General features: G+C 37.7%; 3 protein-coding genes, 1 long non-coding RNA gene and 2 pseudogenes across 24 annotated transcripts in view; 1 reads left to right on the forward strand and 5 right to left on the reverse strand.

Moving 5' to 3' along the window:
- Positions 1-1,316: 1,316 nt before the first annotated feature.
- On the reverse strand, positions 1,317-16,531 carry LOC147293308 (C2 domain-containing protein / GRAM domain-containing protein). Of its 2 annotated transcripts, none has more exons than XM_086233946.1 (18): positions 16,155-16,531; positions 14,422-14,475; positions 14,199-14,296; positions 13,766-13,841; positions 12,663-12,791; positions 12,504-12,550; positions 11,950-12,070; positions 11,693-11,809; positions 11,034-11,063; positions 10,815-10,914; positions 8,365-8,471; positions 6,510-6,653; positions 6,328-6,432; positions 4,855-5,001; positions 4,562-4,615; positions 2,091-2,154; positions 1,849-1,910; positions 1,317-1,752 (listed from the first exon to the last, which is right to left on the reverse strand). In XM_086233946.1, the coding sequence occupies exons 1-18, from the start codon at positions 16,341-16,343 to the stop codon at positions 1,633-1,635; spliced, it is 1,764 nt and encodes a 587-aa protein (XP_086090072.1). In that variant the 5' UTR covers positions 16,344-16,531; the 3' UTR covers positions 1,317-1,632. The 2 variants fall into 2 exon arrangements, with proteins under 2 accessions (XP_086090072.1, XP_086090071.1); XM_086233945.1 differs by having other exon boundaries at positions 11,950-12,076.
- A 3,918-nt stretch (positions 16,532-20,449) lies between these two features.
- Positions 20,450-31,429, reverse strand: LOC147293309 (uncharacterized). Of its 9 annotated transcripts, none has more exons than XR_015120257.1 (13): positions 31,357-31,429; positions 31,200-31,252; positions 30,174-30,247; positions 29,558-29,945; positions 24,238-24,421; positions 24,091-24,153; positions 23,717-23,834; positions 23,469-23,579; positions 22,581-22,751; positions 22,347-22,445; positions 22,097-22,261; positions 21,877-22,007; positions 20,450-20,797 (listed from the first exon to the last, which is right to left on the reverse strand). It is a non-coding gene; the product is annotated as an uncharacterized LOC147293309 (long non-coding RNA). The 9 variants fall into 9 exon arrangements; XR_015120259.1 differs by adding an exon at positions 23,933-23,963 and having other exon boundaries at positions 31,200-31,395; XR_015120260.1 differs by adding an exon at positions 30,744-30,801 and having other exon boundaries at positions 29,558-29,790; positions 31,200-31,395.
- LOC147293310 (uncharacterized) lies at positions 27,967-29,546 on the reverse strand (annotated as a pseudogene).
- Positions 31,430-36,210: 4,781 nt separating the features above from the next.
- LOC147293311 (uncharacterized) lies at positions 36,211-38,824 on the forward strand (annotated as a pseudogene).
- Positions 38,825-54,614: 15,790 nt separating this feature from the next.
- On the reverse strand, positions 54,615-57,802 carry LOC147293312 (folate synthesis bifunctional protein, mitochondrial-like). Of its 4 annotated transcripts, none has more exons than XM_086233147.1 (4): positions 57,518-57,802; positions 57,290-57,344; positions 56,979-57,109; positions 54,615-56,227 (listed from the first exon to the last, which is right to left on the reverse strand). In XM_086233147.1, the coding sequence occupies exons 3-4, from the start codon at positions 57,043-57,045 to the stop codon at positions 54,753-54,755; spliced, it is 1,542 nt and encodes a 513-aa protein (XP_086089273.1). In that variant the 5' UTR covers positions 57,046-57,109; positions 57,290-57,344; positions 57,518-57,802; the 3' UTR covers positions 54,615-54,752. The 4 variants fall into 4 exon arrangements, with proteins under 4 accessions (XP_086089273.1, XP_086089272.1, XP_086089271.1 ...); XM_086233146.1 differs by having other exon boundaries at positions 57,290-57,350; XM_086233145.1 differs by having other exon boundaries at positions 57,479-57,802.
- A 401-nt stretch (positions 57,803-58,203) lies between these two features.
- Positions 58,204-65,973, reverse strand: part of LOC147293313 (RRM in demeter (DUF1985)) — a 12,008-nt gene continuing 4,238 nt past the window's right edge. For 3 of the 9 annotated variants that reach the window (XM_086233704.1, XM_086233700.1, XM_086233698.1), the window contains 5 exons: positions 61,293-61,405; positions 60,884-60,990; positions 60,733-60,798; positions 60,317-60,567; positions 58,204-59,019 (listed from right to left, as the gene is read on the reverse strand). In XM_086233704.1, coding sequence (XP_086089830.1) covers positions 60,970-60,990; positions 61,293-61,405 — 134 coding nt within the window. In that variant the 3' untranslated portion in view covers positions 58,204-59,019; positions 60,317-60,567; positions 60,733-60,798; positions 60,884-60,969. The remainder of the gene's footprint in view (positions 59,020-60,316; positions 60,568-60,732; positions 60,799-60,883; positions 60,991-61,292; positions 61,406-65,973) is intronic. The other 6 variants (XM_086233702.1, XM_086233701.1, XM_086233703.1 and 3 more) reach the window with 6 other exon arrangements.

Here is a 65,973-nt window from a genome sequence, read left to right on the forward strand (position 1 = left end):
ACCTCCCTTGCTGCCTGGTTCTAAGGGTTGAACTAGATACTCGAACTCAGGTGTCTGAGTTTACAGCTACACCAACTCCTCTAATATCTTGGAGTTCAAGTGCTAAAGCTTTGACTAAGAATAGCTAGGATTTTGTGTCCCGCAATTTTTTGGTCCGTTAGGATCTTTTTTTGTGATACCATATGCTGTGTACATGTGTGATGAATGCTCTTTTTTTGCAACTATTTTAAATGCTTTATTATTCTGCTGTATAGGTTAGTTTAGGAGGTGCTTGATATTAGTTCTGCCTAGCAAATTTCAGCCACAATGTCATTATAGAAATGATGTTGTCCAAACATTCAAAGTTCCCAGGGATAAATTCAAACCTCTCCTTATTCATTATTATTTGATTATGATATTTTCAAAAGTATTATGCTTTATGACGGTTAGCCTATTGTAATGAGGCGAACTAATTGTTTAATTTTGTTATGATCAAATTATGAAATGACTTACCATGGACAAGATAATTAAGAATCTTAAGGACCTTAACAAAGAATGAGAACGTATTCTTAAGGGTTGGGTGCAACACCCACGCTGTGCGGTTTGTATTTTGTAATAACAAGAAAAAAAAAAATTCACAATCTTAGTGAAAGTTTCTAGGAATTATGGTTGAAGTGCGTGTTTCTAATTGCAACAATGAGAAGAGAAGCAAAAGAGCAATATTGATCATCGCTACTGTGCACAATTTGGCTGCATACATATCATGACTCTGGAACATGATTTATTTGAAGAAGTGCACGTTTAAATTCTTGAGATATATATTTAGTATTATCACCTAGTACCTACTCATTCAAGTTGCATGTCTAGTCATTAAATAGGCTTCATACAAGTGCAATAAACAATAGTCAAATTTTCATAAAGAATTAAATTTCAGACATGTCTATATAATTTTACTGTCACTCAATAATAGTAGTCTCACTGATTGACATTTACATCAAAATTGACAACAAAGAGAAAAATCACCTAACAGCATGCCAAAAATAATAATAATAATAATAATAATAACCACCTGCTTGGACCCCCAAAAAAATCCTTGGGTTTCTTTATAAAGTCTGCAAGGAATTTTTTTTAAACATTTTCCAACACAAATTTTCAAAAAAGAAAAAAATTTAGTCGGAAGACTCGGAACACATTCTTTATGAACTGAAAAGGTAGTATGCGCTGCAAATATTATAGACAAAGAACATACATTATGCAAACTAGCTTTAAGCCAGTCAATTCTATAGATCTTTTTTGAATAGTTTTCTTTCTAATTTTACAAGGGTGCACATATTGGATACGATTAGAAAGTAAGTCACCAAATTTTCATTACAGGGTAACAATTATGATATACACAATCAACACAAAACTGAGATCTTTTACATGAACAGAGTTTATACTAAAAAATGAGGCTTTTATTTCAACATGAACTAGAACAAACACCACTAGCTTTCTCACAAGGAGACAGGGTGAAGTTACATTGGCACATATAGGGCAAACCTATTGGTATACAGTTGACCCTGTCGCTCAACATACATATATAAATAAAAGAAAATATGCTACAATCATATTGCACCGATAAATAAGCGAACCAATCTGCCATTGTCGGAAAAATTAGCTGCTAACTTGAGTTACAGTGGGTGAGGAAGTGTCTTTGTCAGCTTCACCACCCGAAGTATTTGACTTGATGTATGAACGGGCAACTTCCAACATTATCTCAATATCTTTCTTGTACTACATTCAGTGACCACAAATTATCATTGAAAAGGTATCGTGCATAAATATAGAGGAGAAATAACAATTAAAACCACAACCAAGCATGGTACTAACCTCGCTAATAGCCCCTGCCTTTATTTTGGATTGCATCACACACCATTTCTTAAAATGTACACCTATGACAAGTTGAAAAATGTATGACCAACTTGTTCAAAAATTCCAAATGAAACAAATAAGAATGTTTGATATTTCAGCCTAGCTCTTTCATGTTACACAACTTCCACAGCCTTCCATGACAATTTCATACACCACCCCACTATGGGGGTCAAGAGAATATGGGCCAATTAAAAACATACCCACTTTTATGTCTATAGTACATGAGTTCTCAGCGTTAGTGTCCAACCTCCACCTACAGTGCACCTGATGCAGTGATTTAATGTTAACTAAGTTTAGATAAGAATGACAGCAAAACAATATCAATCAATACTTTCGTCTCACATGTCAATACTGCTCTAAGCTGACAGATAAAATGAGGTATAACTTCTAAATGGGACGCTATGCAATAACCACGCTATGCAATAACTTCTCAACATAAACAATTGCCAATAAATTGCAACGATACTACATTAAGCAGACAGATAAATATGTGGTATAATCTCTGAATGGGACACTGCATATCCATGCTCCCCTAAATTCATTCTCAGCATAAAGAACCGCCAAGAAATTCCAACAGAGTAAATCTGAAAGTACTAACACTTTATTTCATGATTTTCGTTCAATTTTGTTCAAGCACAAATAAATTCTAGATTGCTCACAGTCAAAAAACTAATTCCAATTCAATGAACTGGTTTGTATTGTTACTAGTTTTCACATCGCTAAACAAGTTTACCAAGGAAAACTTGTAGGATTCCAAGTCAGAATATTAGGTTTCCTAGCTAGTTTAGGAGTGGGATCTAGTTTTCTAAATTATGTGATTTAGGGTGGTCCTTGGGAGTGCTTTTCGCAAAGATAAAAACACTCCTAAATAACCAAAAACAAATTTCTTGGTAGCTGAAATAGAAAAAAGTGTTTTCTGCAGCTAAAGCACCTATTGTGCTTCTGCACAAAGCGCTAGGTAAATATAGAAGCACCACTTGGGGCCTATTTGGTATTCTATTCAAAAACTTTTTTTTTTTTTTCAAAAACAAAAAAACAAGTTTTAGTCAAGAAAATGTGTTTGGTAGACCATTTTCAAAAACAGTTTTTAGAAAAAAAATTCAAAAAATGCCTCTTTTTAAAAATGATAAAACATCGTTTTTCTCAATTTTTTTTTTTTTACTTTCTTCTTTCTTAGTTGTGATCATTTTTTAAATTTAAAAATTGTTTTCAAATTTCATACCAAACAAGTTTTCAAATTTAAAAAATTGATTTTGAAAACTCACATTTGAAAAAAAAATCTTAATTTTTGAAAAAAAAAATTTGAGTAGGATACCAAACGGGCCCTTAGATTTTTAGTGAAATCTTCTGTGTGCTAACAAAAGTGGCTACTGAAGAACCAAGACTTTACTCTAGGGTTATGATTAATGAAAAACTAAACCTTATTTAGTCCATAGTATTAGATCAACGGTTGTAAGACCTACCATCAAACATATAGCCATATTGCGCTCTCCAAAGCTTTTTTATTCATCAGTTCTTTTATTGTCAAAGCCTAATAATCTTCAATACCATCATTGTCATCAATGTCTCTTTGATTTCTTATGTTTATAATTTCATGTCAGGTTCTTATTTGTTTTGTGAAGACGTAATGTTTTCATGTTGTGTTGACACATAATGTTATCATTATGTGATGCCTAAGTTGCTAAAGTGAGTAGTAATGTTGAATTGGAAGAAAAAAAAAAAAAGAAAAATAATCAAAATTTAGAAGTTCTGGTTCAAAATTGAGGACAAGTATTGGGCATATGAAATACGTTGAAGATTGTATTCAAAGAAATTCAAGGCTCAAGGTGACATGCCACAGTCATTCAAGGCAGAATTAAATATCTTATTCTCTCTATATTTTCTTAAGAATGTCAAATCTACCCTTCCATGACTCATATCTGATATTCCTTTAACCAATTTCACAATGAGAAATTTTCAGAAATACACAATCTTGTAAAGTGTGGTTTGCGTAACGAATGTTAAAACTTAAAATACGTGGCTGTCTTTGCTACACAGTTTGATACTCAGAATGATGGAACTAGAGCGTAGAGACAAGACTTGCACCTCTTGGCTACTTCAAAGTGATGGAAGACAAGGATTATAATTTACTTTTTCAGTTATGATAATTATTTTTACTATTCTGAAAATTAAGAAACAAATATTTTTGCAGCTGATCTCAACATCAAGGAATCGTATCATACGATCCAGATAGAAGTAATAGATATCAAACAAATCTTGAGTTCCAAATCTCCAATCCAACTCAACAGTTGTATCCACGTGCTCTATATAATTGAAAAAGTGCAGGTGTCCAGAATATAGTTAAGCATCTTAATTAGAGCATATGGACAGAAAGTGAACAAACTGAAGCAAGTTTGCAAAACTCATCAATATTCCAATTGTGAGCCACATCTCAAATTCATTCCGGTATAATTCATTAGGTTTTGCGTACTTTATGATAAGGTTTAACAAAAAACAGAAGACATCATTATTTGTCAAATAAGAAGGAATACTTGACATGTAAAATCATCTTGAATTCTAATTAATAACGACCTCAATCAGTAATCCAGAAAATATTACACATGCACCATATTATTCAAACAGAAACAACAGATATTGCACCTCAAAACCAGATCGTCAAGATATTGCATACCTCAAAGCAAGACCCGAATGGAACATCATGAGCCTGTTGCACTGTCTCAAACACCTAAAACAAGGAACACAAAAAATATAAAATAAAGATAGAAAAGTTAAGGACAAACAAAAGGAGATTTAAAAGAAAAAGAAGGAAAGAACATATAGGATGTGAAATGCCCAATGACAGATCAAACAAATAAATAAACCAAATTATGTAACTAAATAAATACTGAGAATAGTAGCTAAACTAAGAAAATGGAACACTTGAAACAACAGATTCAAAGAAGGGGCAGAGATAAGTCGTCGCACCAGTGTTTTCTTGTCTGGTGATAAAACAGCATGCTGCCAGTCTGTCATGGCTGTGTCTGGAGGGCACATGGGACTGTTGCAAAGAGACCTAAATGTTATTTCTCTGACTTGACCATCATATTCATCTGCACGATGCCATTGTCCCATCTGAAAATACCAAAAAAATAAATAAAATGTGAAGGGTGAGGAATAGAAGGATTTTGAGAATGTGAGGGGTGAGGAGGAGTTGGACCATCTGTGGGAGAGGGTTCACTTTTGGGCATCTCTATGGGCTTCAATCTCTTCGGACTTTAGGAATGGTTCCTTCTCTGTAACTTTTTCAATTTGAAGTGATGTTGTTTATTATTGTTTTATTATTCAGCTGGGGGTAATTGAGGTTGTTGCTGATATAGAAAGTTGCTGTAAATAGGCTACCTTAATTTCATTGATCCAGTGGACATCTTGTCCATTTGGACTATTTCATTTCTTTAATAAAAATTTGTTCCTATCAAATAAATAAATACCAAACAAATGAACTTTCAGATTTTTTAATTTTTTTTTATAACAGAACTTTTATTAAGAGAAGAAAAGTAAATGGGAAGACCAATGAGATGGGCTTAGGAAAGAGAACAACTGTGATAAATCCCATATCTGTTATGCGCTGCAGAGATCTAGGGTACTTAAGAACGGCCTAGCTGTCCAAAGCACTTTGGATGAGGCCTTGGGTTGTTACAAATTGTATCATCGCGCAACCCAGCCCATTGCCTTTGTGGGTTCAATGACTATGGTTATGACGACTACTCCTTGCTGATGAGGGAAAAGGTGCCACCCCCTGTGCTTCGAGGTAACGTGGATCCGTAGGCAGATAAATGGTTACATCCCACATCGGAAAGGCCCGTCAATTCGATAAGTGTGATTTCCCTCTTTCTGAGGACGCCAAGCTCTAAAAAGGGGAGATTGTTATACCCCCTAACCACACATCAGTAATGCGCTAGACAGATCTAGGGTACTTAAGCAAGGCCTAGGAGGAGTCCAAAAACTAACTTCAAGTAGCACTTTTGGATGAGGCCATGGGTTGTTACAACAACGGGTTATTTTATTATGTTTAATATTTGGATTTTCCAAGTCAGCTTAGGGTTTGTATTTTTGGTTTTTAGGGTCATAGGGTTTCTCTATGTATATGTTGTATTGTCATCTTCTATTAACCAAATGAAATATAAGTTTTGCAGTCATTTTTCTTCTTTTTAATATCACTAGTAACACAGTATCACTACTTAACCTAGATTAACTACTAACGACAAGAATGTAGATAGTAAACAAAGTCACCTTGCACAACATCATTTCCCCACCCTCAACCCCAAAAACCATCTCGGGGCCAAGAAACTATCAGAATCAATATTGGGGTTAGAAAACCTTGCAACCAAGGCCACACATAAGTGCATAAAATTCCATTTGTTATCCACTGGCACTTGTTTAAAAGTAAAATGTACTTACAATAAGATTAGTGACCTTTCTTGCAGTACGATACTCATTTGTAAAATTTGAACCATCATCCAACAATAAATTGAAGAAAGTCTCAGCTTTGCATGGGAAAACATCCTGGAAGAAACATTGATTTATTAAATACTGATTAAAATAACTTAACGGGGTGGAACACAAAGAAGAATGAAGCATACATTATATACACTGGTTACAACTTCCTCCTTGATGAAAGCTTGAAGCTTTCCGGTTTTGGAGATGATATCTTCAGGCATCTTAGCCTGACTTTTACCTCCTTTAACAGAACTGCTATGCGCACGCAATGCTGATTCTGCGCTCTCCTACATACCAGAAAGAAACTATTAAAAGGAAAAAACAAAAAATCATTTCAAACAATGCACAGGAAAGGATCAGCAAGTAAACCCATAATAGATAAATAAAACAGAGATTCACATTTCCAAAATAATACACTTTGGAAGGGACAGATGTAAACCGGCAATGCCATTAACTACATGTATAACTTCTAAGATTTGTGCATGCATGTTGAATAAATCCATGTGCAAATTTGAGTTTGTAAACCCTAAACCCACACAAATTTCAGCGGGCCCCATCAATGGTGCTGGCATAAGAGCAAAATGAGAACTCCATTTCCGCTTTATGCAAACACTACTTGAGGTTTAGCACCATTTTACATAACCTCATACACTTATAAAATTCACATGGACACCCCCTCGGGTTTAATATGGTTGCACATAACCCCCTCTATGAGAAAAGTCAAACTATGAAATCATTGAGAAGTCCAAAATACCCCTACCCCTCTATGAGAAAAGTCAAACTATGAAATCATTGAGAAGTCCAAAATACCCCTACAGTGTTAATTTTGTCAAAACAGTTAATTACCAATTAGACCTGCACTTCTAAAATTCACAGGGACACCCTCTAAGGTTTTATATGGTTGCACATAACCCCCTCTGTAAGCATTATTGTCAAATTTGTTTCGTATTTAGAGTCAGTTAAGCGTAAATTATAAGGATACTCGCTAAAGTTAAGGGTCTTTTCAAAATAAATCTTATAGTTTCAAAAATTACAACACTCAAACACTCGCCTTATTCTCGCACATCTAACATGCCACAAACTTAAGAAATAATTAACCAATTAAAAGCACTCAAAACATTTTCTCGAAATAAAGCTTTTTTAAAAAAACATAAGAAACTAAAAACTTTAAAAGAATCTAAAATATATATATTTTTTGAAAAATTTAAGCACCCAAAACATTACAGAAAAAAAAAAAAAAAAAAAAACTTCTAAAAAATCTTACTTTTATAAAAGATTGAAAAGTAAAAACATAAATGAAATTTAAAACCCACAGAGTTATTAATTTTAAAATTTAAAAAAAAATCAAGAAATTCTATGGGACCACCACTCATCTCCCATCAAAAGTGGGAAGAGCGCTGCAGCCCTTCCTGAACAAGGGGGCCCACAGAGGTGCAAGTTTTTTTGGGATGTTACAATTTTTGAAGTTTTATGTTTTTCCATTTAAAAACCTTTTCTAAAGAAATAAAATGTTCAGACAAAAAGAAAATCAAATTAGAATGTTTTTATTTACATATTTATTTATTTATTTTGGCATACTTGGATGTGGCATGCATAAAATTTAACTTGAGGGGGTGTCTGGAAATTTTAGAAGTTCAAGGGCTAATGTGAAAACTTGCTAAACCTCCAGGGGTGTTTGTGTAATTAACTAATTTCACAAAATTAAGACTGTATGTAGGGTATTTTGAATTTTCATTATTTCGTTAGCTCCGTCAAATGACTTTTATAAACGAATGGGGTTATGTGCACCCATAGTAAACCTGGGGTGTCCGTGTGAATTATAGGGGAGTTATGTGAAAGCAAGTTAAGTCTCAGGGAGTGTTTGTGTAATTAACCCTTAGAATTATTAATGACATAAAAATAACATAATTGAGTAACTAATGTTCAGTTCTGTCAAAGCTATATCAAGCTCAATCTCTCAACGGTAGTAACAAAGTGCATGAAACACATGGTACCAACCTTCTTCTCAGCTTCTAGCATTGCCTGGTAATTCTTTACTGCTCGCTGGAGACCTCTAAATGCATGATTCCTGTTCCAAAATGATGCAAATTTATATCTGACTCTACCTGAAAATGGCAAAGAAAAATAAAAACCATAAAATACACATTAACAGGTAAAATCATATTTAATGGGTGGTTCCCAAGACTGCTAAATAAATACTCATAAAGAAGAAAAAAACAAGGAAGAGGAAAGGGCACAGAAACCATAATTCTTATGGAAAAAGGTGTGAAAATAACACCAGTATGTAAGACATCAACAAACAAAAGTATAATGACCAAGTTAAAACAGATAGTATTTACCATCTTTCATGTAGTTGATTAAGCACCAAAAAATACAACAAACGAATAGAGGGCAGAGGGATAAAATTGAAACTAAATATGTATTAGGTATCGGTATTCCATACTTCCAAAACCTGTCCTAGATCTTCAATAAAGTTCGCACAGGAGATCTGTGATTATGACCAGCATGCAAAATGGTGCCTCGGATTATGGGAAAGTTCAAACATTTGGCACAAAAAGGGTGCTTTTCTCATCTCCAGTTCTAACCATAAAGTTTCAGCATTTGTTTTGTCAACGACACCAGAGTACCACTTAGTTATAATTTTTTACTCACTGGGACCAAGAAAAGTAACATTGTACAAACAAGGGAGAGGTAAACTTGAACTACCAAAGAAAACAAATCTGGGAAGAAGAAGAAAAAAAAACAAACAAAAAATGAGAATTGAAAGAGTAGTAAATTTGTACCACTAACCATCATCTTTAAGTACCTTTCATTAATTCCGAAAGACCTTTTTGCTGTTCAGACAATAACCTTTCGAAATACAATCTATAACAAGAGGTAACATATTTTTTAATAAATTCAAACAGACAACTCCTAGTGAAATATTAAAGATTAGGGACAAAATTCACAATTTAGAGACCACCTATAAACCAAAGCATAGTCCTCACATCTGCACTCTGAACAAGTGCACTACCTAAGCTCATTTTTTATGATAAACTTCAGAGAGTAAAAAAGAATCCATCAAATTAGTAATTCAAAAAAAAAAAAAAAAAAAAAAAAACATAAGACAATCATAAATTGAGAATGACAAGCACTTAAATGGAAACAAAAAAAGAAGAAGTCACCATCAGAAAAGCCAATAGACTGCCAGAAGTTCATACAAAACTAAAAAAAAAAAAAATTGGATTATGCAAACTATGTAACACCCTTTGAGGGACGGTCAACCACTTTTTCAGACAGAAATTGGATTATGCAAACTTTTTGGATATTTTTTGATATCCAAAAAGTAAGCTTCTAGCCCAACCAATTCGGACAGAACTAGCCCAGCTCAACCGATGTATTCTTCATATTCTCACACATACACATACATACATACACAAAGACATACATACATAATATAAATTAATATTCAAGCACTTAAAGTCAAGTATTGTAATAAGAAATATACCATACTCTAAACCGTTTGATGAAAACTTAGCCATTAAAATGATAAAACTTGGAGCATGCAAGGGAATTGTATATAAACTATTAATGTGTGTAGAAATTCGTTCAAGTGCAGACAAATCTGCATGCGGACATTTTGGATCATTCTAAAAGCTGTGTATTTTTAAGTTCTTTTTTCAAGTGTTTGATTCTGGCCCCAACAGGATTTGTTACTTTAGGGGGTAGAATCATCTTTTAGGGCCTATGGTTTAGGGTTTACTCTCATGTTTACGAACCCCAAACCTGACGACCAAAAAAACAGAAAATAAAGGCGTTGTTCAAACAGCAAAGGTTGCCGTACAAACTGGACTTCATGTTATATATATAGAGAAAGAAAGAAAAATCTAATGAGGACCTAAATTGAGGATTTGCATAACACCCACCACCCACTGTGCATCTCAACCGTCTACAACGTCCTGCATGCTCCCCATACATATCTATGTTTAATCTAAAGGTTACCTGTACGTTTTGGTGGTTACGTTTATAAAAACCTATGGATAATAAGTACAAGCCAGAAAGAGAAACAATTTTTTCTTAAAGATTAACAAAACCATTCAGACCTTATCCACCTTGGGTACCCCAAACTTGACCCATAACCCATCATACAAGACATGTTGTGCTTGGGCTAAAATACTTGGTCCAATAACAGGCCAAACTGAGTTGGGAATAAGACCTATACAAATCAGGCTGAGCTCAAATAGACCCTATGCCCAACTTTTTTTTTTTGGGGGGGGGAGGGGAGGGGGAGAAAGAGCTCCATATTCTAGTTTGGTAAAAACAATACACTATTTACTTTTTAGTCTATACTATGATAGAAACAAAATTTGAAAACACTGCTAAATGTAAGCTCGTGTTTTGATGCTCGTCTTCAATAAAAGATCAAAAAAAAAAAACCCATTAAAAAGTGTTTAAAACCGATCACTGACCATCAGGACTCCCCAAAGGAGGTACACCATTCCCACCAGCACCCATGCGAAGTATAATTGTTATAGCAGGATTTATGAATGCATGCTGACTCCTCCGAATCTTCATAAACCAAAAAACAAAATCCACAGGATTAAGCATTGCAATATCAATCAACAAGAGAGAGAGAGAGAGAGAGAGAGAGAGAGAGAGAGAGAGAGAGAGAGAGAGAGAGAGAGCACCTCATCAATATCACCAAATGGTATGACCACCTGTCAAAAGTAATAAAAATACTCATGATATTAGAAATCATTCTGATTGACATAAAAGGTTACTATCATAACGTATCAAATGCAAAAATTAACATCAACTAATCTGTTTTCCATATATCTACAACCAAAAAATTGGTTAAATGGGAGAGGGGAAAAATGATCACTTGGTTAAACGGACCTAGCGGCACAGGCAAAGGAAAAATGAGGTTTAGGAGTGGGTAATTTGGTCAAGAAAAATGTGGCTTTACTTGGAAAATGGTTGTGGAGGTTTCTATCCCTTTGGTATGCTGTCATTAAGAGTAAATATGTGTTGCAATCTATTAACAAGACTCATGATGTTTATAAATTTTATAGGGAAAAGAAAAGGTGAATTAATGTATCTAACCCACAATTACATTATCTCAATGCAACATAATTTACTTTCCACATCATGAATCTGTCTCACATAGTCACATATACATAACCTTGATGAGACATATTTCAATTTTTTATATCAGAAGATATATATGTGAGACAAATGCATAATCAAGATGCAACATGATTCATTTCTTCACATAAATTAGTATATGCGAAAAATTATTCCTTTATGATATTAGCACAAGCTTGGCAGAAATGAATGATAGCCTAACCTTCATTTGCTTAGAAAACACGTTAGAATGGAAGCAAATATGCCATGTAGAGACATACATACGGCCATGATACAAGAATGACCTCTCAAGTGCACACGAAAAACTATTTTCCACAACCTGAAATAGATACTATGTTAATCACATAACTGCAACTACTGTAAATAATTAAACAAAAAGTCACATACATGTATACTATTAGATATACGTCATTAACAGTTCCACATATGAAGTATCCAAACACATTCCACTCAACTCACCTCATCTGGAAACAGATTAAATATAGTTTGGAGAGGCCCTGGCTTTTGATGAACCACTGTGGGCCCTTGTTTATCTATAGTCCTTCTTCGAGCATTAGCTCCAGCATATCCATTCATAACCCTATCACTAATTTCATATATATTAAGATATAATTATAATATTAATAACATAATAATCAATTAAAGAAATGATATAATAACATCAATACTATATATTAATTCAGTTGTAGCCTAGTGAATCAACAAGGTATACATTAGAAAATTAATTATAAAAAAAAAAACTGTCTGAGCATAAGAAGGTTGTAGTCCCATTATGTGCAGTAATATGGAAAAGTGAAGGCATTATTGAAATTACCATCATACAAACAGAAAATTAAAAGAAACCCAGAGAAATATATTCATTTCTAGGCATGATATAGAAAGACATTCATACGGAATCCACGTAAACATTGCTAATGATGATTTTTTAACTTCTGAATTTACAAAAATAAGATAAATGCGTCTCAAGATGAACTTTAAGAAAATGTTAGAAATATGTAAACTAAAAAGGGTACCTCGAAGAATTTACAGGCAGTTTTATTGTTTTTATATGGAGACAAACCTGACAAGAAACAACCAGATTTTAATTGGTCTCTATAAGGACAAGTGATAATACTAATAGCCCAAGCAAATGATATAACTAAAACCAAAAGATAATATGCGGAAAGAGCTACCTGCCCCGATGGGCTATCCAATGTATACCATACTGCCCCTGTTTGACCCTCACTTTCAACTGGAACAGTCACTGAACCAAGAACAGTGCTTTTCCATATTATATCCCAGTCATATATTGTCACATTAATCTGCTAGGCCAGTAGAGAAATATATCAGTTTAATATCCCAATCCTACATAGAGAAATCAACTAGGTCAATAATAACATAAAAAAGACTTTCTTCCTTCATATCATACTAATAAAAAGTGAACATCCGAAAAAAGACAAGGGAAAAAAGTCAACTTCGGTTATAATGTCCTGTTCAAACATAACATAACAGAAAAGAGTTGTACTCATTAAAACCAGTGCTGATCCTGGTAAGGGAAACAAATAACAAAATTTGAACTGCAACTTGGAAAAATAAGAAAAACAGAATGATAGAAAGATCAAGAATCCCAACTTACCAATACCAAAAGGAAGGGACTGAAAACACTCTTTGAAGGGATAACTAACAATAAACTATAAATATAGAAAGACAAAAAAAAAACTTTTGTGCATTTTCAGAAAATTAGTCAACTCTTCCCAACTAAATCAAAATAATAATAAAAAAAATCTGTTGACAATGAATAGAATAATTTTATTAATACAAAAATAATAAATAAACACTTTTATTTTCCACAAACTAGTATTTCTCATAAAAGGCATACATAAAAAATATCAATAAAGACCTCTGAAGGACAAGATGCATTGGTTCTTTTGTTTTATATAAATGCAAGAAATACAGAAATTTCTCGCCATCTTACATTGTATTTTCTGTCTTTTTTATTAATAAAATTTGTGTTTTTAGTCAAAATTATATTTTTATATATATATATACATAAATGCAAGAAAGTGTTGGAAACATACTAGCCACCCTGTATAGGTTATTGGCCAAATAAGCATATTTTATATTCATGTTTGAACCTACTTATCAATCAAAACAAAATGCCAACACAAGATGTATAGAACTTATTTCATCATTCAACAAAAAAGAAAATGAAAAAAATATCAATTTCTCATTATTGAACTTCACATGACAGTCTTGACAGTGCCAAACCATAAAATTTACAAAATATGATGGCTACCTGGACAGGAAGCTCATCAACAGAAAAATTAAACTCCTCTCCCCACATAGGATTTCTTGAACCAGGGACCATTGAACTGCACCAGCAACAAGAGTACATAAATCCTTCTCATTAAATGTAATATATATATATATATATATATATATATCCAGGAACAGGGTACTATTGTTCTCTTGCTAGATATCAGGCATGTTATGTTGATAGAGTGTTAATTTGACATCACACATTAAAAGTTAAAACAAGAGTCCACCTAATCAATGTATCAGCTTGACAGTTTGGCAATATGCTAGACTGTCTAGCAAGACCCAACATTTCCCATTATACAGACACACACACACACACACACACACACACACATATATATATATGTTCTTAACCACCATTAAAACAGAAATTCAAAGCGACAAACTATAAAATCCAAAATCAGTTTAACCTGAATCGCTTTTCTGTTCCACAAGTGATCATAGCATAAGGATCAGACGTTCCATTTAAGTTTGCACCAATAAGATTCTTAGCAGCCAACAGTTCCAGCTAGAGAGCAGTTCAGACATAACATTAAGCCCAAAAACTTAACATATACATAAATCTACAACACAAACTTGCAAATTCCTGTATTCATGGATTGAAGCAAAAACACCAGAATCAATCATTTATACCTTAATTAAATATGCAGAATTGTTTTGAAGATCTCCTTTCCAATGGCCACCGATCTACAAAATAAGTGCAGAACTGCATGTCAAACAAGCTAAAAATTACTCCATGAAACAGGCTGCATTTGAAACTGCATCTTGCAATATTAATGGATTCCAAAAGCAGTGGGTAAACTGTAAAGACAACATCTATAAAATTAAGAAATCCAAAACCATTTTGGTCAAGTAATGATTACATTAATAAGCCTCACAACCTTTTTTAAAATTTATAACTAGCACTCCCGCACAGTGCGGATTTGTTTTGTAAAGGTAACTCCAACAATTGTAGTATGGAAGACTTGGTTTGACATTTTGTTGTAGTGACAATATTTACCCAAAATTATAAGAACATCTCGTGGGATGAAAGGGGTCTATCAGGAATTTGAAGGATGAGGCAGTTGAAACTTCAAACTACTTTATTGTAAATTCTTTTATTTTGTTTTTGAAAAAAAAGTGACTACTAAAGCAATTACAGGATATCTATACTACTAAAAAGAGAGAATTGCTAAATTATTGACTCATGGCTTGTCCACTAACTCAATAACTTATGTCCCATACTCGTAGGGAATTTACATCAAGGACATTGATAACCGGAAACGAAAGAATAATAATAATAATAATAATAATAACAATAGCAACAACAACACTAATAATAATAAAAGTCCAAATTTCAGTAATAAAAAATTGAAATTAAGGTTGTGTTTGTTTCATGGAATTGAGGCTAAAGAATGGGTAAAATTCCCTAATAATGAATTCCCCTGTTTAGTAACTGCAAATTACTTAGGGTTTGACTTTTTCTACGGGTATCAAAAACCCCCGAAAAAAGGTTTTGCCTTCCTGAGGGAAGAGGTGAGTTTCCTAAACCCATTTATTGTTTTCACCTTATAATAAATCATAATAACAGCTTATAATTTTGTTTCCTGAAGTAAATTTTGTTGGTATCTTGATAAAAACATTTCTATTCAAAGTATTTCCAAACACTGGAATAGGAATGTTAAGATTTCCTTGATTCTAAACCACATCCAAAGGATGGGTTTTAGGATTCCTAAAATCTGATTTAAAAGATTAGGAATTACTTAAATTTGACTTTATTTATCACAACAATGGCATTAATTACTACGAACCCCGAAGAATATGCATTGAATTACAAAAAGCTAACCAAATTTCACCATTACTAAGCCACAAGAAGAATTATTTAATAGAAACCCAATAATATTCATATAAAAAAAAAAAACCATGAATTGGCCTAGTATCATGGACAATAATCGTGAAAAGTAGAAACTAATTCACATAATTATAAGCAAAAAAAGATTAAACCTGAATTTAAATCATAACCATATTATTGCAAATAGCACAAAAAAAAAAAATCATAGAAGAAGAAATGATTTCATGTTCTAATCATCAAAAACCAATAAAAAGTCACACCCAGACAATTAAAACTTGCACTGGCCTTCAAGCAAGAACAGTATTGGAAGTATTAAAATAAGGATTCAGCTTTTCAACCAAAATAACCAAGGAAAGTGAAGTTGAATTACAGAATTGACATTGTCTTTATCATCTGAAAACAACAGTTTTCCGAGCATGAAGCACAAAAATCATATGAAAGCTACAAAATTCACAAGTACACTGGCAATAGAAAACTCATAAAAATAAAAATATTGAAATTTTAACAAAACCAAAAATCAAATTAGTGAATTGACCTTGTCTTTGTCATCAAAGCCATCCCCAAAAGCACCGGAATTGTCATCAGGTGAGCGATCACCATAGCCATCTCCGCTGCCTCTGTACGTGAAGAACCAGTAGGCGAAGATCATGAAGACGGAGGCAGCCACTGTGACCTCGATCTCCCACAACGAAGGGACGAGGAAATCCAACGACACCGTTTCCATGGTGGCTTTGATTGAAATTCAAGCGTAATTGAATCAGAAACAGAAATTAGAGGGTCTAAGGGTTTTAGGTACAAGGTGCTTAGGGTTTTCAGGGTTTGGGAAAGCCATGCGCGACGACTTGAATTTGTACAAGGCCAGCATTTTAGACACAGGGACAGTTTTCTTAGAGAGAGAAAGTGTGTTAGAGAGAGAGCGTCAAAGTTGGACCGTTGGGAGTTGAATGTGTTTTAATTTAAAAGTCACATCTGGTCATTATCATTCTTAATTTTATGACTAAATTGCCCTTACGATGATGTGGTAATAACGGTGTTGCCTTCTTCTGAGTGCTGAAAGATTTGGAGGTCTGTGAGGGTAGTCTGGTAAAGAGAATTGGGACTTGTAAATAACGCCCGGAAGATTTTACGCAGTCTCCATCTCCATGTTGAATTGTATGGTTTTATCAAAGAAGACAGAAATGTAAACAATTATATTATATTATATTATTGCATTTTTTAGTACTAATTACTCATCTCCGTGTTGATTGTTGATTTTGTTGGATAAGCATTGATTTTAGGGAGAGAGAGTTTAATTTATTAGTGGCTAATTTTAAACACCCTACTCACCAAAAAAATTTGTCTAAACCCCCACCCATCTAGAAACTCTTTCAAAACCCCCTAAAACTTATAATCCTAAATTACCCTTCTGATGCATGCTGACACATGCTGACGTCACTGTAACTGTATTTTGGTGAAACTGTTTTTTTTTTTTTTTGAATTGAAGTTTTTGATAAAATTCAATATTTCACTAAAACTAAAATCAAACACTGAAATTGAATTTCATTACACTAAAACTGAATTTCAAAAATTCAGTTACACTGAAACTGAATTTCAAAAATTCAATTACACTGAAACTGAATTTCAGAAATTCAGTTACACTAAATTGAAGAATTCAGTTATGAATTCAGTTACTGAGACTGAATTAAGTGATGCAACAATTACACATTCACTAAAATGCAATTACACCTTGACTAAAATGCAATTACACCTTAATTAAAAAAACAATTACACCTTTACTAAAACAATTACACTTCACTAAAACAGTTACACCTTTACTGAATTTCGTTTCACTAAAAAGAACACAGCAACCTTAACAAAAAAAACAACAATACAATAAGCCATTGAGATGAGAGAAGTAGCCAACAATACAACGTCGTCCGATCACCTCACGCGCGACGAGTACACGACAGTCGCCACTGCATCGATCTGTTTCTACCTACAAATTTGATTCGTCATATTTCAGAACCATAATTTCATTCAAAATTTATTTAAAACTCATGTTTCACGAGCTGAAACTGTTTAATCTTAATACAAACCTCTGCAATGTAATATATATCTTGTACCCATTCAACCCCACTGATACGTGTCAAAAACCCACAAATCCAGCAATAAACAGCCTCAATCTATATATATATATATAAATATATGTAGCCAAATGAAATCCCCAAATAGCAAAATGAAATCAGCTAATCTCTCTCAAAATGGGTATTACCTGCGCTGAGAGGCAGAGATGAAATCGTCGACCTTTGGGGCAGCAATGGTGGCGCAGAGAAGCAAAGTACCAACTCCAAAACCCACTAGCTGCCGGAACACAGAGATCGCCGGCGAGGATGTCAATCTGATCGATTTGGGGTTTTCCGATTCATTAACAATTGCACCAAACCAAATACATAGAACTGAACAGCACAATGAAGAGAAGAAGATGGGTACCTGACTCGACGAAAATGGCTGTCGGAAAACAGAGAACGCCGGCGAGAATGTCGCCGGCTTCTCTCCTTCGAAACGGCGGGCCTAGGGGTCGTCAATATCTTCTGATGGCACCAGTGGACTCGGGACGACGAAAGGAAGCCATCCATGGTGGTCCGGCACCTTGTCGTCGCCGGAATCGGTGGATCGCCGGCGAGGGAGCTCGGGTCTGCCTAGACCCGATCCGGTGTCGACGTTCAGTTTCGCGGAGAGTGGAGGGCAGGGAGAGGATGAGGAGGGAGAGGTGAGCGTGATGGGACTGGTATCGTCGGCAACCGTCGCCGGACGTCGGCGCACCGCAGAGGAGAGAGAGAGAGAGAGAGAGAGAGAGAGAGAGAGAGAGAGAGAGAGAGAGAGAGAAGCACGCACAGAGAGAGAAATTTCAGAAATGTGGGCTTGATATTTTTTTCGAGGGTTATAATTGGAAAAAAAAGGGTAAAATTGGAAAATTAAAAGATGGGGAGTCAAACTTGACTGGGTATTAGTTGACTAGGGGGTTTAGGAAAATATTAAGTGTAAGATTGGGGGTTATAGGAGAGGTAGATTTTGGGTGGAGGTTATGAAAGATTTTATCTCTAACTAGGGGGTTTATAATTATTAACATTTAATTTATTTTATGAGTTTTTTTTAGACTAAAATCGGTAATGATTTAGAGTTTTTAATCAAGTCATTTTATTTTTCTTCTTTGACGGCTTTATGTTAGGTTTTAACTCTAAAATTTTGGACTCCACCCAAAATTCTAAAATTAAAACCTACAAGGTTTTATCATAGAAGACAAAAATGTAAACAATTATATTATATATTATTATTGCATTTTTTAGTACTAATTACTCATCTCCATGTTCATGTTGATTTTGTTGGGTAAGCATTGATTTTAGGGAGATCTAAAGTCCAGTTCATTTTATAAGTCTTTCTTAGACTAAGACCGGTAATAATTTAGAGTTTTTAATCAAATTCTTTTATTTTTCTTATTTGACGGCTTTATGTTATGTTTTAACTCTGGGATTTTGGGTGGAATGCAGCCTCTACAAAGCACACTCTACACCCTAGGAGGGGAAATACCCTTCAAATCGAAAAAAATATCCTTCAAATCGGGGGATGATTTTATTATGAACTAACCTCTCCGCACTCGTTCTTTCGAGTGCGAAGCGGCTCTTTCTATTGCGCATACGTTAATTTTTTAACATACATTCTATCTATTACTGTGCACCTTTGATGTTTTTTTGTTTTTAGAGTGAAAGTGTTTCATTTTTTTTAGATTAATCTTAAACTTTTACACATACACAGTTGATTTGTTACAACAGTTGTTGTTATGAGTCTAAGTATCGGATTCATCTCAAGTAATACATGCAAGAGGCCGACTTTTCCTTTTGACCAAATTGTCGTCACACTTTGTAGTAAATATTGTCAATTTTTGAGGCATGTATTAACTGAGAATGCTATTACTAAATTTATTTAAATAGTTCTCAAAATATATGTGCAAGTGAGCAATAAAGTTGTAAGCAAACATTGATATTTTAGCAAGCGTAATTCGTTTAATAGGCTGTTTCTATTACGTATATGTTTTTTTTTCTTAGTTTCATTTAATCAATGAGTTGAAAATTTGCAATCATATAAAAAGTCATAAAAGTTGGGCTAATCATGTCTATACTATTATTTAAAAAAACGTATGTTACTTTTAAAATGAGAATGTCTTTCCATGAAAAAACTTATCGGTAAAAAGATTTTAAAGAGTCTTGTTTTTCCTGGTAAAAAAAAAAAAAGAAGAGAAGATGTATTTTTATATATTATTTAAATTTTCTAATTGAAGCTGTTAGATACATTTTTTTTAATTTATAGTTCACTTGTAAAAAAAATTATTTCGAAAATAATGAAGACAATTTGATTTTTGAAAATAAAAAATCAAAATTGATAGTAGTGTCAATTCTACATAATGTAGAATTGGGTCAGTTTTCCCATATGTTTTAACTTAGATAGATAAAAATTATAAAACAGATAACAAAGAGAAAAACTATTTACAAAGTAGCATGGTGAAGAGTTTAAGCAAAGGCAAATAGAGTAATAGAAACTTAGCAAAGTACACACGCTGGAATAACGACAACGATGTGCAAAGGAAAAAAAAAAAAAAAAAAGATGATAATTGAAAACAAATGCATTTGTGTGTGTGCGTGTGTGTGTGGAATCAAACAAATTTTTCTTACTATTTAGTTTTAACTAGAAATTGTGCCCGCGCGATGCTGCGGGTGCTAAAAGTGTATAAAATGTAGAGAAGGCTTATAAAATTTTAATAAAAAACTTATAGAATTTTAATGGAAAGATGATAAATTTTACATATATGTGAAACTATAAATGTTTGTAAAGATTGACATCAATGTTTGTTCACCAAGCATAAGTTACAAAATGTGAATTGATGGTATGTTTTATATGTTGTTTGATATGTTAAGATATTTATCATATCTTAAAAAACCAAACAACATTCAAAAAAATATTACAAAAGTTGGTGAGACAATTGTATGTCACATTAAACAAAAGATAAGGAGTATTTTGCTGTTTGATGTCCTCTCCATTAAACTTGGTGTCTTCTCCAGGGGGCTTGTCTTCTTTTTTGCTGTTTGATGCAAGGGGTTGTTCTTTTCTTTGGTGTCTTGTGCTGGAGGCTTGTCTTTTCCTTTGCTGCAAATTTGGATTTAGCGTATAACATAAGAACGAACTTAAATTCAAAATTTCACAGCAATGCAAGCAAAGAAAGGCTTAGAAAAAAAAGCAAATTTTGAATTGAGGCATAAAAATCTGCAGTAAGCCTAAATTCTAGAACTATGATCTTTTTATATACCATATCACATGTATGGCAAAAGCTAATTATCGTTATGGAGCACATGAATGTAAATTTGGGGCCATCATTGTAACAAAATGAATTTATAGAATTCAAAAACTGTTCCTAGATTCTACCCTGGAACCCGGAATGATCCTATGGGATCCAATATTAAGGAAAATCTTAACGAAAATTTTGTAAAACCTCCCTTAAAATTGGACAAACCAAACCTATAAAATTTTGAAGAGAACACTTCTAACAACCAACAGCCACCTCTACCACAATGAAAAGGGTGTCTGACCCAATAACAAAAACATATTTACCAAGTGATAACCCAACGGTTATCAGAGGTTGCCTAAATCAGATTGATAACAATAAAGAGTTATAAGAAACATAATATTACAAAAGACATTTGGATCAGCATTGGAAATATTGATTACTCAATTTAAGTAGAAAAAGTAGTGATGACTAATTATAAACATAATATTAGACTCAAAAATCAAAAGCATTAAGAAAATACATGTAAAATTTAATTTAATTTTTTTTTAATTTTAAAATCACAGATGTTCTTGTTTTAATGGCAATTTTAGCTGCCAGATTACTGGAGTTAATGACTCAATTTCTAATTTTCGTTTGTATTGTCAGCAACGAAACACAATAAAAAAGGAATTATAATAAAAATATGAAAAAATGAAATCCAAAAAAAGAAACTCTTCCAATTTAAAGAAGTTTTGTATAACAGGAGAAGTTCAGCTACCCTAAAAAATGAATTGAAATGCAAGATTTCATAATAAACCCAGGAAAGTAAGATGGTGAAAAAACATACATAACACAAAATGCTGGGAGAAAAATGAAATAAGTTATTAATTTTATAAACTATACGGTTGTTTATTGAATGAAAAGTAATGAAAGGATAAAGGGAAGATTTGTGTGTGTTTACTTTGTATATATCTATATGAAGAACATTCAAAGCTGCTACAGAGCTTTTCAGCAACTTGCAATTGTTGAGGTGGTAGCTGTGGGATTGTAGAAGATGATAGTATCTTGATAGCTGTTGTAAAATCGGTAAAGCTGTATTGTTTTTTTTAAATAGAGGAAGATTGTTAGCTCAGGTCATAAAACAAATGTATTTGCATATTGATAAGCTAAAAAAATCATACGTAATTTTGTATGACTCGAGCTCTGGTATGTCTGGATTGATGAAAGAAAAAGTTGAATTGCTGCTACTTAGGACAGGTAGAATGGGTGGTGCTAACTATTCCAAAGCTTCATGATTGAAGCTCCTCGCAGCCTCAGTCCATAGTGTGACTCTAAGTTCATCTCTCCTGGAAGAATAGACATAAGACAAAACATTTTAGTAACTGTGGGAAAAATTTCAAAATTTATAGATGTTTTTTTTAACATTTGTACCTCATATTTTGAATGTAAATTTCACATTTGCTCTCGAGTCTTGTATTGTCAACCATTTTTCTTCCAAATGCTGGATGACAGTTATACGTCCCATAACATCTTGCAATTTTGTAAAATAGAATAGCGAGATAGTTAAAATGTGTAAAAGCATTTTTGGAATAAAAGTTGAATAGTAAAAAACAATTAGGAAATTTGATGAGAATTGAAACAATAACTTGTTAATTCGATTATTACCGACTGTCAGGATTGTGTTGGTGTTTGTTCGCGAGGATAGCTGACTATAATCTAGAAGGTAGAAACAGTGCCTTGGAATTTTTGACTGAACGCTTGTCAGAATCTGAAGTATTCTCTTCAGGTGTTTTTAAAGTAGCAGCTGCGTCACTTTTCTTCTCGGTTGCAATATCACTTAGAAATATGCAAAGTAGAAGAAAAAGAAAAGGATTAATAAATGTCAGAGTTTTTATTCAAATGTTAGGTAATGTGAAAACATTATAATCAAGAGTAAGTTGTTAAATAAATTCTGACCTTTGAATTTGTTTAGTTAGTATGGACATTGCTGCCCTGTTTCTGTGGGTTAAGTAAAAATGGTTCTTTTGACACCAGCACTCTTTAAATCAGTCTTTAAATTAGCACTCTTTCCAACACATTCGAAACCAAAAAACCATTCCTATTTAAATTAGTCTTAGTTGCAAAAGTGTAGCTGGAAGATTTTGGTTTTATTCATCATTTGTGTTATGGCAGGTGGTAGGACATATGGATCATCGTAGCCTTGTTAAAATAAAGAATGGCAACTGACATCCAAAAAGGTCTCAGCAGATTTTTCGATGATCAAAAAGTTAGTAGTTTGATCAGTGTTGTCTTCGACGATCATGTCCAACTTAAACCTATGATTTGAAGTATTAGTAAGTTTAAACAGGATTGGACAGTTGCATTTAAGAACTATGATAGTTTGATGTATTTTAAAGGATTCTAAGGAAAATTGGTGGACATAAATATGTATATGTCTAAACATATATATATATATTACAATGAATTAGATTTTAATAGCTATAGGAATATTAATTTTCCTTCAAAATTTGAACACAATGCTAATAAAAGATAGTTGTGGGAAGTTTTTCATACCATGGTGCCAGAGCCTTCTTTTAATTGTGCCATGCTCTGGATAGGTTGGTGCATCAAATGAAGACCTCAGTTGTTCAAAGCATGCTAAGGGGCAAGCTTTGTACCATTAACCTGAACTCATGTCAAAGTCAAGAATGGTTGCACGACATGTCAAATCAGTGTTCTAAGAAGTGATTAAAAAATAGATTAGCATGCATAAAGTAAAAAATGAAAAAATTGTTGCTGTAAGAGAGTATATAATTTTTTACCTTGTTTGTGTGTGGATTGAGAAGACACAACTCCATAACGGTTTTCCTATTTAGCTGTTTCAGCAGGTCAGAATCCATTTTTGAGCACTTTCAGACGGAGGCAGCACTTGAATAGGTGCTGTAACAGGACCAAATTTGTGAGCAAAAGAGATAAAAAAATGTCAATTCAATGTGAGCAATGATACCTTAATTATTTAGTAAGGAAAAAGTAAGTACGCTATTTTGTATGATCAAAGCTTTGATGTTTCTGCATTACAGAAATACAAAGTAGCATTGATGTTACTTAGCACAGGTTTTCGTATATTTAGAGATAAATAGGTTAGAAAGCATGCTACAAATTAAGAAGTATTATCTGTTTTCTAGTTTTTGCTTACCTTGGAACAACTTCACTCTAAGGCTTGTGAAAATTTCACTTGGAGTGGCAGCAGGAACTCCACCTGAAATGTCACAATTCAGAACCAATTCTACAATTTAATCGCCTCAGTGGCAAAAGCTAGCATAAATAGAGAGGCAACACTCACCCAAAACTCGAGGTCAAAGGTGACTGGAACCGCCGCAGGCAGCGGTGACAGCGGCAGAGCTAGGGCTCAAAATGAGGCTTTTTTATTTGAACTCAATTGATTCTAATCGAGCACATCAGCAGAAAGGCCACGCCAAGAGGAGAAGAACGGGACGGATTGAAATTATCTCCATGGGCCTACAAATCTGAAAATATGTTAGTATAGAAAAGTAAAAATGCATCTAAATGACAATATTTATAAAAAATATAGTAAGGTTTGATCATGCGCAGATAGAAGTTTAAACCTGCAAGGAAATTTTGAAGAACATCTTTATACACTATGTTTTTAGTGTATTTATTTGCTACTTCTCCATTATTATCTATGATTATTTTGAGCCCTTCTCTTGATGTAACTCTAGACAATGCAACATAAAGTTGTCCATGGACGAAAACAGGTTGAGGAAAATATAATCCAACACTTTTTAGAGATTGACCCTGACTTTTATTTATTGTCATTGCATAACATGGTCTAATTGGGAATTGACGTCTTTTAAAAATAAAAGGCCATTTTTTTTCTGTTGCTGAAAGGATAATTCTAGGTATAAACACTTTGTGGCCAATGTTGCTACCAGTGAGTATTTTCGCCTCAATAACTCTATCAACCATTTGAGTGATGACCAATCTTGTTCCATTACACAATCCTAAAGACTGATTCAAGTTTCTCAACAACATAATGGGCATGCCTATTTTTAAGCTTAGGCTGTGTGCATGCAAACCATTGAATTCAAGCTGATTAAGGAATTCTACAGGATACATTATGCTAAGATTTTCAAAATTTCCGGATGATGAACATAAAGAATCTGAACTCAAATAAGTGCGTCCTTCTCCAGGTAATAAATCTATGGCATAATTATTTATTTCTGTAACAGTAGAATTCCTAGGTGTAACAATGGCTCGTTCTCTTAAATAGGCATAATTGTCAAAATTGTTGTCAAAATTTGGGTATGTTGCTAAGAAAATTGAATGAATGGGATCTGTGTATGATTGAATGAGTAAATCTTGAGGAATTTCTATCCATGATGCCTCTTGGTCACTTGGATCATTCATATCACTAATTTGACCATCACCAATTTGGAGAATCCAGCTAGCAAAATCAGCTATTTTCTGCTTTTCTTCAGTGTTCAATCCCTTTTTTGACAATCTCATATTTTCTTTCAAAAAGAATATTTTAAAAGAAGGCCATAAATAAGAGCTATTAAGAGAGGCATCTACTATTTCTTCTCTTGTTCCTCCTGGAATGACTGGTAATATCTGTCTAAAATCACCGCCTAACAAAAAAGGTTTGCCACCGAATGGAGAGTTACTATTTGAATTTTCTAAATGCGATAAAATATCAGATAGTGATTTATCCAATGCTTCAAAACAATTCTTATGATTCATAGGCGCTTCATCCCAAACAATTAAGTCAGCTTTCTCAATCAACCTGGCAAGATGAGTTCCTTTTTTTATCTGACATGTGGAGCAATCAGTGAGAGTTAAGGGAATCTTAAATCTAGAATGAGCTGTTCTACCGCCTGGTAATAACAATGAGGCTATTCCTGAAGAAGCAACAACCAAAACAATTTTGCCTTGAGACCTAATTTTGCTTATTATTGTGTGCCACAAAAAAGTTTTTCCAGTTCCACCATGTCCATAAAGAAAAAACAGGCCTGGTTTTTTTTCATTTACAGCAGTGATGACACAATCATAAACCTCTCTTTGTTCCTTGTTTAGTTGTGTGATTAAAGTTGAATGATCTCTTTCTAAATCATGGACATTGTAATTCAATTCCTCTGTTAACAATTTATTTCTAATTTCTGACATTTTATGTTCATCCGGCATTGGAAGGTAATGATCTTTTAAAGAGCTGGATGATGCATTAAAAAGTTGTTCTAATTCAAACAAAAGCGAATTTTTTAATTCAGATTTTGGCACAATCAAATTTGGCATGTCAAACGTTTTTCGAAGTTTGTACAAAATGTCATCGCACATGCATATTTTGCCAATGAGTATCAAAAAGGAGTTTCGGATTCGCTACATCGCAAAACAAAATGATTGTAACAAACAATTGCCTTAGTTCAGAACATGATGCCGTGCTCACAACATTTTCTAAGGCCTCAATCCATTCTTTATCATCTCCTAACAAACCTAAAGATTTGCACGTAGACTGATATGATGGATGTTTAATGCCATTAATAGTTTTGATCTGATCAAAATTGAAGGCACCTTTTTGCAAATTTAAAAGCATTCTCAAATAAGAGGAAATTGCAGATTTAGTCCAGTTATTTTATACCTAGTTCAATTTTGGTCCACAATCTTTTTTAAGTTCTGTTTTGATCCACTAATTATTTCACTTGTTCAATAAAGGTCCAGATTTGTTTTCTTAAATTTGGTCTGTCTTTTATCCTATCAAATCTCACCCAAATTCAGCAAATATATACTTATTTTAAAGCTATGCATTTCTTCTTTACAAACATATAAAGATCATTCAAATTGAAGTTCTAAAACTCAAGATAATTGACCTCAAAGTAGGATATCCGAAACTGCCAATTTTTCAAATTTCACCTAATCTCAATTCTCTTAGATTATAATTCTCCAAATTTGTTTTTATGACTAAGGAATGATAAAATATAACTTATACTTCAATTATAATTGAAGAAAACACAACCCAAAGGATTTAAAGTCACAAATCTGGACCTTTATTGAACAAATGAAACAATTAGTGAACCAAAACAGAACTTAAAAAAGATCGTGGACCAAAATTGAACTAGGTATAAAATAAATGGACCAAATCTGTAATTTCCTCCTCAAATAATATAATTCACCAGATGCAGGATGCACATAGGCTATTCTACCTATACATTTTCCCCTTTTTCTAGGTTTCCAAATCTTACTGCGAGAGTCCCATACAAATTTTGAAGGAAATTCTGAATAAGACAACTCTCGTGCTTCAGGATAAATTTTGTTTGCTTTAAACCAGCTTGTTAGCATTGTATCCTCAACACCTTCTCGATTAAGAATTGACTGAAGTGATTGATCTCCACTAAAAACAACATTTTGCTCTAAAGGCAGATGTATTGGCAATCGTTCAACAGCAGGTTCTCTAAAATGAATTGGGAATTGAAACAATCTCCAAACAGCTTCATATGGAGATATGTATCTGCAATTGAGATAGGCTATTATTTCATCTTTTGGTTTGTCTTCAATAACTACTCTAGCTCTATCTGAACCTTTGTTTATATATTTAAAAAGATATTTTATAAGCATTGATTGACAACATGATTCAACATTTATATGGGCGTTGTATCTCGATAATAATTCTGCATTGTAAGGCACTACAAATCTGTTGTCAACCTTTATTCCATTTCTGAGCACAAATTTTTCTACATCTTCACGACGTCTATATGTAGGAAAACCATTTGTTTCCAAAACTGTTTCGCTCTTATATTGTTTTGGAAAAAGCTTTGAACATTTACCTCCTCGCATGCAAGGAGAATCAGAATTCAACTCTCCGCAAGGACCGTGGATCATAAATTTATTTACAATATCATAAAGGATTGGATCCACAGTCTTGTTCGGTAATTCAGCCGAAATTATTGAGTCTATATCTGCCGCAGAAAAGAATTTGTAAGCTTGTTTCAACCAGATCAACAAATGACAATGAGGCAATCCTCTCTTTTGAAACTCAATCGCACAAATGTCTGTTGGAGATCAGCCAAAAAAAACAAACATCTAATAAGTTTTATTGTTACTAAAAAGGAAAGAAATACAGAAAATGAAAGATCATAGGTTTTGAAATTCACCTGCTGCAACTTCCCCAAAAGGTTTTCCTGATTTGATATAACTAATCATATCGTTGAGTTTCATTTTGAATACTCTAGAAATTATATCAGGTCTATCCTCTGGTTTGTATCCGGGCTTTCTATCAAGTTCTCTTACAATTTCAGGCCATTTCACATTGCAGGTAAAGGTAATAAATAAATCAGGATTACCATAATGCCTACAAATTGCCATAGCATCTTGGTAATGATTGATCATGTATCTAGCACTTCCAGTATATGAACTTGGCAATATAACTTTCTGTCCTACATCATTGGCATTGGTATCACCTTTTGAAATCGCATCATAAATGCCTTTATAAATCTCACTTCTCAAACTCTTTTGATTTTTTCTAATGTAATCTAATCTGTCCTCTTCAAGTGTTGCATAAGCATCAACCAAAAATTGTTGGAACAATCTTCCACCTTTTAGGAGTGTACTAAATTCAAACTCTCTTTCCTGAATCTGATATGCTATAAAGGCTCTCATTGGCACCCTTCCTCTTTTGGGTTCACGACCTTTAAAATCTGGACTCCATTTTATATCAGGTGTATAACCATCTTCACCATGAGGAAAAAGAATAGGATATTGTAAAGACATGAATTTTGGATTTAATTTTGTGATTCGTTTCAACTCTCCATCTTTAAATTCTATCACAATATCTCTATTCGAATCAAAAAGGCCTATATCTCCCACTATCAAACCACCAATTTCATCACACGTTGGTTCTTCATATTGTTTACTGTCATTTGGCTGCCTACCCAATAGTCTAACTCTCAAATGAGTAAGAGAACTTGCCTCCAATTTATCTATCATTGTTCTGAAAAATTTTACCAGTTCATTTGATTCGTCAAACATTCTAATCAAACCTTGAACAATGTTTTCATCGAGATTTTGATTCTTTTAATTATGATTAACTGCATTAAGGTGATTTATGACTTCATTATGGGTATCATAAATATAAAGCTGCGCAAATTTTGGACATTCGCCTTCAGGGGGTAACAATGAGCCAATCAAGTGATGAACTTGACCACTAATTTTAAAAATGTAAGGGCCTGGTCTATTGTTAATCGAATTATCAACTTTGGCTCCCATCGAAGTAAATGCAAACATAGAATTATAAGCCCTGATGTTCTCCCTAAACACTAAACTTTTTTGGCCTTTATTTGGATCAAGTAAATTGTCTAAAAAAAGGGGTGTTGGCTTTGTAATTGGAAGTTTAATCTTTCCTTCTTGACAGCATATAGAAAATAGAGGCTGATTGTTTGTAGTTTTTCTTTTAACAGATTCTTTCAGCCAAAAAAGTGCATCACAGTAAATGCACTTATAATTTTTATCCCCGAGATCCACATATTCATCAATTATTCCTATAAATAAAAGTGTAGAATAGGGAAAAAAAAAAAAAAAAGGAGGAATGTAGAGTATTAGTAACAGAACAATAATGTTGAAATCCGGAACAAAATTTCAACTAAAAGAAAACATACTTTGTCTTTTCTTCTGATAAAATGCTTGACCTCCATTCATCTGATTCGATGTGCCCTCATTCAATGTGCGAATTGAAGCTCCGATTTCAGAATGAAAAACATTTTGATGACAGCTTAAACTATCAGATTCAGTGTCCAATTCTTCCAATGGGATCTTATATGTACTTGTTTGATTATTTGTAATAGACTTTTGTCTTTTGTTCTGAGTTTGAGAATTTATTTCATAGCCACCCCTAGAAACAATATCATAAATATTTTCAGTAGCAATTTCTATACCACTTGAAATACCAGAAGGATGGCCTTCCTCTGTTATCAGAGCTCTTTTACTAAGTCTAGGCTTTTTACGCATGACATTCAAAGAAAAAAAGCCGAAGCAACAAATTGATAGCTGAAAAAAAAAAAATACATACATAAATGAAATTGAAAATTTTAAACAACACATACACTATGATTGGCTAAAGCAAATCCACACCTATATTATCACAATCACAGGAATACAAATTTTCAAATGGCACACTACTTCAAAAGCAATTAGCTGTAGATGTTGTGCAAAGTATGTTAACAAATGAACATATGCATATTCAATATGTTTAAAAGATATTTAGTAGAGACTGACCTCTTGCTGAACAGGATAGAAAAATACGATCAAACAGTTTGCAGATCACCGTTGTAAAACCAGAATAACAGTACCTACGAAATATACATTTTTTTTGTTAAAAGTGCAACAGCTAGTTATTCCAATGGACAAATATTATAAATCAAAACAGCTGACCATAACAACAACCAAAGCAAAACAAAATTGACATGGAAATCAAACAAAATCAAAGGAAACTTTAAGTATCAAAGTATGAGACAGGAAAACCAAATTTTTTAAAAAACCTTAGAGGTTCATCAACCCTATAAACCTATTTAGGGAGAAAAATAAATAAAGAAAACCTAACAAAATTAAACCCCCCTTGTAATTTATTTTTTCCCCAAAAGCCAAGCTTGATAAAAATTTGGAATAACAAAAATAAAGAGGTTTATAAAAAACACAATCAGCACAAACCAACACCATTTCCTAATCAAGCTAACAGGGTTATAAACCAACCTATTCAATCACAACCAGAAAAATAAAGGAGCAAGGAGTAGCCCAACAAACTTTTATTGGGTTAAGGTTATGTGTAAAGTCAATCACAAAATCAACCTATTCAATCACATATCTTGGTGTTCATGTGCAAAGCGGTCAAATGATATCTCAGACCCTATACAACAAAGATTGAAAAATTTATAAGCATCAGACAATAAAATTCACCAAGTATTGGTTCATTTTCAGATTACTAAATTCGTACTTTTCCTAAAAGCTTAAGCTATTAGGATTTAGAGATTCTATTCACTTTAACACTCCCCCTCATGTGTGGACCAAGACTTCAACACATGAATGGACAGCAGACTTTTTAAAAATGCGGAGAGTAGTGGATCACAATTTGAACACAGAACCTCCTGCTTTGATACCATGATAATTTGTTACTTTTTTCCTAAAAGCTTAAGCTGTTAGGATGTGAAAAACTATTCACTTCAAAACATAATATATTCTAATAAACAATAATAAAAAGGGATAAAAAAAAACAATAACAAAAAATAATCTGGGAGAAATTTAAACCTTAAAGCTTGCACATTTAATCAAGCAAAATGGACAGGAAAAGTCTTCAGTCACTGCAAGATGAACAAATGATTAGAACAAAGGATACAGTTAAGGGAAAAGAAATATCAGTTACGAAATGTGAGAGAGAACAAAAAATTCTTAGAAAAAAAGAAACCATCATTAATCACAATGCACAAAATCCCTGGTCGGACGGAAAGACTGACCGGAGAGAGAGAGAGAGAGAGAGAGAGAGAGAGAGAGAGAGAGAGAGAGGAGAATGAGGGGTTCTGATGAAAGCAACGGATTAGGAGAGATGGTAAATGAGTTCTGACAGCCTTTAGTCAATGTGAATGACCAAAAAGGGCACACCCAATCCCATAATTTCACAATGGCAAACAGATCAAAAAAAAAAATTCATGTGAGGCAAAACCAAAGAAATGGCACAACCGTAAAAAAACAAAAAAAGTAATGGCAAAAGATATATAGACGGTGAATGACCAAAACGGGCCCATCTTATCCCACAAATTACAATGGAAAACAACTGAAATAAAAAAACAGAGGGGCAAAATAGACTTTTCAGTGAACAGTCTATGAACAGTACACCATTTCTCACCGTTTAGTATATATAGAATTTGACAACAGATGGACAGCAGCCAACATGTACCCACAAAGCTATCATCCACATATTCAATGTAAAGAGTATAGTAACAACAACAAATATGCCACAGTTAATGAAAAACATTTCATAGGTAAGAAAAAGAAAACTATTTAACAAAGTGCAGTCAAGATGAGTAAATGCTTTAATGATAAAAAAGTTTTGTAATATGCGAGCGTAGATGCGCCCCTTTTTTCCTGTGAAGAGGAAAAATGCTGATATTGGCTGCTCTGGTTTCAATTGATCTTTTTCTTTCTTGATTTTCTAGCTCTCTTTTTCTGTTTCCTATTTGAGCTGCAGGTATTCTTCAAGCAACTCTATAGGTGTCTTCTACTTGTGCTCTTCTTCCTAGACCTGCATTGACTCACTCTCACACTTCTCTTTTGAAGTCACATTCAAAGAAGATTCCTTCTTTAGCCTGGTACTTCTCTTCATAAGGCTTTTTCTCTTCCTGATGTTCTTCCACTTTGCCCCCTAAATTTTTAAGATTTCTTTAAACTGTGCCTCAGGATTCTTCTTCTTCATCTCATTTCATCGATCTTTGGACCATAGGATATAAAGGGGGGCGGGCTGGCATTTTCTTTTTAGGGAACACCTATTTCTTGTCATTCAATGATTGAACGATGTCATAGTGGGTCTCAACTCCTTCATCTTTTGTACCTTCTTAAACTTCATTAGCAAAGTGTCAAAATAACAAATACAGTGGTACCTGAGAAACTTGCAAGTGCCATCTCTGCTTGGTATAAAATAAAAGAGGAAGGTCATTCCCTTTGAACTGAAAGGCTTCATCCAAACAATGTCAACTTCTAAAATCAATTAGGGTCATCAAAGTAAATTCTTTATTTGAGCACAAAAGAATCTCAAAAGAATCTTAGTAAGCCAATGTTAAGAAGTGTGTCTGCGAACTCAGGGCATTACATAACACATTCACATGCAATGTTAAAATAGGAAAAAGTGTTCTAGGGAACTTCTTATGCAGGCATGCAGTAATCTGATGTTCTAATGTTGGGATTTAAAGTCTAATATATATTCTAGAATTTACCATCTCCATCTCCCATCTCTTTCTTTTAACAAATGTTATTTGAGTTTTAAGCATAGTAGCATCAATGCTAATAGAGAAAGAAACAGAAAGATCAATGCCTCAATCTTCTATCTGAATATAGTATAAAAGACCATATGCAATAGAAAGGGAAATGCACAAAAAACTGGTTATTTCCTCTAAATAAGATAGGATATTAATTCTCCAAAATGATCAATTTAGCTATTCAAAGAGGTGAGGAATGGTTTTTGAATTAATCTTCACATCTTAAAGGTTTGTTATTTGTACTGTTTAATCTTCACATCTTAAAGTTTCTTTTTGTTTTTTTGTTATGACGATAAATAGTTTTCTTTCCTTAGAGAGAGTTAAAGATGATCAACATCATCGTTTACTATGTTTTGAAGGTAAACAAAATAAAGGACTACACACAATTGCAGCAACCCCTTACACACTCTGTTTCACTATATCCAATTGCAGGGAAAAAATACTAAATTAAATTTTGATTACCTACAGACTTAACGATTGTGCAAGTCCTGGTTAGAAATCAGGAAAACAATAAAGAAAACAAAAGGGTGAAGAAAGATTCTTACAGCATATTGCAACATGATTAAAAGGAATGGCAAACCCCGCAGGTATTCTGCAGAAAACCCTGCAACAGAACTGCAGAGCACAAAATAATCCTTCAAATACAATAAAAAGAAGAAAATTACTATTACCTCTAGTATATCAAGGTTGACAGATCCATAGTGTAACTTTAAAAAATAGTGAGTGTGGCTCCAATAGTAAAATGCTCACATACCAACAACTGCAGATATCTTGTTGCATATGATGCACATGGAAGTAGGCACTAACACCGTATCCATTCTCAAATTATGACTGGAATGGTTAGAGGGAGGGAGGTTATGGGTGATTTTTTTTAAATTAAATTTTCAATTTTATTAATTAAATAGTTTTTTTTATTTAATTTAAAGTTTCGGTTTTTTTTCTAAATATTATATTAATTTAAAGTTTTATTATATTAATTTATTTAAATATAGTTTTATAAAATAAAATCTTATTTTAAATATTTAAAGTTTATTATTTTAATATATTTTAGCTGAAATGATGAAATTACCCCAAAAAATTGGTCATGTGTTTGACACATGATCAATTTTAATGGATGTTATAACAGAGTTGACGAAAAATCTTTGATTGAACCGTATCTGCAAGTGGAGTCCTCAATTGTAAAGACTTTGAATATCGTATTCTCAACTGCAAAAGAGTGTTAATGTCACGTTTTTTTGCTAAAATTTTCCCTAGATAAAATATCCACATAAATGGGTCTAGGGGTTGCCTTTTATAGGCAAGAATTACAAGAGAGAGGAAATTTTCAAGAAAGAGCTGCACAAATATAGGGTAGGGCTGGACAAAGCCTCGTTTATTTCACCTTCTTAACAGGGACTGGCTTAGTTAAGACTTTAAGCCCATGTTTGGTGAGCTTAGGATTAAAAAACAACGGGGCTTAGTGAATCCTCTCCAACTTAAATGAGCTTCGTAGGTGGGCTTAGTGAAACCCGTGAAAATGTGGAGGTTTAGCTAAGAACCTCCTTAGCTGGGTCTACCTAAGACAAAACTTAAAAATCAGAACACGACTTCATCAAAATCAGAACAAACTAAGAACGAGAAAGAGAGAGTGAGAAAGAATGGGCAGCAGCGATCGACGAGAAGAACTAGGCAGCGGCGACCGGCGAGAAGAACTGGGCAGCGGCGACCGGCGAGAAGAACTGGGCAGCGGCGATCGACGAGAAGACCTGGGCAGCGGCGACCGACGAGAAGAACTGGGCAGAAGCAACTGGTAATTTGGCTCTTTCATCTTCTACAGCAATCCAACCCATTTCTTCTACCTGCAGCAACAACAGAGAGTGAGTTCTCTTCAAAATTCCTCTCCAAATCTAGGGTTTTTTTTTTTTTTTTTCGTCAAATCTACTTGGTTTATTATCTTAATTGGGATGATGATTAATGGTTTTGTTTTGTGGGTACTTTTCTGTTATATGTCGAGGTAAATGGGAAAACATGATACTCTGAGAAATGGAATAGGGAGCACTTTTTTTCTTTGATTTGTTGGGAATTAGATAAAAGGAGGTAGCTTGCATGAAACAATTGGGCTGAAGATTTGTTTCCATTTCTTTTTTATGGAATGACTTAATAAGATCGTGTGTCCCAAATAATCTTTGTGTTTGTCTAATTTTGCTTGGGATGTATGAGAAATTGGAATATTGTAATTCATTTTCTCGATGGGGTCTCATAATACTGAAGTCTCTGAATTGTGTTTAGTAAAGAAACACGTTTGGTGGCATGAAATATTTTTCCAAATTTTCTTTTTTGTTCTTCGTAATATTTTATTTACCAAAAGAAAAATAGTTTGCCAAATTTTGGTGCTTCTGTAGAATAATAATAGAACTGGGACATTATGATAGAATTGGTTTCTTGTTCAGGCTAGATATGCTCTGTTATGTTTGGGAATATATGCTGGTTATTGCAAAATAATTCGATTCTTTATTACATAGAGGGATAATTAACCGGCTAACTAATATTCCGAATTACACTGTGAGAATTTATAATTAACCACATACGAAGATGCTTCATTCATCTTCATAATTCTATAAGTAACTAATTTGTTGGCTCACTAGCTAAATATTAAGTACACATAACTGTTTAAGCTTGAACTGCTTAATTTGCTAACTTGGATTTGATTGATTAATTAGACTATCCATATCCATCTGCATGCGTCAGTGAGCATTTTCAAATTACAATCATACATTTCTTAAGCTTTCAGTACTCTCTGCATCAAGGTATTAATTTCGGTATCATGGGTTTGTCCATATTTAATTTCTGTGTGAGGAAAGTAAACGAAATTAATGTGATGGAGTCATTGAGGCATTGAGGCATTTACAGTTGCGTACAGTACGTTGCTGATAAGTGATTGCTGGAATTGTTTCCTACACAACTCTAATTAATTCACTATTTTGTATATATATATATATATATATATGCATTCATTTTCTAGTTTTCCTGCTACTGGTGTTAATGTTATTAATGGAATGCTGAAGGTTACCTATATATGACAAGATTGCTTAGTGTGAGATAGCTTCTTTTTTTTTAGTAGTCATGTGGCTTTAGTTTAGAGCGAGTTGCATGTTATGGCAGTGAGTTTTTAGTTCTTTCATGAATTATACCTAATATTAAGTTATCATTACCATTATCATCATGCACAATAGTTCTTTCATTACACTTAACAAAATTCTTTCTTTTTTATCTTAACTAAATCATCTTTGTTTGTATATAAATTTTTAGATATGGATCGAAGATTGATTTTGTTGATCTTATTATTGGAGTTTTGGCACTTAGAGATAATGTGTGCTTGCACGCTTCTTGTGTTGATGATGCTAAACTCAAAACGGAGACATATTGAAAGACGATCATTGAATAATCGTGCATTTGTGAGACATGAGACTCGTTTGCGTTATCTAGATAGCATAATAGGGAATAGTGACATAGAATGTGTGAACGAACTTAGAATGGATAGAAGGACATTTGGTCTATTATGTGAGTTACTTCGCCATGATGAGAGGGTAAATAATGATGGTGTGGTGTCTATTGAGGAGCAAGTTTGTATGTTCTTACATGTACTTGCACATCATGTCAAGAATCGTACCATTGTCGGTAGATTTTTCTGGTCAGGAGAGACTGTTAGTAGGTATTTTAATTCAGTGTTGCAAGGAGTTTTGCGATTGCAAGGTAGACTATTGAAAGTCCCAGATCCCGTACGTGATAATAGTACAGATAATAGGTGGAGAGTTTTTAAGGTATGTTCTCTTTTTTTTTTTTTAATTCCTACAAACTTAGTTATTCTCTTACTTTTGTATGAAGTAATGAAAGTTTACCATTTTATTATCTAGAATTGCTTGGGAGCATTAGATGGAACTTACATAAAAGTGCGGGTAGCTGCAGTTGACAAGCCAAGATATCGAACAAGGAAGGGTGAAATTGCAACAAATGTGTTGGGTGTGTGTTCAAGAGACAAGCAATTCATATTTGTGTTACCGGGTTAGGAGGGTTCCGCATCGGACTCTAGAGTTCTCCGTGATGCGATAACTAGGCCCAATGGGTTAAAGGTTCCCACCGGTAAGGCTATTAGTTATTGTCAAATCTATAAGGTAGTTTAGTTTTTGTATGTATACATACACATGCTAATAGGAGTTATCATTTTGGTTATGAGGATATTATTATCTTGTAGATGGCGGTTATACAAACAGTAAAGGATTCTTTGCACCATATAGAGGAACAAGGTATCACTTATTCGAATGAAGAGATGGACATACACCTTCCAATCATGAGGAGTTTTTTAACATGAAGCATTCATCGGCAAGGAATGTAATTGAACGTTGTTTTGGATTGATAAAAGCTAGGTGGGCCATACTTAGGAGTCCGTCTTTCTATCCAATAAAGACCCAATGTCGAATAATAACCGCTTGTTGTCTTCTACATAATTTTATTAGAAGGGAGATGTCTAGTGATCCAATGGAACATGCAATAAATGACCTTGAAGATGAAGAAAATGTGATGGAAGGTGAAATGCTTGGTACCGTCGGATCCTCTGACGAATGGACTGCAAAGAGAAATGACATGGCTTTAAAAATGTATAATGAGTGGAGGGAAAGGCATGGGTAGCCATAACCATTTTTATGTATTTTCTTATGGATGGTATCCTATGTTTGTATTTGCTCATGTATTTGATTAACAATGTATTTGTTTTTTTAGATATTGTTTGTATTTTTTTAACAATGTATTTGTTTGTATTTGCTTTTGTGATATACAAATTGAATTAACTTTGGTGTTGCATTGTCATATAATTTGGTCATGAATGAGAGTTGCTGGTATTGTAGTGCAGATTGTGGGTATTTGTGATTTAATTATTACATTAACTTTGGGTGCATATTTGGATGTTTAGGAATGGGAAGTGAGAGTACTCAAACTTCTGAACAAGTGAAGAAAAACACTAGGAAGAAATGGTTGCCATTTGAAGAAGAAGCTTTGTTAGCGATCCTTGAGGATTTTGTTGCTCGAGGCCACCGATGTGAAACAGGTAGTTTCAAACCTGGTACCTTGAAAGAAATGGAGAAAGCTTTGGAACTTGTATGTCCCACCTCTAATATCAAGGTGAATCCACATATTGAGTCCAAATTGAAGAAATGGAAAAAAAAATTATAGTACAATCTATGACATGTCGAACACAAGTGGATTCGCATGGAATGATGTAAAAAAGTGCATTGAAGTTGACAGTAATGATGCATGAAATACTTATGTGCAGGTATATGTTTTCCATATCTATTTTATTTTGATTATTATTATTGACCTTGAAATTAAACAAATGTTTTTCTTATTTTATTATAGTACCATGATGATGCGAAACCATGGAGAAACAAGTCTTATCCATTGTATGATAGACTTGCTAATATATTTGGAAAATACCGTGCTACTGGAAAAGGAGCCGAAGTTCCTATTGACATGATGGAGGAGGAAGACCAAAATGAGATTGATGACATTGGAGCTGAGAATGTTGCATCTCCTATGGCCAAAGATGGTAGCCAATTTGAAATTAGTCAAAGAAAGAGAAAAAGAGCTGCTGGAACCTCAGGTGATGGATCAGAAACCTTAGTTGTTGCATTGCAAAAATTATTTGAAGAATCTGGAAAAAGAATGGAAAGGGTCACTGAGGTCATACTTCGAGGTAATGAAAATCGTTCTGACATTGCCTTAGAACTCAAGAATATGGGGCTGTCACCTAGGGATCAAATAAAGGCATTAACTCTCATTTTAGAAAAACCTCAAACTATCTCAGTGTTCAAGTCATTAGATGATAGTGTCAAAGAAGTGTTTGTCCAAGATTTGCTAGGCAACAATGCTTAAGGATGATGTGCTTATATGGTTTCCATTGTGTTGTGGACCAAGAACTAATTTTATTTTTGTGCTGGATAGACTCGATGATATGAGAATTCTGATTTGGTTTTTGTATTGGATAGACACTATGATATGGGGATTTATGATTTTGTTTTTGGGTTGGATAGCCTCTATGATATAGGAATTGTGCCTCTATGAAAATTATATGTTGAAAACTTTGATGAGGAATGAAATATGTATCTTTTGGGAATTGTTGTTGTTGCTTGTTTAATTTTTTTTTTTTAAAGCTTGTATCTTTTGGGCAATTGACAAACTAGCTTAAGCTTGTCTGTGTGAACAAGTTTAATTAATGGAATTCTGGAGAACACACATACCACTTGTGTGTGTCTGCAATATATATATACATCCACTTCTAGCAATGGCAGAGATGGGTATGTGTGCTTGTCATACATAAAGTTTTAGCTCTTCATAAATTGCTCTAATTTCTACAATAGGTGGTGCCAATAATTAATTAAGTTCAAAGTCAAAACCTCAATGAATGTTTTGACACTAATCAACATTTTGGAAAGTTGATTACTTGCAAAGCCGCCCATTGACATAATATGTAAAGATATGTGTGCTTCCTATTAACTTCCAAATATCAAAGTGATTGACTTGGATATTTCAAATTAATTGGTCGGGGCAAGCTGATGATCATACAAAATTTGAATAAGAATAATACTTATCTCTTATCTATTCTTACAAAAATGTCATTTTTATTCTAAATAAATAAATATGGGAATTTATGATTTTGTTTCAAAAATTAATTTTCCAACTTGTTAGTCCTGCACTGCACCAAACATAGGACATGACTATTTTCATTATCCAGGTTGTTAGCCTGCACTGTACCAAACATAAAGGCAGTTCTTAGCTAGCTTAATCCATGCCAAGCCAGTCTATGCCAGTGCCTATAGTTAGTCCAAGCCAAAACAGTGTTTAAATAGGCCAGCAGAGGAGAGAGAAAAGCCGGAGACAACACAAAAACAAGGCTGGAAACAGCTGGAGCTGCACCTGGCGCGTGCGAATTGGTTGGGAGATTAAAAAGCAAAACTCGTAGGTGATGGAAAGAGAGAGGGGCGCTGGAAGCTTATGGGAAGCTTCCCAGTGATAGTTCGACTTCCAGGTGAGGCGGGCCAGGCCAGTTGCTGTGGCTCTTTAACTTCCGTGGGCTAGGGGTGGGCATCAACCCGACCCTGTCGACCAAAAAACCCGAAGCCGACCCAACCTGATAGACGCCGTCTCGAGCTCGGGTTCCGTCCTCCACCCATTGTCGGCACTCGAGCCGACGAGAGAGAGAGAGAGAGAGAGAGAGAGAGAGAGAGAGAGAGAGAGAGAGAGAGAGAGAGAATGAATGACAAACCAAGGTGAGAGAGAGTGATTGGAGTGCCATTTTTTCCGGCGAGATAGAAAGATAGAGAGACCAAGCGAGAGAGAGAGTGTGTGTGGCAACGGCTGCTGGCTGCCATTTTTTCCGATGAGAGAAAGAGAGTGGCAACGGCTTAACCAATCCTCGACTGCTCTGATCGCCGGCCCGCTCCAACTGATGGCTGTGCAGGGGGTGGCGAGTTGAGCCATAAGCCGACCACCGCCCACCCCTACCGACTTGGGCCTTGTTTGTGACTCTTCGGCTTTCGGGCCTGGGCTGACTGTTGGGCTTCTTCATCTTCTCTTTTCTTTTATTTTGCTTTGGGCTTGGGCTGATTTTCTTTGGGCCTTTTTCTCTTTATTTTCGTCTCTCTTTTATTTTGTTTTGGGCTTTTAATTTTAACATCCTACATAACTAAAAATAAAAACTCATAAATTAATTTAAACTAAATAAAACTAATAAATCTAATAAATAGGATAAAAACTAATATTGCCCAATATTTAACTAAATAATTAGAAATAATAATAAATTAGTTAAAATACTAAGAATAATGACTTAAAATGTAAGTTTTGGAGATAAAATAGATATTAATAATGATGTGCTCAATAGTGTTGAAGACTATACCCTACAAAAACAAAAACACATTTTTTAGAACCGCTTCGACCCGAAGAGCAAGAGGAGCACTTGACGCTTCCAAAAGAATACGAGAAATAGTGGCAAAGTGGCGATGCTCGTGCTCAGCTAACCCATTTTGTTGGGAGTAGGCTCTTGTAACCCATTAGAGAGACAAAAATTACAAAAATTGTTATTAACATACTCAATGCTCCCATTACTCTGAAAGAATTTAATGGAAGATTTAAAAATATTACGCACCATAGAATAAAGGTCTTTAAATTTATCAAAAACCTCATGTTTATGTTGCATGGGATAAAGCCAGGATAATCTACTATAATCATTCGTAAAAAGTACATAGTAACGAAAACTTAAAATAAAGGAACAAGAAGACATCCACACATTCAAATGTATTAAATAAAAAGGGAATGATGCCGAAATATTATTAGAATCAAAAGATAATCTGTGCGATTTGCCTAGCGCACAAGATTTACAAAAACTTTGAGAAGAGCTACGCCTATAACAACCTAAAGGCAAACGAACAAGAACATTATGAGATGGATGACCTAAATGGGAATGCCACAAGTCGGAGGAAGCAACAACTAAAGCTTGCGGCGAGACTAGAGAAATTGGATATAGTCCATACCTACATGGGCCCTGGAATTAAGGGAAACCAGAATACAAGTCATTATAGTGAAACCATAAGGATCAAAGGATAATTTAACGAAATTATCAAGTTTTTACGAAAGGAAGGAACATGGGAAACGTTCTTTAAGGAGAAAGTGGAGGAACCAAGAGAAAGAGGAATTGTACCAGTTTTGGTAAAGCATCACCATTACCAAGAAGAATAACATTATTACCATTGTAGGGAGTAGGCTCTTGTAAAGCACCATCGTTGCTTGTCATATGGTGAGTCGCGCTAGTATCCAGAAGCAAAACTGTTCGTACGACTAATCATCTCGGCATAACGACAAGTCACACAAGGCCTAACACCATGCTGTTTGGGCCTAGACCCAAAAGACTAAGCCCTTCCTGGGCTCCTAGCCCATGATCTACTAGGCTCCGGCCTCATGGGCTCCGGCCCCCTGGGCCCCGGCCTCTTAGGCTCCGGCCTCGCAAGCTCAAGCCTCCCGGGCCCCCGACCCGTGTCAACTCACTCGGATCCTCGAGACCGGTGCCACGTGGCGCTCCTACAGTGCAAGTCACCACAAAGGACACGTGTCGTCACCGGATTGGTTGACACTCTTCCAAAGGTACTATAAAAGAGGTACCTTCTTGTCACAAAAGGACAACTGAAATCATTATTATACTATTCACTCACTCTGCTCTCAGATCTCTCTGAACACTGACTTGAGCGTCGGAGGAGCTTTGGCCGGCACCACACCGGTGCCCTTCCCGCTCATTTTTGTGTACTTGCGCAGGGTGCTTTGGATATCATTCTCTCTCATTCCTCACCAGTCGGACCCAGCTACCCGTTCCTGCCCCACTTCGACGTGTCATCCACTCAGTGGTGGGTCAACGGGCCTACGTGGTTCGACTCGACGTTGACTGCTTTACCATTTTTGAGCATCAACAGTTTGGCGCCGTCTGTGGGAAACTTACAACTTTTCCCCATTGAATTCTCTACCCTCAGTTGAGGTGCAAAAAAACCTTCCGAGCTTCCGAGCTCCCGAGCTTCCGAGCTTCCGACCCTCACAATGTCTGACGGAGGTCCTATCCTCGACCAAGTCGACAACACCCCGCTGGTTGACAAGCGAGGCAAGAAGACTGCCGAATCTGATCAGGAGGAGTACATCCAGCGATTGGAGGCTCAGCTCCAACGAACCCAGGAGCAGCTCGACCTCCAAAAAGGTGCAACACAGCTTTATGAGCGACTCTTCCGCGACAGGGAAGAACATACCACTCCCCGGAGTGGTGAGAGGAGGAACCCCCATGACAGGGACGAACACACCACTCTCCGGAGTGGTGAGAGGAGGGACCCCCCCCCGAAGGGACCAAAATGTTCCGCGCCAATTGGATGTAGGGCAAGGTAGCCATCCACCCCCAGGTTTCCAAAAGAGACTTGTCCACCCGGTCAGCCGGGCTCGATCTGGCGAGCATCCTACCCGCTCTGAAGAGTTCCACATTTATCGGGACTGTCGTCATCTGCTCGACGACAACCGCTCTCGGCGAGAAGAGCAGTGGACGAACCGGGGTGAATCCAACCCACGTTCCCAAGACTTGGAGGAAGAACAGGCTCCTCGTCCCAAGCGACGACGGGGATAAGAGCAGGTTTTCTCGGCTGGGCGCCGCGCAGAAGATGACACTTTCACAAGTGAGCAAGTCGCTGACTCCGGTAACAGCGGATCCCTTCCACCAGACCAACTCCAACAACTCCTCATGGACATCAGCGAACGCCTGAGGAGAGTGGAGGGGGAAGTCGTGGTGGGCACCCATCTTTGGAAATAAGGGAGTTACCTGGACCTTTCACAGCTCGCATCCTGTCTACTCCCCCGGTCGGCGACGTCCGACCTCCCAAAATAACTCCGTACACAGGGAAGGAAGACCCATATGACCACCTCATGAGTTTCAGGTCAGCCCTGGAGTCCAAAGGTGCTGATGACGTTACCAAGTGTCGAATCTTCCCTTCTACCCTCTCTGGCAGTGCAAGGGACTGGTTCTACCAACTTCCTCCAGGCTCAGTTGATTGTTTCAGCGAGCTCCGAGAGCTCTTCCTGGGCCAGTATATCATCCAAACCAATAGAATTTACACCACGGATGACCTGACGCGGGTCCGCCAGGGCAGCAGGGAATCCCTCCGGGAATACATTACTCGATTTCAGCTAGAACGATCTCGGTGTCGCGACTGTGATGAGAAGGTAGCCTTCGCTGCCTTCAAGGGTGGTCTCCTAGAGGGGGACTTCTTGTTTGAACTCAACCGCCGCAATCCGCGCACCTACAAAGAACTCATGTAAGAGGCCATTGCCTATGCTACTGCTGAATTCAAAACATATGGGAAGAAGCCGCCCACCATGGATCGCCCAAGTACCGACCAGGCCATCATAGTGCCACCCCAGCTCAAGCCCTACTCGAGTAACCAATATGGGGGGTCCGGGAAAAAGTTCAATAAGTTCACCAAGAAACAACTTGGTGATGGTAGAGGTGGAGGACAACGAAGGGAAGAAACTTATCAGACATCCTACGCCTCCAGGTTCAAAGTCTATACAATTCTCACTGTTACTTATACAGAATTGTATCCTCAGATCAAGGACATACTCCCCAAGCTCCCACCCCGCCCACCACAAACACGGTACTGGGCCAACAAGAACTTCTTTTGCCTTTATCATAATGACCATGGCCATGACACCGAGGCATGCAGAGCCTTTAAGGAGGCAATAGAAACTTTGGTACAAGAAGGAAAGTTGGATGGTTTTATAGACAAGGAGGCCACCGAGAAGGCCAAGACCGAAGGACAACGACGGGGGCGGGTTAATACCATCTGTGGGGGCCCGACCCTCGCTGGCAACTCCAACAGGGCTAGGAAGGAATACACCCGCAGTGCTCAACAATGCTCCGGCGTTATGGCTGTAGACCTCCACCGTGGCAAAAAGACTCCTAAGCTCGGGTGGTCGCCCATTTCTTTTGCTGAGGAAGAGGAACGTGATTTACTCTTTCCACACGATGACCCTTTGGTCATTGAGGCCACCATAGCTAATTTCGATGTGGCTCGGATCCTCGTCGATTGTGGTAGCTCCGTCAACATCCTCTTCGCCTCTGCCTTCACAGCTCTTGGGATTGACCATGAGAGGCTTGACCGGTCGGTCGCTCCTCTACTTAGCTTTTCGGGCGATATGGTCACCCCTCTTGGCGGGATCTACCTTCCACTCACCCTTGGGAGGTATCCTTCGTCCGCTACCACAACCACTCAGTTTTTGGTGGTCGACTGCCCCACAGCGTACAACGTCATCCTGGGACGACCAGCCCTTAACCAACTGAAGGTTATGATTTCCACTCACTTGCTTTTGATCAAGTTCCCGACCCCATGTGGCACGGGGGTAGTCAAAGGCAACCAGGTGTCAGCCAGGTCCTGCTATACGACTTCCGTCAAGAAAAAGAAAGAGGCCATGCCCTCTATGGCTGTTTCTGTCTCCCCCACCTGCCCTACCCTGGATCCTCCCGAAGATCCTCGTGATTCATCTTTCAGAGCTATCGCCCAACCAGATGATAGTCATGTGGAAGAAGTTCTCATCTCACCTGCCTACCCGGACCGCAAGGTACGGGTCGGAACCCAGCTCAGTATTGCCCTCCGAGACGACCTCATCAACTTCCTTCGTGCCAATGCTGAAGTCTTTGCCTGGTCCTATGATGACATGCCTGGGATCTCTCCGGAGGTGATCTCCCATCGCCTAAGTCTTAATCCGCGGCACCGCCCCGTTCGCCAAAAACGCAGGCAGTACAAGCCCGAAATCTATGCTGCTATGAAGGAAGAAGTCGACAAGTTACAGAAAATTGGTTTCATCCGCGAGGTTTCCTACCCGGATTGGCTGGCCAATGTTGTGATGGTCAAAAAATCAAATGGCAAGTGGCGGATGTGCGTCGACTTCACTGACCTCAACAAGGCCTGCCCCAAGGATAGTTTTCCTCTTCCTCGAATTGACCAACGGTTGATGCCACAGCAGGCCATGCACTCCTTAGCTTCATGGACGCCTACTCCGGCTATAACCAAATCCTTATGCACAGCTCCGACCAGGACAATACGGCCTTCATTACTGACAGGGGCCTATATTGTTACAAAGTCATGCCTTTCGGACTCAAAAATGCCGGGGCCACCTACCAGCGTTTGGTCAACTCCATTTTTTCAGAATACATTGGTAAGTCCATGGAGGTCTATGTGGACGACATGCTTGTCAAGAGTGTCCGGGCGGAGGACCACATCCACAAACTTTCTGAGATGTTTTCTGTGCTCAAGAAGTACCAAATGCGCCTGAACCCTGCCAAGTGCACGTTCGGCGTATTTTCGGGAAAATTCCTTGGCTTCATGGTCAGCCAAAGAGGGATCGAGGCCAACCCTGAAAAAATCAAAGCCTTGATCGATATGCAATCTCCCAGGACTCAGAAGGAAGTGCAGAGCCTAACGGGCATGGTCGCCGCCTTGACACGATTCATATCCAAGGCCACCGACCGTTGCGCCCCATTCTTCAAAACCCTTAAGGCTCGGACAAAATACATTGACTGGACTCCGGAATGTGAGAAGGCCTTCCAAGATCTAAAAGAGTACATGGGCAAATCACCTCTACTTTCTAAACCCGAGCCAGGGGAAGAGCTACTCCTCTACTTGTCCGTTTCCCTGACAGCCACCAGCTCAGTCCTCATTCGACTTGAGGATAGGGTTGAGCACCCGGTGTACTATACCAGCAAGGCCCTGCAAGATGCTGAGACCAGATATCCAGAGATAGAAAAATTAGCCCTTGCCTTGGTCACATCAGCCCGGCGCCTCCGCCCATACTTCCAGGCTCATCCTATCGTGGTTCTCACCAATCAACCACTTAGGCAAGTATTGCAGCGGCCTGAGGTCTCTGGCCGACTTATCAAATGGTCCATTGAGCTGAGCGAATTTGACATTTCCTACCGCCCACTGCCCGCAATCAAGGGACAAGCCATTGCAGACTTCATTTCCGAGTCTACATTCCTACCCGAGGCTGAGCCCTCCTCCGCCAGTGCGTCGACCACCGATCCACCAACTTCTTCTACTCCGACAATCAGGCCGGATCGCCCAATCTGGTCTTTATATGTCGATGGGTCTTCTAATCAACAGGGCAGTGGAGCCGGACTTGTTTTGATCGCCCCTGACCAGACCACCATTGAGTATGCTCTTCGATTCGGCTTCCAGGCATCCAACAATGAGGCTGAATATGAGGCCCTCATCGCCGGCTTATCTTTGGCACTACATATGGACGTTGAGCAACTCCGAATCTACAGCGATTCTCAACTTGTGGTGAACCAGGTCACGCAGGAATACCAGACCAAGGGTGAGCGCATGGCCGCTTACTTCACCAAAGTTCAAAGCCTACTCAATCAATTCTCAGCATACCAGCTCATACAAATCCCTAGGGCGGACAATGAGAGGGCGGATGCCCTAGCTCGCCTTGCCTCGGCAGTTGACCATGAAGCCGGGAGGTCTGTCCCAGTTGAGTTCTTACCTCAGCGCAGCATTGATGTTATGGAAGTCTGCCAATCTGCGCAACAAGCTAGTTGGATGGACCCTCTCCTTGCATTTCTTAAGCATGGGAACCCACCCGCGGACAAGGCTGAGGCTCGGCGCCTTCGCCATAGAGCTTCTCGGTACACCATTATTAACGACAAATTATACAAGCGGGGTTTCTCCCTGCCATACTTGCGCTGCCTTACCCCCGAACAAGGCGACTATATCCTCCGGGAGATCCATGAAGGGGTCTGTGGCAATCATGCAGGGGCCCACTCTTTAGCCCACAAGGCCATTCGCCAAGGCTATTATTGGCCGACCCTCCGCGCTGATGCAAGGAAGCTCACCCAGAAATGCATCAAGTGCCAAAAATTTGCAACTTTTCCGCACCAACCACCCGAGCCCCTCACTACCATGAACAGTCCTTGGCCCTTTGCCCAATGGGGCATTGACTTAATCGGACCAATGACCGAGGGGAAGGGCAAGGTCAAAATGGCAGTAGTCGCAGTGGACTACTTCACTAAGTGGGCAGAGGCCGAGCCTTTGGCAAAGGCAACCACCCAGACCATCAAGAGCTTTGTATGGAAGAACATAATTTGCCGCTTTGGTCTCCCTTACGCCATTATCACTGACAATGGCAAGCAGTTCGACAACAAAGAGTTCAAGTCATTTTGCTCCGCCTTCAACATCAAGGTTTTCCTTGCCTCTCCTGGTCATCCTAAGGCCAACGGGCAGGTCGAGGCAATCAATAAGACCATTAAACATACCTTGAAGACCAAACTTGATGCAAAGAAGGGAAAGTGGCCTGACCTCCTACCCGAAGTCTTATGGTCCTACCGGACGACTTGTCGATCCTCGACCGGGGAAACCCCCTTTTCTTTGGCCTTTGCTTCTGAAGCCGTCATCCTAGTTGAGGTCGGGCTTTCCTCTTACCGCCTCGACACATTTCAGCCCGAGAACAATGCCGACCAGCTAGCCCTCAGTCTCGACTTAGCTGAAGAGCATCGGGCCCAGGCTGAGCTACACAAGTATGCCTACCAGCAACGAGCCACTCGATACTACAATTCTAAAGTTAAGCCTCGCCACTTCCGAGTGGGGGACTGGGTCCTGCGTAGCACTACCTTGGCCAAAACGGGTGCTCTGAAGCCTAATTGGGAAAGACCGTATGAAGTCATTGAAGTCATCCGCCCAGGCACATACAGGCTCCGCGCCACGACTGGCAAGGAACTCGGCCACCCTTGGCACGCCGAGCACCTCCGCTACTTTTACAAGTAGACAAATGTTGTACCCCCCGGGGACTTTTTCCAATTTTATCTATGTTATCACTTTCAATAAATACAAGTCCTACCACGGACATGTTTTTCTTCATTTTTATTCGAAGTGTTAATTGGCTGTATGGACCCCTGGGCGATCAGACATCCGACCCTGCCCATATCCGCCCCATGCATTCAAGGGAAGCCAAGTACCATGCATTCAGGGTGCGGATATGGCAAATGCATTCAAGGGAAATTAAGTACCATGCATTCACGGGAGAATCAATTTCATGCATCCAAGGGAAACTAAGTACCATGCATTCGAGAAAATTCTGCAATACCATGTATTCAAAAGTAGGGCATCCTACCCCATAACGGGTCGGACACCCTCCAAATCATCCACATAACAATAAGTACAAAACTTAATAATCAAAAGAGTTTGCAAGTTGGCACGGGCCACATCCGACCCGACCATACAACTCAAACCAAAATAGGGCAATGGTCCGCTCACCCCTGCCTCCGGGCCATAAGTGCAACAGACGCCTATTTGGGATCCTCTCCCATACCACGCTCCCCAACTGGGGATGCTCTGTCCTCATGCTCTACCTCCTGGGCACCTTCCTCCGGGATGTCGCCAGGCACTTCGTTGCCAGGCTCTTCGTTGCCAGCCCCTAGCAGACCACGCACGCGGTCCCAGTCAAAGTCAGGGCACATCTCCTCGAGCTCAAATTTGCAATCGCCAAAGCCCATGGCATAGCCGCTGTTATACTCATTGTCCAACTCCTGCCTAGCCTGGTCCACCTCTTGCTTAGCTTGGCTCAGCTCCTACCCGCTCTGCTCCAACTCCTGCCTAGCCTGGTCTGCCTCCTTCCTGGCCTGCAGCAGCTCGGCCTGCAACGCTTGGTTCTGGGCAACCAGGGTACCGACCTTCTCCTCGGCTGAGAGCGCTCTGTCCTTCCACACCACGAAGCTCGACATCTCGTCCTTCATCTTCTCCACCGTGGCCAGGACACTAACATGTGCCTGATAAGTGAAGAACAGTGCCTGCCAGGTCGAGTGCCACGAAAATGTTATCACAAGCTATAAAGTTTAAACTTTGGACATCTCATCATAATATACCACTTTCCCTTACCTGGGACTGCTCAGTAAAGGCCCGCTGCAAAACAGATATCGGCTCAACACCATCGCCAATCACCCGGTCATCCCTTCCTTTCTTCAGGGATCCTCCAAAGTCTGTCACTGCCTGCTGTGCCAGACGATCCTCCTCTGGGACCGGATCAGACGCAGTGGCTGTCCTCTTGCCCTCTCTCCCGGGCTCGGCCGCATCTAATCCCGTCTTCCTTTTCCTCCCGGGAGAAGCCGCCTTCGGAACCTGGGTGTTGGTAGACCCACTATGCCTCATACCCCCGGGCACCGTTGCACCTCTACTTGCATTCCCCTGGGACGAGCCGCCCCCGGCCAACAGCGCCCCCATCATCATCCTCCTCTGAGCGGGCGGGGCATGACCAACCGGTCTACTTGTTTTCTTCGTATTGGCCATTTTCACTGAAAGACAACAAAAAATTCAATGAGCACAAATTATTATCTCATCAACTAATACTCCAAGAGGGGAAGTACAGAAGCTCACCTGGGACTCCGAAGCCGTACTTGGCCAACTTTTCAGGAGACAAGAGGTAGGCAGCGCTCAACTTTCGAGCAGGTCGGCTAAGCACTCTTCGCACCTCTTCCGCGCTACCCTTCGACAATGGAAGTCTCTCCCACTCACCCCCTGCAAAAGCAAACAACAAAAGACTACTATTAGTATAAGCATAACATCAGCTAATAATCTAAGTGTACATAGACCAATGCATCGGCTCAGCCAGGCAACCTATTATGTGGAAATTCGTCGGCACTCTATACGTGGTCATCCTATCACTCCGGCCGAATTCCCAGGCTCCACTCGCGAAAAACCATTTTTTCTTCCATTCCTTATGAGCGTCCGGGTGGCCCACCTGTATTTGGCGAGTCGTACCATCAGTGAACTGCCCGTTTGCCAACTGCGAGCAGTACATCCACCCTCGCAATTTGGGGCTCGACTTAATCTCAAACAAGTTTGAGATTAAGTCGAGCTATTGGGCGTCAGCTGAGCTGGTGCAATCATCTCGGAACAATACATACAGCCCAATTAATGTCCTCCAACTATTGGGCGTCAGCTGAGCTGGTGCAATCCCTAACTTCCTCAACATATACTGGAAATAGGGGTGGAGAGGCAGCCTAAACCCATGGTGGAAACTCTTGGCAAAACACAAAATATGCCCCTCCGGCGGGTCACTCAAGACATCACCCTCTCCCGGGAGGCTCAGATGGATATAATCGGGAATGTGGAACTCCACCCTCAATTTTTCAAGGTCCTCCTCCGTCATCCTGTTCTCACATAACCCATCCACGGACCAGTATGTCTCAGGCACAATGTGCCTACCCACACCACCACAACTGGTGGGCGTCTCTCCATCATCGCTGTCCTCACTACCAGAGCTTTTTCCCTCACTTCCCATCACCATGGACAAGCTCTCCTGGACGGTCTTGAGCACTTTTCCCACCCCCATATTTCCACACCCCATCCGGGGTCGGAGCATATTGGGCCTCATCGGCGTCCCGTCACTTGTGGACGCCCGATCAGACTCTCCCTCATCCGTAGAACTGTTCTCATCTGAGGAAGCCATGAAATGTCCGACTTCAGTGCACCTGCCCACCCAAGACAAACCACAAATCAAGATGGGAAGTGCCCGGCACACCAAGACAACACCATGGACATTTCAGATTAATACCGGTTTCCTACCCCCCGTATGTGCTCGGATACACCCAATTTGACAACATTCACCCTTTCACATGCTCAGCCACCAATCATTTATCAAAGCCAGTATTCACAATATCAATTCAAGCAGACAAGCAATAAAAAATCAAGCCTTTACCTGTGTTCCGCGGCTCCAATGGCTCAACCGGGTTCCGACCCACTTATCTTGTCTCCTCAGTACCTAGCCAAAAACACAACACCCAATAAGTTACAGTCCAAAAATGAAGGCATGCTGCCTACCCAATGCTGGGCACGGCTCATACCCAGTTGCACCTCCACCTGCCCCTACTCACATCATCCACAAAATTCACAAACAGAATTCCAAGGTCTGCCTCAGGCTGGACGACCACAACTTCTCAAAGTTCTCAATTTTCAAAGGAAAAATCAATATATCAAGTGGGTGGAAAAATTCTTATTTGAATTACCTCAAAGTGTGAAAATTGACCCAACCCGAGCCCACTGCTGCAAGCAACCCGAGCCCACGGCGCTGCACCAAGTGCTCCGAGCCGAGCAGCCCACTGCTCCGAGCCGACCAGCCCCCTCCGGCCCCTCCCACGCACGACAAGGCGAGCAGAGCACTTCGCCTGCCCCGAGCCCGAGCCCACTGAAAAAATCACGCACAGGCGTTCAGCCCCGAGCCCCCTCACAGCCTCGGCCCGAGCTGAGCAGCAGCACCCCCCCCCAGCGGCGCGACTTCCGAGCTCGGCAGGTCCGGCCTGAGCCCACACCACCCCCCCGAGCCCGGAGTCCGGCCCGCGCCCCTCTTCTTCCAAGTCGGTACTCTTCTGACCCACGCGCAGCACAACCCAAGACGATCCGACCCGCGCACTTCCTCTCCGGCCCGAGCTCAGCAGATCCGGCCACACACCCTTCCGACCCGCCGACCCGAGCAACACTCCAGCCCACCCGAGCCGAGCCCAACACTCGCCCGAGCTCGCCTCTTCTCTTCCGACCCACGCAGAAATCCGACCCGAGCCCTCTCCTGCTTCAATCCGACCCGCGCACAAGCACTCCTCCCCAAAGCGAGATCCGGCCACCCAACTTTTCCGGCCCGAGCCCTCCCCTCACAAATCCCACCCGAGCAGTTTTTCTTTTTCTCCTATTTCGCAAAACACAGCTGCCTCTTTGAGTTGTTTTTAATATCAACTCTCTCTCTCTCCCATATAATGCTACAGTACCAAGTGTGAAATTTGGGGTGGGTATTTTATATGTGGACTCTACCACTCTATTTTAGAATCTTATTTACAGAAGGCAACATCCCACCATTAAAATCGGTCGAGGTTTACTGGGATTACATAAAGTGTCTACTGCTCGGAATACAGGGTGATCAGAAATTCAAAAAAAAAAAAAAAAAAGTGTCATCTGTAATCCCCAAGCTTTCCTGCAGTACAGCTTTTCTTGCTAAGGAACTTGGGGGACTTCTAGACAGTAGCTTAAGCAGGAACAAGTGTATGGTTACTTGTCGTTCTGCTCGGACTCTTTTGTGTACAAAGTTCCCAACCAAGAAGTATCTTTTGCTCGGAAACTTGGGGGACTTCTGTTCGTACGACTAATCATCTCGGCATAACGACAAGTCACACAAGGCCTAACACCATGCTGTTTGGGCCTAGACCCAAAAGACTAAGCCCTTCCTGGGCTCCTAGCCCATGATCTACTAGGCTTCGGCCTCATGGGCTCCGGCCCCCTGGGCCCCGGCCTCTTAGGCTCCGGCCTCGCAAGCTCAAGCCTCCCGGGCCCCCGACCCGTGTCAACTCACTCAGATCCTCGAGACCGGTGCCACGTGGCGCTCCTACAGTGCAAGTCACCACAAAGAACACGTGTCGTCACCGGATTGGTTGACACTCTTCCAAAGGTACTATAAAAGAGGTACCTTCTTGTCACAAAAGGACAACTGAAATCATTATTATACTATTCACTCACTCTGCTCTCAGATCTCTCTGAACACTGACTTGAGCGTCGGAGGAGCTTTGGCCGGCACCACACCGGTGCCCTTCCCGCTCACTTTTGTGTACTTGCGCAGGGTGCTTTGGATATCATTCTCTCTCATTCCTCACCAGTCGGACCCAGCTACCCGTTCCTGCCCCACTTCGACGTGTCATCCACTCAGTGGTGGGTCAACGGGCCTACGTGGTTCGACTCGACGTTGACTGCTTTACCATTTTTGAGCATCAACAAAAACTAAATCTATAGATGGATGAGAAAACCCAGAAACGGGAGCAGCCGGATAAGGATATGAAGCCAGAAAGCTTGCAAAATGGGAATTTGGTGGAATGGGCGGGTGTGGACAAGCAGAAACAGGATGACCCGAACTGTTGCAGTATGAGCACCAAATGACAGGATGAGCACTGAATATACTAGCAGGTGGAGTTGGGGATAACTGTTGCTGCACTGGCTGGGGCTGCTAGTTCCAGAAAGGAGACCACGAAGATTGCTGTTGCTGCAGCCTCTTCCACGCCCACAGCCTCGACCGCCACGACCTCGATGGAAGGAACTGCCACCACGAAAGCCAAACTGAGAAGAAGATGGACCACGAGACTGGGGAGAAGAAGCAGTAACATGTTGGGCTGCAACAAGAGCATTAGAAGAGGCAGCATCATTGAGACGTGAATTTTGCGCTTCAAAAGATAACAACCCGAGAGCGAAGATCGAGAAACTGGGACAGTAGGGGAAAGTTGAGAATTGCGTCACAAGCATAGAGTAATCGGTGCCTAAGCCACGTAAAACAACAGTCACCAAGTCATTATTGGATACCGGTTCATTGATCATAGCGAGAGCATGGAAAGAGAAAGATAAGAAGACTCACATTCACAAAGGGTCTAGGAATGGATCATTGGATTGAGAATTGCAGGAAGAAGTCTACAAAGGTAGATGAAGATGCAATTGGGAGACCAAGAGACTCACATTCTGAGCAGATGGAAAAAAAACAAGAAGGGAGCAGTTAGGAAAAGTCGATGAGGTATTAGGATACATAACGCATTCGCAGAAAGTTCTTATCTCAAGAGGAACTAGATATAGATTGTACGGATCATCAACGTAAAGCCAAAGTATATAGCTTGACATGAGTTAGGAAGGTTCCAAAGAGAAGTTGAAAAGAATGCAAGCCAACAGTAACGAAAAAAATATTCCAAAATTAGGGACATGCAAGATGGTGGAGATAAATTGGGGAGTAGAAGCTTAATTGAAACAGTTGAGAAGCAAAAGGAATGCGTGAAAACTTCTCTAAAGGATTTTGAAGCTCAGCATCAGGGTGTGCAAAATGATGTGATAAGATTAAAGGACACATGTTTGTGTTGGACTCGAAAAGCAACTCCTGCTGCCGGCAGAAATAGAGAGCTTAGAAAAATGTAAAGGAAAAACAGGAACTTTCTAAAGAATCGCAACAAGCCAAAGATGAAGACACATCTTGATGGTCTCAGGCAGGAATATGAGAATCTGAGTAAGTCGGTGGATAAGCTCAGTATTGCTGTTAGAAAAAATAGTGATGAGGCTTTAATTCAGTGTCGGGTCAGCCACAATATGGTTACTCTCACCTTCCCTTCAAGAGTAATTTGCTTCTTCTATCCTTTACTGACAAAGTGCCAAAAACACTTTTAGATAATCAAAGGAATACCAAAAACATGTTCTATTGAAGAAATAAATTATTAACAATTTTTCTAAGCTGGACTAAGAGATCTCTTATGTCTCAGCATTGCATCACATAGCTTCACAGCATCTAGATTATCTCTTACATTATGCACTCTTACAATATTTGCTCCGCCCAAAATTGCAGCAGTGACAGCAGCAACAGTAGCAGGATCTCTATCAATTGCAGCAGTGCGAGTACAAATTTCACCTAAAAATTTCTTTCTGGAAGGTCCAATCAATTTGGGTGCATGAGACAAAGCTAAACTTTTCGTCCCAATCTCTGCTTGAATATTTGGTAATCCCGTTAAGATGTCCAAATTGTGTTCAGTGTTCTTTGAGAATCCAATTCCAGGGTCAATGATTATCCTCCAAGCTGGGATGCCTAATAGTTCCGCATCTCTCACCCTCAAGTATAACTCAGAGGCAACCTGCTTACAAACATTATCATATTGCAGATTCTCACCATTCTGCATTATAGACGGATCCCCCCTCATGTGCATTGCAATGTAAGGGACCCCAAGGCCTGCAACAACACTAAGCATGTTAGAGTCCAACTGCCCAGCAGATACATCATTTACAATATGAGCCCCTTTACTGACTGCTTCTGAAGCAACTTCTGAATAAAATGTATCCACAGATACAATCTTTCCCTTTACTTCAGGCATCCCAAGGACTGCTTCTAAGACAGGGATTAGTCTATCCAATTCTTGTTCAACTGAAATCCTAGTGGCCATTGGTCGCGTAGACTGTGCACCAATATCAATCATATCTGCCCCTTCTGAAATCATTGAGCGAACTTGAGAAATTGCTGCCTCCACAGAAAAGTACTTTCCTCCATCACTAAAACTATCTGGGGTCAAATTAAGGATACCCATGACTGAGGTTTTCGTTGACCACTCCCACAAGCCATTTCCAACAGGCAAAACCCTCTTCAGACCTTCCTTTCCAATAATGGATTCGCCACCCAATTTCTCCCAACAATCAAAAAGCCCACCAGAATGCATTGAGAAAGAATGCCAACAAGCGACTGTATCGCTATCAATAGTTGATCCTAGCAAATCCAGTAGTGGGGCCATTACAAATGGTCTTTCCCAAATTCTTTCATGGGGGATTGTAAGGATCTCAGAACTGACTCTAAATTTTCCATAGAACAATATATCCAAGTCAATCAGCCTGGGACCATACCTTAGACCATGAGTACGACCCATGTCCTTTTCAATTTTCTTCAGTGCTCCTAATAACTCATGAGGCCCAAGTTTTGTAAAAGCTCTGACAGCAGAGTTGAGAAAATTAGGCTGATCAGTCACATAGGCCGGTGCTGTCTCGTACAAACAACCATGTCTTGTGATGTGTATGCCTGATTTTCTCATTAACTGCAAGGCTTCATTGAAATTATGCAGTCTGTCACCCACATTGCTCCCCAAAGCAATCACTACTTCCTGATCTTGAGAATGAACTTCTACTGAGGAATTTTGGGATGAATGTATGAAGGAAAACCATGAAGCTGCATTGAAGATGAAAAAAAGTATCAGGAAACTGGCTTAGACAGTTTTTATTTTTTATAGGAACCAAACTTTTATTAAAGAAGACACACAATGATACAGTACAGTGGATGAGATATCCACTGACAGCAAATAACTATACCATATTCATATCAAAATCGGAAATTGCATAAAACAATAGGACTATAAAAAGCTGCATTCCAGACTACGAGTAATGCTGAAAAAATATCTCCCTAAACTCTGAAGAAGCTGAGGCCCATAAAGATGCCCAAAAACAAACCCTCCCCACAAGTGGCCCAAATCCTCCACTCTCATCCCCGCAAATATTTTTCTATTCCTCTCCATCCATATTACCCAGAAAATGGTCATAACTAATAAACTGGCTTAGATAAGTTACTTCCTCTATACTCATAACTAATAAGCATTATTGAGACCAACCCATATCTGTCAAATTTTGCCTCGTGGACTGCTTTTGTTGCCATTATATAAGTAAAGATCGCTTCACAAGAATGAAAACTCTACAAATTACACAACTACAAGTGACCTCTGCAAATATTTTATGACTACCGTTAGATGGGAGACTACATAATTTGGGTTAGAATATATCAACTCCTTTCATCCTCACCTCTGACAACAATTCTGTGTGATATTCAACTTAACAAACATTGAATGGTTCAAAATTTCAACAATCACTCAGCGAATCTGGGCTCTTATATACAAATATAAAACAGACTAAATTGAATTTAGATTCACCTTGACAATACTTTGTGACACCATTCAATCGACTTATGGTGGGCACGAGCTGCTTGAATATATTCATGTTTGTTATGAGTGGCTTATCATCAAAGTGAAGTTGAAATTGGTATTCTATCCCTCCAAAGTCTCTGCAGTTATAAAATTCACATGACTATTGGTCATTTAATTACAAGATAGAAACATTCACAAACAACAAAAGTAGGTGATAACCGTGATATATAATATAGGATAGCAATCACCATTTTCACATTCAAAGGACCTACTTGAAAGGAATTGAATTGGGCAAATCACAGGGAAAGTAAACTTACTCAAAGTGCCTAGTTCAATAGTCCAGACAGGACATCACTATTGTTCTGCACTCCACTGCAACTTAAAACACAAACAAACAATAAAACAAACACCTGGTGAGCATAACGCATTGTGCAAGGTTGCTCCATTGCGATGCAGCACAAATGAAAACATTGGACAATACGATAGATGGAAATAAAGCCACAAACCAAAGAAATTGAATACGGGATTGGATGCACACTGCAGACCTGTGTCTGTGTGAAGCTGCAGAGAGAAAAGAGTGCCCCAATAGAGATGGTTAGAGTTAGAGATGAATTTTAGGGTGACGACATAGTAATGGGTCATGGCCCATGGCCCATGGGACTATTTGGTGGAGTCACTGGTTGAGCTTTTGTTTGTAGAGCTAGTTTTGGGTGCAGCTGCCAGTTTGATGATATCGATTTGGATGAGAACTCATTATATGATCTCACGTAGTGGTTTTATCTCTCCAAGTTAAATTTCACTGTTAAAAAGTGCAGTGCAATGGCCTAAGGGATCAGCCCCAAAAGCGCCAACTTATCTCAAAGATTATTTTTAGAAATAATGGGTGCGTATCTCTGCTATTTTGAGTAAGGCCTTGTTACCTTGTAATACCTTTTCGCACGTTTTGATAATATTGAATATTTTTAGGCACATAATATGAGGTGTTGGTTTCTTTATTTCTGCTGTCATGTGTTTTCTTATTAGAGGCTTGTGTTCCAAGACATTTGCCCTATCAAATGCAGAGCACTTTGGGGTTATTACTGCTTTTTGTTGTTGTGTTAATTACAATGTAATTGATCGATTAGATCGTTTAAATAGGGGGACACCAGAAAGACTAATCTTATTTAGAAAATGTATGAATGAAAATTGAAGCATTACAATTACTACAAAACAGGGCCAGTGGGAAACAAAACATGGTATGCCTGCCCACCACTAATTAATATGATAATATTGTTTCAACTGCTTGATTTGAATTCTTCAGGAACACCTTTCTACCAATTTTTCAATCTCAGCAGGATACATCTACTATTTTTTATAACCGAAACCAATAAGAGACACTTTAATTTTCTACTAAATCCTATTATATGATCTTTATCATAATCAGGCGATTTTCTTTACCTTTCAGGTCTATGGCTTTTCAGATTACAACCGAAATCCCACACAGTAATCACTTCTCTACAACTGCACAATATACCAGCACTTGTTATTGTTCCCTTCAGCATGAGCCTTTTACACTGATCCATATAGAAGACTAGCATTTTCTTCAATTATATGAAAATCAAATCAACCATGACATGATTGCTCTTTTATCCTTGACAATCTTTATAGGCTTCTACTGGACCCAACACGATTTTTAAGTGAATATCAAGCTGTCTTTTATTCCTAGACTTTTTTGGTGCTTGAACACTTGTTAATGCACTGTATTAGCCATATTCTTCAGAGGACGACTCTCCATCACCTTGCCAAATTCCCACTTGAGCGTGCACAACTTCAGCCATTTGATCAACATTTGTTTCCTGTTTTGGGTTGCATACACTTATATTAACATCAATGTTGTTGTTCTGCGCTTGTCTTCTTTGAGGTCTTCTTGTATAATCTGGATCATCAAAATATTTGTTTCTATCACTCTGCTTTCAAACTTCAAACTGCTCCAATTATTCTCATAAATTTTATTTTGCTTTTCAATTTCTGTGCTCGTTTACCATTGTTGCGTCCAAGAGTCTTCCTGCTTTGGTTCAGCAAAACAAAACAACAAAACAAAACAAAACTTAAGACAGTAACTTTGGAAGAAATATGGTTGGCGATATAGACAATCAGAATCAGATTGATTTTTGTCAAAATAAACATCAATTTGATTCATCTCTGATGCGTTATTATTGGTTGACGTCATTTTTCCTTATGTTTCATCCAAATTTAACACATATATACTTGGCATTAGCATAAGGTAATTAAAATTTATGGTTATATTCACTGTATATAAAGCAATTAAAACCTAACAGCTAGCTTTTACCTAGTAAATATTAACTGTCATAAGTGCATGTCGAGGACTGGCCTAGGTTTATTTAAGAAACAAAAACTTTATTGCAAAAGCCAGCAAAGTACAATACCTAGCAGTGAAAGAAAGATCCACTGGCCAAACAGATCAAACACAACCTTTCTACAATGTCCAGCAGTGTACAAAAATACAATACAGGATCATCAATCAACAACAGAGGCTACACCAAACAGCAAAGGGCTACCCATGCATACAGGATCATCACCTAACCCTAAACCCTAATACTACTAGTAACTTTTCCTTGTGTCTTAACCATGCATGCATAACCATATAATGGAATTAAGATAGTTGGGTGATACCATATGGGTGCCACTCTACTTTAGCGGAAGACTAACTGCTTTTGTCAAAGGAAAGAGGGCTAGGGTTCTGTGCAGTTGCTGAAGGAATGAGGATAACTGTCTTGTGGGTGGTTTGGATGGAGAGGAATATGAGGATATCTGATGATTATAAGGGGGTGGCAATGGAGGAACTGTGGGAGAGGGTGAGGTTTTCTCTTTACTATGGGCTTCAGTCCCAACAAAATTTAAGGATCAACCTCTTTTGACTATACTGCTAGATTGGACGGCAGCTTTATGATAATTTCGTACTTGGAAGCTTTTTATAGTTTTAATTCTTATGTAGATAGATGTGTTTGTTTTCAACAATGGTCCTTGTCTGCTGCTATTGTACAATTCCATGAAATGATTAATAAACTTTGTTTATTTTCAGAAGAAAAAAAAAAATTGTACTGCAAAATCAAAATCATCTTCTTAAATTAATGCTAAATTTTGCAGAACTAGCCCTCTCTTTGTGCATTCTGCATGTTTGGCAGGAACTGCTATTGTTCGACATTTTCTATGTATTATTATGTATTTTGAAATTATAAATTTATTACCTTAATGAGTTAATGTGACTCAACTATTAATTTAGTATGATGTATACTCAAACTAAGCAGATAAATTAATATGAAGAATTGAAGTTAGTAGCATACCTAAAAGCAGAATTGAAAATTCCCCCTGTTGTAGATAGACCTAGCTAGTAGACACAGGTATTTCATTGTAAATCACTTTTACATCTGTAACTTGGATCATTATGTAGTAAACCCTGTATCTTCATTTTTCTGTTACCTTTGAATATAGTTTATAGAGAAGTTCCAGAGTATACTGTCCGTCTTGGCAAATTCCATATCCAACCCCTTGGAACATCAATTGGGTTCACACTAGAATCATGATCTGTGAACATCTGCATGGTGATAGAACTATGTTTACACATCTAGAAATTAATGGATTTAATATTCTGGTTGGCAGAAGTGGATAAAGTAGTCAATAGCTCTTTGGACTGCTATTAACTTAATCCAGACTGTACATAGTAGATAAACATAAAGAGATTAGTTTTAATAAGACTTGCCTCTTTAATTTGAAAGTATGTGCCATTGAGTTGAAAGCTCCCGCTCATTGCTGTTCTACAAGGAATCTGTGACAAGTTGATTAAATTTCAGTAAACTGCAGTTAGTATATTTTGTTGCTTTTACCATATTATCACAATCAGTTTTCCTCACCAAAATTGACCAAAGGTATAATTGCATGCAAGGCTACATCATTCAATAACCAAGTTGCATTGGCAGCATAAAGCTCCACAGTGAAACTAGATCTTGGCATCTCTTGACTGAATGAAACAGAAAATAGATTAATTTATGGGAAAATCTGGAGTTTCACCCAACTGCAGTCCTCAAAAATGAAATTATACACAACTAAGTCATAATCATATAGACACAAATTTTTTTTTGGGGAGGGGGGGAGAAAGAAGCCAATGAAATGGAAAGGAGGGAGGACAGTGTGTGTGAGTGTGCACACAAACAGCGTAGCTATTTAACGCAAATGCACATGAGGCTGGCTGCATAAAGTAGGATAAAAGCCCATAAAAATTTGCTTCATCTATTAAAATTCCACTCAAAGAAATTAATTTACCTGGCTATGATAAAGAATAGAATTTACACGAATCACAAGAACACCACCAATTGGAGATGGTACAGCAAGTAGCTTGTAGGCATCATGTGGGAGATTCTGACAAGCATAAGCATCTGCCGATCAAATACATCCCTTGAATGAATATTGTCCTTTTTGAAAAGAGATTTCAACAAACTCATTTAAGGAAATTACAGCTGATTGAATACAGTTGTCTTGGATTTCTTATTGGCTGTTGGTAGATGATTGGATGTTTGTGTGATGGCAAATATACTTAAGGGAAAGGAGCCATCCGATAAAGAATTCTTTATTATGACTCATAAGAGAAAGGATGGGTCTTGGGTTGAATCTACTCTAGAGGATGTGATGGTATATAACCAGTTTTACATCAAATGGAAAATCATTATTTCATTTAAAATACTTCCATGTAGTGAATTCTAAAATTCATCTCTTTTTGTATTATGAAAGACTAGATACGAGGAGGCTACTAATAAATTTTTTTGATGAGAGGCTACTAATAAATTTTCAGACAGTATAGGTTCAGTCAAGCATGAACCCTAGCAACGCTACAGTGCTACTGGAAAGGCAAGACAAAAAGAAGAAATGGAGAGGATGAAGGTGCAAATGAGAGGGGATGAATGCACAAATGGAAGAGAGATTGAATGAGGTAACTTCAACATATGAGGTAAAATGTGATACAAAGCAACCAAAATATGACACAATGCAAGAAATTTTAGACTAAGTCATGAGGCAAATGGGTCGTGTTTCATCACGCACTAGAACAGAAAAGGGCTTTTATAGCACTCAAAAAACGCTATAAAAACCCTTTTATAGCGTTATTGAAAACGCTATGTCAGCCGACGTTATAATAGACCCAAGGTCTTTTATAGCATTTTTGGAATGCTATTAAAAAAAACCTTTCTATAGCATTTTTAAAATGCTATAAAAGATATATATAATAGCGTGATCGAAATGCTATAGAAATATATACCATAGCAATTTTAAAATGCTATTATTGTGGCTTTTAATAGCATATGTGTTGCTAGTGTTTAGAATACTATTATAGTTCTTTTTATACCTTTTCCATAGCATTTTTTCCATGTCATTTTTTTGTTGCTTTCAAGAGTAAATTATATAATGCTGTCAATAGTAAATGGTAAGACACATCTCATTAAATGACCTCAAAAGAATCAATTAAGTGTATTACATAAGGCTCAATAAGTACAATAATGTCTCATGTTTTCCCTATATAACAGTAATGCATATATTAGGCCCTATAGAAACAAACACAACTAAATCAATTTGCTACTTCCTATAAGCAAGCATCCAATTCCAATAGCTGAGTGTCCCTAAGCTGCCAAAAGAAAATACCAATTATAAGAAACTAATAAAACAAAATTACACTTATAAAAAATCAAAATGAGTACTTGAGCTAGCATACAAGAAGAACACCATAAGTCAAGTACTTGAGCTATTAAATCAAAACAAGTGCTTGAGCTAGCTAAATCAACACATGTTATATCAATTCACATATCCCTCCATATTAGCATATCTAGATATTGTGCAGGAAATCAAAACTAAACAAATGAACTGTGTTGGCCCATATCTACTTCATATTTAATTAACTATATAATAGAATATTTTTCCAATTTGGCCAAGCTTCAATTTCATACACAAGGTTCACCAACTGATAAATATATATATATAACATATTTGGAAGACATTCAAATGACAAATGTACTTTCTAAGGTAGATAAAACAACCCATTATTTTTTTCCCATAAAAAAAATGCATTGAAAAGTCAGATTCGACAAGGTAGCAGTCAAACAAGGCACAATATATAGGTCACCCCAGGGTGCACCTCCATATCCACCCCAAGACATTATAGGACATATTATTAGAGTAAAGCTAGAGAATAATACAGTAAACATAAAACACAGCTACTCTTTGTTTTTCATTAATCCATCCAATTGTCATAATCTGTTAAGTAAAAAAATAAGTTTTAGAGTACAGGTATTTTTTACTTAATAATCATCACAGTATTTGGTAACTTAAATAAATACCTTAAAAACTTTGGTGAGTAGAATGCATAAGACAGAGGAGAAGACCATGTGAAGTAGAGTCAATCCAAGAGGATAAGGAAAGTTTATTTCCTTGGACGACAAAACCCGCTGCATTCCAAAGTTCAAACAAAAACCTTATGTTATATATTCTTGTAAAACAACCTCTTACAAAATTGTATCTCCACTTACTCATATTAGACAACAATGTAAAAATAGGTACTAAGAAAATATTTGCCACATGCATATTGTAATAAAGGTTTAGAACATCTAAAATTACTTTTATGTCTAATATAAAGAAGTATTACCCTACACCCAGCCATCAATGCTATTAAATGATTCAAATTAATTTGTCAGATAACAGCCTGCCATGAGATCCATATACATAGATTTTCTGCCCACAGATTAATTATATCATATAATATATGCCCCTCAAATAATTAATTAAGTCTACCTAGCTTTGAAAAAGGTATGCTCAACTCCAAGTCTGCATGTAGACAGCGACAGAGACACTTATATACAGAACTATATAACATATTACATATGAGAGAATAATATATGCAATAACTCTTCCTCAGACATATGAGAGAATTAATGATTGTTCATTTGTTAAACACTTAAACATGTTTATTTACTTGTTTCTGCTCAAGTTAAAATGTTAATGAAAAAAGCTTGGTAAGGCTAGCTATATATATATATATAATAACACTAGCTAACTACTTGAGCTGTGTCTTAATTTGTGGGACTTGAGACCCACTAGTAGCAGAGAGGGGACCTTTGAAACCCATGAAGATTGAAGATCGACTTAATTAATTAGCACAAAAAAGAAAAAATTAATTAATTAACAAAGATTTTCAACCAAAGATTAAGGAAATGGAATCAATAAATATAAGTAGAACGTACTTTCAATATATATGCATGCAAATTGCAATGTGATAATGAATGAATGTATACCTGGGAGGACCAAGGCTCACATCTCTTGAGGTCAACCTCTGCAATGTGGAGTTGAAGGACGATAAACAAAGAATGCCATTGCTGCTTTGTCCCTCTCACACTTAAATAAGCATGTCTGCAAAATAGGAATGGAGAAGAAAAAAAAGGAAGAAAATAAAACGAAACAAAACAAAGCCAACCAATATAGGAAGCAGAACCTGGAAATCACAGATAGAATTAAGAAAACTGAACAATTCGAAGTTTAAGTGGAAACCCAGATCAAATTCACACTCCTATAAGCACCATTGCAATCACTAATTCTTAAACAGATTAGCTCTTTGTGATGCAGAAAAAAATTTCATTAAATGTACAATTGTTTTCCATTATTCCATAAGCTTATACTAATAACAAAGGTAGAAATGAAGCCAATTCATTCCCAAAATTCCACTGATAAAAATCTGTAAATCATTTTAGAATTAACGTACTCATTTAAGTTTTGAGGCTTTAACACGCAACACACAGGGGCACAACTTCTTTTTAATGGGTTTATCAAATTCACATTATAAATAAAACCCAACAATTAGAAATTCAAAAGAAACACAAACGACTCTTTACTCCGGCCAACAATCAAAGTCATACACATGAAAAATCAAATGTTCATGAAGGGTAAGCAACATAAGTATATGATACCCTTTTCTACAAGCTTATGTCCCAACTGCATTTTCAGAAAATAAAAGTCCAAGAATCAATCGTTTGCTAGTTAAACCTAACAAGTACATCACTAGGTATAAACTTTCATAAATTGAAAACAAATGGCAGACTGAGATGTGCAGGTTTCATACTTTGGTTTCAAACTCAAGCTAAAAACACCAACATTTAAATTTCAAAATCACAAACCATGTACGAGTTCATAAATTTCTAATCTAAATATAATGTCAAAAACACAAGTCTGAATTCTGAACCTTACAATCTAGTGAGTTTGAATCCCTCACTCGAGATACCCAAAATCACAACTCTGAAAAACCCAAAGCTAATCCACCAGGATTGTACTGCTGGAACAATTTGTGAAAGTCTGCAAAAATTATAAATAAATAAAAAAAGAGTAAACCCATGAGGAGGAAATTGAAAGAGACCCACATCCACATATGAACGCATATAGATTTATAGAAGAAGAAAGAGACAAACCAATGTCAATTAGATGAAAGAGACCCACATCCCTGAAGTCACTGAAAACTTCTTCCCTAACCCAAAACTGAAATACATAGAGAAATTAATTAGAGGCATAGAGAAATTGATTGATCAAAAATCCCTAACCCTAACCCAAAATTGAAATACCCATGAAAGAGAAATAGGGAGGAGGAAGAGGAAGAGGATAGGCAAGACAAATAGAAGAAGTAAATATGCTTACCCATGGCTGAAGGAGAAGGAGAGTAAAACCATCGTGTGTCATACTGGAGAAATCGTCACTTTCTCAAAGAAGGAGAGTAAAACGAAGAGAGGGAATTCACTTTCCTTTACTTTCCTCAGCCCGAGCCTTTACTTTCCTTTGCCGCTCGTGTATAATTTAGATGGGCTTGTTATAATAGATGGGCTTGTTTCTGTAGCGTTTTTTTTCAAATGATGCTATTATTATATTGTATATAATAGCACAATTGAAAAAATGCTATAATTAAATGCTATCATAGCCCTCT

The sequence above is a fragment of the Dryas octopetala genome, chromosome 2 (assembly GCF_963921425.1).
Source record: "Dryas octopetala chromosome 2, drDryOcto1.1, whole genome shotgun sequence".
Taxonomy (NCBI): domain Eukaryota; kingdom Viridiplantae; phylum Streptophyta; class Magnoliopsida; order Rosales; family Rosaceae; genus Dryas; species Dryas octopetala.

What these genes read in the sequence shown, in the direction of transcription:
- LOC147293308 (XM_086233945.1), bottom strand. Translation starts at nt 16,343, where the DNA reads ATGGAAACGGTGTCGTTGGATTTCCTCGTCCCTTCGTTGTGGGAGATC. An exon ending in CATTTGGTGATATTGATGAG is followed by an intron (nt 10,915 to 11,033) that starts GTGCTCTCTCTC and finishes TGGTTTATGAAG; the next exon opens with ATTCGGAGGAGTCAGCATGC. An exon ending in AGGCAGGGGCTATTAGCGAG is followed by an intron (nt 1,753 to 1,848) that starts GTTAGTACCATG and finishes CACTGAATGTAG; the next exon opens with TACAAGAAAGATATTGAGAT.
- LOC147293312 (XM_086233147.1), bottom strand. Translation starts at nt 57,045, where the DNA reads ATGAATATATTCAAGCAGCTCGTGCCCACCATAAGTCGATTGAATGGT. An exon ending in TGTCACAAAGTATTGTCAAG is followed by an intron (nt 56,228 to 56,978) that starts GTGAATCTAAAT and finishes TCTTCAATGCAG; the next exon opens with CTTCATGGTTTTCCTTCATA.